Source organism: Ptychodera flava, chromosome 5, assembly GCF_041260155.1.
Source record: "Ptychodera flava strain L36383 chromosome 5, AS_Pfla_20210202, whole genome shotgun sequence".
In the NCBI taxonomy this organism is placed as follows: domain Eukaryota; kingdom Metazoa; phylum Hemichordata; class Enteropneusta; family Ptychoderidae; genus Ptychodera; species Ptychodera flava.
Window position 1 is genome coordinate 43,126,281 of NC_091932.1, and position 64,701 is coordinate 43,190,981.

The following is a 64,701-nucleotide window of genomic DNA, read 5'->3' on the forward strand; positions in this document are numbered from 1 at the left end:
TGCTCTCCTTTGAGGTTGTTTGTGAAACAAATTCCGGGATAGGCCTTGGAATGCATACGATCGGCATCGCGGCAGTGCATGTAGCTAGCCCTACGAGTATGGCGAGAGTGTCCGGCTTTGGCTACGCCGCCTCCCACCTCCGGCAGGCGGCGTAGCCCCCGGCGTAGCCAAAGCCGGACACTGTCGCCATACTCGTAGGGCTACGCATGTAGCGTACCATGCTTGTGTAACTGCCGAGCTCAACGTGCATTCACGGTTGATACTCGTGTACAATCATGATGTGTTCAATTCTGATGAAGATTCATAAGTCTTACTTTTGCAGTCTTTTTTCCGTACGATAATCCCGACAATACGTGTTACTGTTAGACGAGGTGGCCATTTTATGATTCAATACTGCACAGCTACATAGCGTCACTATCGTGTGATCGAGGTACAGCATTGTTGAACGGGATACAGAAACTCTGCAGAGGGAGAAACGATCGTTGACATGAACAGTCAATGTACTTCAGCACGTAGTCCGCAGATAGCGGATCGAGAAAAATAAACGTGTCCCAGTAAATAACGGAATATTTATGTACATTAACTCGATATTAATCAAATTTCCAGCTCATCGCAAAAAAATGTATTGCAAAGATTAATTTGTCACTGACAAATACTGCACTGTATGGAAAAAACAGTCTGTAGAATAGTTCAACCTCAAGTGGTATTACCCGAGACAAACACTTGTGTTGTCACTGTGGGCAAAATGGCCTCTATATTGTTCACTCAAAGTGTGACAATTTTTTGCCGCACATACGCTGAATGAGCGTAAAGACAGCCAAATCAAGCTTCCGCGTAATGTTGAAAACTTCGCCGAATTTCCTAGCCGCACAGCTAAATATTCAGGAAAGAGATGCAGATTCCATTTCCTCATATGTTTCTCTGTCCATTATGATATTTCGGCATAATTTCATGAAGGAATTCTTAAAATACCGAAGCGAAAATACTCTATGCGAAAATAGGCGAAAACACGGCCAACAGCACAAACGATCGTAAACTCGTCATTTCATAAAATAAGAGGGAAATTTAAAAAACTAAAACCATAGAGTTTCAGTTAACCTTCATGAGATGCTTAATCTCAAATATGGTGAGAATAACAGAGAAATGAAAAATTTAAACCAACGGGTTTTTTCAGATGTATTTTTCATTTTACGATGTGCCGAATAATCTCGATTCCCATAGAAAACAATGGCGTTTATGCGCGTCCGATCGACCGAACACATTGCAAACTTCTCGCCGGTTCAAATTTTTCAATTCTGAACCAATAATAATGAAAATTGGCACGGTGATCCTTTGACTAATAAGTAAAAATCGTATCGTTTTAGATTTTTGAATTTCTTCCTAAAATTTGTTTTATTGCCATTCTATTTATTCTGATCACTGAAATATACTGTTGCCGTCAACAATATGGCGATCTGACGGCGTTTACATGTGCAGAACAAGGGTCTGAAATTGACGCAAATTAATCAGCAAGTGTCTCCTAAATTGTACAGATCAAATACCTGTCAAGTTGTTGTCTTTTATACAAAATTTGGGTGAATATGAACCATGAATATCGCAGTAAATTGGTAAAAATAACACGAAACGGAAGCGAACTGGTGTAGAGTCTCCACTGTGAACGTGTAGTGAACGTTATCGATCGATATTCTTTTGTTGCGAATTGTTACAATGTTGTGTTGCATACCCGCGGATCGCATGGCGCCAAACTTGTCCAAAGAGCGCCAAATATGCTGAGACATAAAAGTATCACCAAAACTAAACAATTGTCTCGATTCAATTTGAGTGGAAGAAAACAACCAATACGTTGATTTTATGGTACATAAGTCAATACATACGGGCTGTCATGGAAAAATTCATGGCGTAACCTGAAAATACGAGCGACAGGCGAGCAGATTTCGATCGATATTTTATTGAAATGAAATTGATACAATGTTCGCTGTCGTCACTAGCAACCAGCCTAAAGCGTTGTCCGGCGAGGGCGCTGCACTGAACAATTTTGGGCCCTTTTTGCCCGTAGTGTGTCAATTTTGATTTCATTTCATAAACTTCATACTTCATCGAGTATCGTGTATTTCAGCCTTTGTGAAGCCATTTTATTGATATTTTCAATTTTTGTCTTGGCTTTGTTGTGGAATATGTTGAATCGTCTCCGTGGACATGTAGGCAAAAGTGTGACGGGGTCGAAGTGACTTGGGTACCTGGGGCCGACCAAAACCAGTGTGAATTACTGGGGTCAAAGCGGACAGCGGTCGGGATGACGTGTTCCCCAAGCGAGCTACCTTCAGAAGTCTGTTTCATCGCAAAAAAACGTCAACTTTTAAAACCCGTCATTTATTTACTGATGTTATTCTCAGCATCACAAACATATACGCCTCTGCTATGTATCACAGCAAATAGTTATATTGAGCGCCCCGTAAATGGGATCCTCGTTTTTTTGCGAACCCGGAAGTGTGTCTTGCTCAATGCATTTCCTACCCATAGCGAGGGAAACTGCCCGCGTTCCCATGCTCCCATGCACCCTTTTTCAATGCCAGTGCAACGCCATCTGTGCAAAATTTGTTGTGGTATGCTCCCGTGTATGGAAAACCTCTCTTATTCTAACAATGACGTAGTTGACTTTGGACTTCGATTTCGTAAATGTGATGTCCATGCAGTGAATTTGGGTTGGCGCGCTTATAATGCAATCTTCGCCCGCCTGCGGTCCGATATCCCGCATTTATTAGCGATATTTATCTGTTTTGACTTGACCAAAGTTGGCAAAACTTGCTATGTACATTAAAGATACTATGATACAAGATTATTGAAAGTCATTTGACATTTTTTTCAGCCAATTCCCAATATGCATATTTAATGAACCTTCCAAATTAGGGATATATACTGGCATTTACTTGATAAAATTTGGCGAAACATGCTGTGTACATTGATCATTATACCAGGTTATAACAGTATTGAAAGTCATTTTGCATTTTCATGTCAGCTATTCATAATTTGCATAAATAGCTAACAAGCTTTCACGGTTTGGCATATAGAGCTTGAAGACTTGACCAAAGGTAATTACACATGCTATATTGTGATACAATGACAGTACTCAAAGAAATTAATTATTTTTATTTCAGCTAATTACATATTTGAATACTTAATGACCTTTAGATTTGATCTGTGGTGAAATTCATTGTGTTGATCATAACTCTTTAAATGTAGCAAAGCATGTAGCAAAGGTTCAAACTTGCACATAAATGCAATATATAATGAAACACGTGAGCATTTTCAGTTCATATCTGGTTTACTTTAGCCAATACCTTATTTGCAAATTTAATGAACTTTCCTAATTAAGGATATTTACCTGTCTTGACCAGACCAAAGCTGACAAATTGTTTTGTACATTAAAGATACTATGATACGAGATTATTAAAAGTCATTTAACATTTTTACTTCAGCCTATTCCTAATTTGCATATTTAATGAGAACATTTCAATCAATTCCTTATTTGCATATTTTAATGAACTTTCCTGATTGGGGATATATATTTGGATTTAGAATTAATCTGTGGTGAATATTATTCGTTATGTTGATCATAACACTTTCAATGAAGTTGCAGAAATGTGGCAAGGGTTCAGTTTGCATATACTGCAATATATAATGAAACACGTGGGCATTTTCAGTTCATATCTGGTTCTTTTTGTCTCTCCACGCAGACTTTGCACGTTTCTGTTCTCTGTACATAATTCTCCTTTCAGCCTGATTTGGCATTTTCTTTTTTCCTTCTTTACGGATCTCTTTACCCTCAGAGGTCTGCCACTCAGGCGTTTTTCGTTCAGCTTCAGGGCAAACTCCACCGAACTTGGTTCAGTAAAGAGTACGTATCCAAACCCTTTACCCATGCCGGTTTTACCATCGCGTACAAGCCTTACATTTTGAACACTGCCACACTGTTCAAAATGTCCCCTGACAGTTTCTTCTTCTACTTCATAAGGAAGGTTTCCCACAAAGATGGATCGCCTGTGGTCATGTCTATCTGTGTTTGAAGAAAGATCAACTCGAAGGTGGTGTCCTCGGAATTCCTTTCCATTACACTTCAGGGCTTTCCTGGCAGACTTTTCTTCCTTGAAAACCACGTACACGTTCATACCGCTCCGGTCAGGGTGAAAGTCTTTCTGTATCATAATAACTTTCTTGGGCAAGTTGAGGGTGCTCGGAGCTGCTGACCGCAGTCGCATGCTTTCTATTTCGCCAAACTTTCCAAAAAGCTTCATGATATCCTTCTTGGTAATACTAACAGGTACATTACCAACAAATATGGTTCTACTATCTTGTTCTGGGTTTCTTGGGGATGGCTTCACCTTCTTTTCCTTGTGCTTGGCGAAGCCAATTTCGTCGTCATCCTTGTTATCTTGTTTCTTCTTCCTCTTGGTCGGAATCGATGCCTTGTCGGCATTCCGGAGACCCTGTTCTCGGTCAAGCAACACCTGGCTCTGTTTTAACTTGTTTCTCCTCGATGATTTTCCTAACTTCAGCTGGGAAGAATCGGGAATTTTCTCAATTTGTTTAGCTTCCACCTGATCAATCTCAGTTTGCTCGATATTGTCGATAGAGCTCTTGTTTTTCGACACCACCTTTGCTGGTTTAGAGGAAGCTGTCTCAAAGTTGAAAGGCTGTTGTGACTGACCAAACAACTGTTCAAGCTTGGACGATTTCGTAGACGAAGCCTTTTCGCTGATGCCAATACCTCGTGGAGTGTGTGTTGATTTGCTAACCAAACTGGCGATGCCACCCACTGCGTATTGACCGAACGGAGTGGACTGTTGGGACGAAGGTTGAACGTCTTCGTTTCCACTTGAATGTTGTTTACCTTTCTGATTCCGTTTAGTTCTCTTCTTTACCTTCTCCATCTTTACAGCTCCTTTCCTAATATCCAACACTTGCCAGTAAAGGATGACAACTGAGCAAAACTGTTACACCGAGAGCGACCGCGTGTTCACAATATGTGGGCAGCCATTTTTGCCAAGAATATGCCAACGCCACCACATTGTAACCTTTGACCTTCGTTACATTTCACATCGAGGCTAGAGGACACCGTTCGTGCTTGTACGCGCTGCCGCTACACGTGGGTCGTGCATAGCAACTTACTACAGTACTCTGTTTTGAAAGAAGCCCGCATTTTCTTGTTTAACAACTATGCTTACAGCACTAGTGTACCTTCAAGCGCTGCGGTTCGCCGTACCGGCTTTCGTCATGCTTGGAACCTCGCCATGCTACGTCGCTACTCTCCTTGTGCCCTGGCGAGTTATTTCGGCGATTCTCCCGACTCGATGGTATCACGCCGTTGACGACGTGATGTATTCATGCTACCAAAGAATGGTAGTCTTCTTCTATGAACACTATACAGGACTTGAGGTAGTAACATGGAAGCATTTTTTCTGTACTTCAGTTGTTGATCGGCGATGATGAAATCACAGCAAAGTGTTACACGTCATGAGCAATGATACCCTAAGTTGTCCGCATCTGTACAAGCCCTGTTACCCCTCTAATAGTATACTTATATTTTCCGGGCATTCTGGTCGCATGGTCGACTGCATGCATCACACACTGCAATAGGCTTCTCTTTGTTTCCAGACTAAATTGTGTTTGGTTGGCAGAGATGATGTTTCAGTCAGTACATGTTTCGGACACCTCTTCGGAGAATCATAAAAGTGATAATCTGTTACATCTCCCATGGAACTGACAAAAGGACATCTCACTGTGATCGAGCCATGTCCATTTCGTTCACAATATTTCTGTTAACTAAGTTACCTTAGCAAATAAAATTAAATTAATGTATAACTTCATACAGACGGTATGTATTCAGACTCGGAACACAGGGCCGGCACCAGCAGGACAATTGTGACATAAAACCAAATTGCAAAAAACTAAAAATTTATGCATGTTGATTTTTTTCAGGTTGTTCTGTACGGTGATGTAGACTGTTTGGAAAAGAAAGAAAATGTTATTTACATTTGCAATCACCAATCTACCATCGACTGGATTGTCAGCGATTTGGTTTCAATCCGACAAGGAAGTCTCGGCCATCTCAGATATGTCCTGAAAGATGGTCTCAAATATTTCCCGCTTTATGGAGCTTATTTTGCAATGGTATGTGTATAATCATGATGGTGTAATGAGAGTGATATTCATATGTGACTCCTTATTTTCTTTTCTCATTCTGTCATCACTTCACATACAGATTTGGTATGGCCCAATTGTTTTGTATGGGCACAGTTTATTAATTTATTTATTTATCCATTTACTGGCTGGGAACAATGGGTTTTCCCCCAATTACAGTTCTAGCAAAAGACAAAGACAATGAACATGAAACACAGCAGAGAAACATAGAGCATAAAAACAGAACTAAAACGTATAAACATTATTAAATAAAATCTGTGAAACTGCCCATAGTTACAATAAAAAATATTGAAACCCTAATTGTTCAAAATAATGTTCACATTTTTCGCAGTTCATTGTAAAATTGCTGATATCAAGAATGAACATTGAGCCTAGATTCAGTGGCTTTAAATTGTTGTTCTGAGTGCAAAGAGCGGGAAGGTACATGAAAACAGATGCACTCTAGAATTTTGGGGATGTTATAAAAAGAGAACATACATTTGTAAAAAAAGTTGGATAGCTGTACAGTAAAACAGAGATCATGAGGGGTATAATTGGTAGAGTACAGTCCTGTAAATGTGAAAAATTTAAAAATTATATATGGTCTTTTGTAGCAGGCAAAACTACACAAGACAAAAGATATGAAAAAAAATTTCAGTCTACTCTGAAATAATTGATCAGTACGAGATGGAAGTGAACCATTGGTTGTAAGCTTTAATATTTTGACTCGTCCTTTGAAGGGGTTAAACAGCATATTCATTCAAATAGCCCAACAGAAGCTTAGCTTATAATGAAAGTGAAACTATTGCGAAGCATTACAGTTTTAATGACAGTCATGTGTACTATTCATGGGTAAGAATATATGTCATGTACTTGTACCATAAGATCATTATAAGTTTACCGGAAATCAAGGCTCTTTTGTTTTATAACTTTTATGACATCATATATTGCTCAATCAAAAGAAATTGCATTCAATATCCAATCATTATTGTATTTTCTTCACACTTGAGCTTTACATAAGCTTCACCAAGTATTTTTTGTCCATAGGTGAAAAATCTACCATACAGGTAACCTGTTGTTTTCCTGTACATATATACAAACAAGCGTATTAATGGGGATGAATTTTGAGTAATACATCTACAAAGAAATTGAAGTTCCACAAACTCAAAGAGCTGACACTACTTTTATCATTGCCAGTCATGTATCATTCAGAGATAGCAAACCATATGTTTTTTGTTTTCAAGCATGGTGGTGTGTATGTTAAAAGAAGTGGACAATTCAAGACTGATACCTTCACCAAGAGACTTGAAAAATTTCCCAAACATAACATACCGGTAAGTTTGTTCCTAACCCCTTTCACCACCATGCATAGTTTTGCCCAAACCTATGTTATCAATGGTAATTGTGGATCTGTTTGCATAAAATTGGAGTGAACAGGTAAATTGTGGGAAGAGTCACTGCTGTTAAGGTAGTATGCGCCTCGAAAGTGAAAGACTTAAATTTTTGCTCACATTTTCCGGAATGAATCTTTCAACCATTCTCTTACCAAATGAACAATAAAAATCGGGGGTCACCGAGCAAAATTTGGTACAAACAAAACAAATTACCCAACATTTTGGGATATTTGAAATTCAAAGTGGCCGCCATTCCTGTGTTAACTCTATAGGGGAAATATCAAATTTTGGATTTTCAAAAAACTAAGCTGATGAAAGTTTTTCTTTCTTCAAGAGCTTTAAAATGAGCCCCCACAAGTGGTAGATCAGGAAAGAATTGTTGAAATTTGAGAGTCCGACCTTGACGCACATTCTAAAGTTAAATTGTTGCATGCTCCAGGACTATCATATAATAGTTTTTGGGAAGTAACCATTCATATGCACACATACACACACTAGTACATACAGTGAGTAATAAAAACGCAAATGCTGTAAAAAAGGCTTTTGATAGGGTAGTTCTTATCAAAACTAATTGTTCATTATTTCTGCAAGAAATGGCTTGTCAATTGACATACATGTAGCCAATGTGGTTGAGGCCATTGTTCCATTGGACACTCCAAAAGGGCTGAGACTTCCAATACAGTACAATTGAAAGACCCAAAAATTGTTAAAAATTATCAAACACATAGGTAGAAAGTCAGTGATGGTTTCGTTTGTGGATGCAGATTCAGTGAGGAGTCGTACAGTAGTTATTGAATGTTGATCCTTTCACCATCAGGTAAGTGTTAGCATTTGTGCATTATCAGTGTTAGGATAAAGACAAAAACAGTCAAACTTACTCACTTTAATTGTTTTGTATGTATGTGCCAAACTTGCTGAAATATTTTATCTTTGATTGAACGGCTGCAGCAGTCTTATTGATGATCTTGTAAACATTTCCATAAATCTGCTTTCTTCTCAAGCTATGGTTGGTCATCTTTCCAGAAGGCACTCGATACAATCCAGAACTTCCGGATGTGATCAAGAAAAGCCAAGGATTTGCATACAGTAGTGGTAAGTGCTCTAAAAATTCCTCTACAAACAATATTTTGTCACACTTTGATTCATCAAAACATGCTGGTTGTCCGCAGTCTGACTCAGTACATCTATTTCATTGTTATGTGTACTTGAATGCAAAGTGAGAGAGAGACAAAACATCCAATTGTTGAAATACACTGAATATTGGACACTTCAGTATGCAAATTTTGCAAGCCATACCCACCAAAACTAATCAGCTCTTGTCAACTCCAAAGAAAATCTACTAGAGGTGATGCTGCTCCAATTAGCCATTCTGGAGATGTTATAAAGGATGTATATACACTTGGGAACTTCAGCTATTGATTGAATTGTATTGTCCGTGGTATTGTTGAGCTTCAATTTCGGTGATGTTGACTTTTAATTCAGGATTGACAGTACTGAATCAAGTTCTGACACCGAGAGTGAAAGCTACAGCTGCCAGTCTGCATGAATTGAGGAACTACATTGATGCTGTCTACGACTGTACCATAGCTTATGAATGGAAAGATGAAAACTTTCAAAGAAAACCAGGGCCTGGAATGACAGGTAGGCAACTATGTGATAGTTCACTTCAAGATGTTTCAACAGAAAACTTTTATGTTGCATGATATGGTAAAGGAGCATCGTACATAATTGCAAGGCACTTTACTTTTACCCTTGTCATCATAATCAAGCCTTGGTTTAGTCCTTCTTTGTTCAATGGATAGAGTGGACCTGTATATATATATATATATATATAGAGAGAGAGAGAGAGAGAGAGAGAGAGAGAGAGAGAGAGAGATTTTAAAGCTGTGGGAATGTACATATGTGAGGAGCTTTGTGTTCACTGGACTGTCTAAAAATAAACTGCTGCAAGCAAATACATGTAGTGGCGTCATCCAACTAAACTGATCAAACATTTTCCTGATGTAGAAATTTAGATGCGCAGATTTAGTCCAGCAGCAATCATAATGCTCTTGTATCAGTTCCTTTCGACAATCTCTCGGTGTCTTTGGTTTTTGTATTGACAACATATTCCTGGCATGATCCCAAAAGCATGAACAAATACCCAGTATTTGGCTTGTCTGCACACCCTGTGTAAATTATGACATGCCTGTCAGGACATGAATTCATTGCTCAACAACAAATGATGGTTATGTTGATAAACTTCAATAGTTTATATTTCACCATGTTTATTGAGCCCATAAAGAAATAGCATTGACAATCATAACAGAGATACTGCAAAAAACATTAGAAGTTGCTGTTCCCTTGGATTTAAATGTCTTTTGAAAATCTCTTTGTATAAACTCAAACACAATCACACTATGGTTTTACTTCAATTTTTTATCAAGTCTTTTTTTCAGTACGAAAATTTGGATGATTATGTATCAGTATATCAGGCCACAAAAGTCACAATCCAACTGTAAAGTTTCCATTTTTCTCTTTCATCAGATTTCCTCACTGGATGTTGTTCAAGAGTTCATGTACATATACGCAGGGTCAAAGTTGAAGATGTGCCGGTTGATACAAATGAGTGTAGACAATGGTTGCATGACGCTTTTGAAGAAAAAGACATGTAGGTCACCTTCTGTTTACATTACTTGGACATCCTTTACCAAAGTTTCACAGTCTTGCCTTGTTTATGCTTCTTTAACTCAAAAATGTTATAGTTTTATGTAAGTATAAATGTATGTATATATAAAATGTACGTACTTATGTACATATGTATTCATGTACATATCTGTATATATGTACCAGTATGTACATAATTTTAATACCATTGTTTGAAGGGCCAGTAGCTTTAACTTTTAATAAGTAACTTTCACTGTTTTTTGGTTTGTATGTCAATTGCCAGTTCTTGTTCTAGTCCTCTAAGCTTTTTCATAAACCAACTATTAAGCTTTTCAACACTGCATCTCTACGTATATGTGTAAAATGCACTGTTATTTTTTGCATTTTAATTGTCTCGACCAAAATTTAGTTTACTAGTTAAAACATGTACAGGCTTAGGTGGCATGCTGAATACTGTATCTCAACATGCTTCAGGACAAGGATATGTTGTTTCACTTGTCTGAAAAATACCTGAAAGCTTGCTAAAAGTAAAAGGAGATCCTATGCAACTGTTCAACAAGTAGTGAGATATATCTAAGCAATAAAACATCCCCAACAAAGGGTATACCATAACATTTTGACCAGTTAATGAACTGGTCAAAAACAAAAGGCACATGTATACCTGTTGTTTACGTGGTTTATTTCTATCAAATTATTACATATTTTAAAATTCTGGCATGAAGGATTAAAAAGGGATTGTTCGCTAACTGAAAGGCCACACGTGTGTTCCAACTTTGCTGTATAGTGAATATAGCACTGTTATTGTCACAAACCAATCATATTGCTGTGTATTTGCCACCAATATACTGGTATTATGTATAATTAACACTCTGAGTGCCAAAGTCAATTTTGTTGCCTTTATAAAATATAGCCCAGTCAAGTTTTCTCAGATTTTTGCCAAAATGTTGATATAAAACTGGAGCCAATGAAATGTGGTGTCCCTTTGGTCATAAATTATCAAAACAATTACAGAAAAATTCATAAAAATTGGTAAAATATTACACTTAAATTTAGGTGGGAAAAAATCACCACACTCAAAGGCTTAATGATAGAAAGATGTATCTTCATGTAATTAATAATTAATAAATGATATATGATTTGCTATTCTTTCACAGAATGCTAGAAGACTTCTACTCCAGTGACCCAAATGTACAAGGTCGCCTTCCGGGTGAGGGTCAAAGGTCACCACTTAGCCTAATGCAAACCGTACCAGCTTTGATATTTTGGAGTGGTCTTCTCACTGCATTCCTAGCAACAGAGAATGGAAGGTCAGCTTACTGGAAATCACTGGTGTTTGGCACCCTAGGTGGGTGTCTCTTGATGGCAGGAACGACGTAAACGTGACGTGTGATTGGTCCACAAAGGCAGCCTCATTCTGGAAAACCGTCAGCCATGTTCTTTCCTGATGGTAACTTTCTTATAAACATGGGTACATTTATTGTAATTAAGTTACCAATACAATGCACACTTTTCTGTAGAATGCCATTTGGTGTCAAGAAGTAGAGTTTATACAAAAAAAACCTGTCGAGCCTGGGAAACTTTAAAACAGCGAGCTATGGTTTGTAAAATCAGCATTTTAATTTTTCACCCCTAGTTCCCCGTAAAGCAGGTTCAATAATAATTGGTTTTGATGAAACCATGATGGTAAAAGGGTTGAAAAGCTCTATGTAATCACAGGTCTGTGAAAACTCTGTCAGTACATGCTACTGTGTCTGTGAGCACAAACAAATTGTTTGATGTACAGTGTCTACATACATTTATATCAAATACCACATCAACCAACTTCAGCTACTCTGACCATTGAGTTATGTGTGAGAACATCTCTCTATACATATTCCTCCGTGCTCTGACCAATTTCTGACAGCACAAAAGAAGACACAAACCTTTGATAACTGTGAACTGAGTTTTCCTTCAGGTCTCTAAGCTCTGTACCATAACTGTGACTCTAACCCTGATCACTCCCATGGCTACTAGGAAAAAGACTAATCCTGTGTGTTTGCTAAACTTATCTTTTGCAATCTAAAATGCAGTAAGTCACAGTAACAGACAGATATAACGCACCATGGTAAACAGATATAGCGCACCATGGTAATTGCGGAAACTGTTAACATATACATCATACAAACAATACTTTTTGATTTTTTACCAATAATCTACTCATAAAGTCAATGTTTTGAGAAACAGATCTTGAAACAAACTGTCCACTAAATTAAGACATATCTCATTATCAAATATACAATTGGCAGTAATATTAATTCATTCTGCATATGACAATGCAAGATTTATATACATTTATTTGTAGGCATGTCGAGAAACGCATGTGGGTTAGATTTGCTTGATACAGGGTGGCACATCAGATCCAAATGGCATTTGTTTCACAAAAACAACCTGAATTCTCCCAGAGTGAGGCCTGGCATTCAGGCATGCTACATTCATCAACTCCTTTTTGACATTCGGGTCAGTCACAATCAGGGTGCGCTAGAGTGTGTCACTTAGGTCAAAATTTCAAGTTCATGATAACTGTCCAGTTAAATAATATGTTGAAAGGTTATGGTATGGGGCATATCTTCCTAAATTTGGTGAAGCAAACGTCTTTAGTTTTACCACAGTGCACATTGTTTTATATGGTCGACGCAGTGTCACGGACGCTACAGAAATGTTGTACACAAAACACAAATGTCATAATAAAATTTTAAACAATGATTGTTAAGGCTTTCTTATGTTATTACAATATAAAAGATGCATATTGGCATAAAAATAAGCTATACTTGGTATGATTTACTTAATTTTTCCATGAATAAACACAACCTCAAGTTAGTGAGAAATACAACAATATTGATCATATTTCTTAATAGGACTTTCAACTTCTCTATGTCCTTCCGCTGGTATGCTGTACCTAAAAGTTTATTGTCATGAATTAACCATGCTATAGCAACAATATTAATACCATTCAGTGTAATCAAAATGAACTTCTTTCTGAAATATTTTCTGTTTAGTATGACATGTAATTTTGTCACGGACGCTACCAAAATCAAACTTGAAAGTTAGGTCAATTTGAAATATAAAAAGCAATTAACAATCTGGTTTTTCTTTCTCTTTTCTCCAAAACCTTTCTCTATCAAACATTTAAATTGTGAAAATTGTGTCAAAATATTGACAATTTCTTTAAATTGAACAAGAAAGCTATAGCAACTACTGCAAAAATCAGTTGGAGTATGTGAAAAATGTCTATACCAGTAACAAACTTTCAATACGTCAAAAAACACAGAAGTTAACATTGCTTGTGCCTTACTAAAGTGTAAAACCAAGATAAAACTAGACATCTAGATCAGGCTAGAGCGACAGGTTTGTTAAACTTTGACGTGTGGTCCCACAATAAAATTTGCTACAATGTACCTGACACACCACCCCAGAAATCGAAATGGCTTGCAGCTGTTCTAACACCTGTCAGGATGGGACGCACACACACCTAGGTGAGGCTGGAGATCAGAGACGTAGTCTGCCAACCTTTGACCTCTGTTCTATAATATATCTGTACTCTCTGACGAGCGTAAAGTTGGCGTCATACTCATCCTCATCCTCAGCCTCAGAGGTCACGCGAAAATGAGGATAAGGATGACGCTACAGCGTCAGCTCCACTGGCGTCAGATCTGATTATTCCCGAATGCGTCTGATGGAATGATAAGCGTAAAGACGACTTTAAAAATGTGCTCCCATTTTCATATCACTGTAAATGTTAATTAACACAGTGGGATTTGCATTTCATAATATTTAGTTACCTCTCCTCTCAATATCCGTTTCTCATGTTGTAGTTATAACGCAACATTCTTAGCCCTTAATTTCCTTAAAGTTCAAAGGTTTTATGTTTAATACATTGACTTTTCAGGCCTCAAGTCATAGTTATACAAGTTAATTGTTTTATATGTCCTTTGAATAATTAGGGCTTTCATATCACCTCACATGGTGGCGATTTTTACAAATTTCGGACCATGTATACCTTTTTTGCACCAATTTTTGGAAATCTTAACAAGAGTTAAGAGGATACCAACAAACACATCCGCGGATCCATGGACTGAAAATTACGAACATTTCCAAAAAACTAGTCCATATGAAATATTCTAACGATAAAATATTACCTGCGAACCAGTTTTAGGATTCAAAAGAAATTTGAGAAAGAATGGAGTTGTTATTTTCTTAAGTTATGGGCGAATTTTATCATTTATCCATCATCGGGTAGCGTAACCTCGGCAATCTTTGGATACGACGCTGAAGCTGATGCTGAGTAGCGTCATTTTAGCGTCTGCTAGAAAGGTCACCTGAGGATGAGGATGAGGATGACGCCAACTTTACGTTCGTACTCTCTGCCTTCATAATATGTGAAAGTGGTGGAGACAAACACAAATGTCATTTCTTACCCCCTTGATTTTTTAAAATTCAAAATGTGATAACAAAACAATAAAATGTGGTGTTTATTTCACATTTAGATTGGCTTATAATCTGAAAAACAATGTTTGCATTTTATTGTAGCATCCGTGACATAATGAATTGAAATGGAATACACAATAATAAATGCATATACAGCACAGAATTCATTGTTCTTTTCACTAGAATTCTAATAACATATTCAATATGATTACTGCATTCTTAAAAAACACCAATCTAAGTGTTACAGTTGAGGCTCAACATAACTTTTTGAGTGTTTTTACTTTTTAAAAAATCAATTTTGTGCAAATTTACAATTTTATGCCTTGAAAACATTTTGTAACTCAACTCCATGTATGTACACACAGTACACACTAGTATTTATATGTTTCAGTGGATTAACTGCTTTAAATGTTTTAAATAGTTATTAATTATGACTATGTAGTAAACACCGTCACGGATGCTACACCGTCACGGATGCTACATTTCCATATTTTAGGATATTAATAGTGAATGCAAGGGACAGTAATTATATAAGTTGTTTATTTAAGGTAGGCACCTATTGACACTTAGGCCTGTGACATCAGATCTTTTATAACTCCTATTGTCCTTAAGATATGAGTGTGTCACGGACGCTACAAGAAATTCCGACCACAACGATCTCCATTTTCATTTATTCACAAAACAATTCAATATGCAATTTTATTTTAATTTGGGTGTATAAAATGCTTGCCATGGATGTTGAGGTTGGAATTGAATTCAATATTACAATATTTTACCCATTTTCTACATATAAACTAAAGGTATATGTACTTATGGTCATAAAACACAAAAAACATAACGATGTTACAGTTTTGGTAAAAATACCACAGTTTCTGTTCGATGCACATAATCACATGAAATAACTTGTGAAAGAAAGATTAGATATTCTGCAATAACATATGTAAGCTAAAAATTCCACAATTTTAACACTGTGTTCCAAAAAACATTTTGAAATTAAGTACATTTTGAAGTGAAACAGCATAACGCTACTTTTTACAGTTTTTAAAGGCATTTTTGTGGATGTACAACCAAACCTGCACAATATATGCAATATTTCTTTATATGACCAAGTTAGATACAACTATTACTATTTATTAGAAACAAATAAGCAATATAATATCAGTCTGAATAGCAGATATATGTCCATAACAAATGAAAAATCATCTAGCGCACCCTGATTGTGACTGACCCGATTGTCTAATGTTCTTTGACCTTCAATATCAGTAAAGGTTTTGTAGCCTGATTCTGAATTCACATAAATATACATGCAAACTAAGATTCATTATCTGGTCCCCTATCCCATTTCTAACGCTGGCTGTGCTGCTCATGAAACTAGGGTCAGGGCATGGGCCACCATTTTAGTCAGAATTTTGACTGCATATTAGTGAGCACAGTCACCTGACAATATCATGTGATCAGCACATTTGTATTGTGGCAAACTTAGAAATTAAATGATGAAGCATCGAACATTGAAGTTAATAGCACGGCTTCACTTCAAAGTTTCTCACACTTTACTTCTATTATGGCATTTAGTGGTGAAATGACAATTATCGTCTATGGTTTTTTCATTCAACGTCAACATAGGATGCTTGGTTCAGGAAACCATGGAGGTAGTAAAATTACTCAATGGGCAAATGAAATCTAGGTTGCTCCAAGTTGTAATTATATTCAATGCAATCACTGCGCTTGTACTATTGACCAATGACAGCCATGCTTACAAAAGCCCATACCTGACCTTATTTTCATGAGCAATGCAGCCAGGCTGTAGAAATGGGGTGCAAAGATCAGACTTTATCTCACATTGCTTGCCATTTTCGGATTCAGATTCAGGTAGATTTCACACGCCACTAAGATAAACATTCAGTTCTATCCAGTATTTAACGTTAACTTTTTCAAATTTATCTCATTCTTATGATAATGTGTTTCCATGTTGATATGAATGAAGTAAAGGGCTCAAAATACCAAAATATAAGATTCCAATTGCCAATATATCATTTTCTGATGATCACAGCAATGATACAGTGTTAAACGATTCTATGCTGCATTGATAACCTCATGACAGTACAGTTGACCTTTTGACCCTATCAGAGACGGTATGAAACTCTTTAAAATGTTAATGTTGAGAAGGCATTTTGATACCGCCTTTTTCCGGATGAACCATTACATTTTGACGAGGTGGTCAACAATTCCTGCAAAAACAGTAATAGCGTGTCTGGAAAGTAAATAAGTGGACTCATGAAAAAAGTATGTTGAGTGTACCAACTATAAAAATGTATTAACAAATTAAAAAAATTAAATTCTCATTATGACTGCCAACACAAGACATAAAAAATACAACCTTGTGTTACCATGTCAGTGCTTGTACAATACATTTGTTCAAAGATCCAGTAACTGTAATTTTTGATTACATTTTTATTTTGTATGTTGATTGCAAGTCCTTATTCTACTCCCCATGTTAAAACACTGACTGTTTAAATAGCGCTGTTCACGGTTACAGGTTTGTTACTAAATATAGCTGTACGCGCGCGACATCGGACACACAGCTTGAAATGCGGACAAATTTTATCAATGTTGCGTACATGGCTGTTTTGGCAGCTTGTACTCTGAGTCGTGAATATGTTTTTTAGTATTCACTGTTACCAGTCCGGGTCAGCTCCAAAATTGGAGACGCTATACCATAATATTTTCCCCCTCTCATTAGCCAATCAGCGGCCAGCGCGCCATCAGTAAAAATTGTATTTCCTGCAACCTCCACATGCGTCCTTCGTTACGTACGCCATACTGTGTCGAACTCCCGCGCCGTATTCTGTCATAATGTCGAACAGTTGTGTGGCCACTCTGTCAAAACACAATTTCAAAATCGCGTACCAGTTTTATTCTGGCTAAGACTACCAAACCCTATACATCGCTGTGATTCCTAGACTCTGGCTTGAAGTCCCGCGAAATATAAATCGTGTGTACCTACACAGATCGTTCAGATACCCCATTTGTATCGGAGATGGCAGCGATACAAGTCTACCGTATCGCGAACAGTTGTGTGGCCACTCTGTCAACACATTTTCAAATCGCGTACCATTTTTAGTCTGCGTTTGACAACTACAAAACAGGTATCGTTTTAAAGCTCTGACATTGCTCTTCTTTCTTGCAAAATGTTATACGCGTACCTACACAAATAACCTTTATAACAGTATTTCTAATAGAGATGACGAACATCCACAAAATGATTCTCGGTACTTGAGCGAAATCGATAAACTGGGGTAGAAATGAATCGTCAATATTTCGAATATTTGTTCACTAATCGGACTCCTTGTTGGACATGACCTTCTGCAGAACACGTGGATTATGTTGACTGTCGAAATTCGTCGAAATTCACAAGACAGGGGCTTAATAAGCGGCCCAAAACTGCCGATCACACTTGGTGGGTAATTTGTGACCCAGCGTGACCTGTACTTTATTAATGATGTAATCTGGTCGATGATTGGCTGAATGCCGGAATACATTATCATAATGAGTCTCCAATTTTGGAGCTGACCCGGACTGGTTACACTAGCAGTCGCCCACTGAGATGTATTTTCGCCGTTTTTGCATGCGTAATTTTCAAAAGCGTAATCTAAAAATGCGGACAAATAGTTATTTTTGCATATTAATGCGAGAACAGTGACGTGAAATGTGAACAGCCCTATTGTCAATCCAGCATCAAAACATGTCAAATGCACTGTTCTTATTGACATTTGAATTTAAGTCCAGACCAAAATTCACTTGACAGCAACAACAATGTACACATGTACAGGCTGAGTTTACAAGCTGAATACTGTGCATCTAGAAATGCTTTCAGTAGTAAGACAAGACACTGTAGATGACATAAAAAACAGCAATGATGAAACAAACCCATCAAAAGTTACATCTACTGGCCTTTAAGTCTACAGTAAAAAAATACCTCGGGTAGTCTTTTAGTAATTAAGGTCTTTATGCAACCATCATGTGTAAGGTATCTTTTCTTTTTGCAGTTGTATAATTTGGTGTAAGAAGCAAACAATTTTAAATATTTATTATCTGAGTTGATAAATACATTATTCTAATTACTTTGATGTAAATTTTGAAACATAGAAAGACACTTCTGAAAATGTTATTCATTTGTGTTGTTAGTAAGATATTTTATTATTTGATGAATAGATTGTACTACCATTGGTAATTATTATGTCAAGTTGTACTGTGTAGATTCTGATTGGAAATCCCGGTAATCTGAGTAGTCTTTAGATCACAAGGTACATGTCTGAAGTACAATGCAATGACATTCATGAATGCAAATTATTATAAATTATGTATGTATTCAATGATAGTATCTCATTGAGGATGATTAGCATTATCCTTTGAGCGCCAATGTCATTTTTTCTCCCCTTTACAAAATATACCCTAGTCAATTTTTCTCAAATTTTTGCCAAAGTTTTGATAGAAAACTGGAGCTAATGAAATATGATGTCCATTTGGTCCAAAAAATTTCATAAAAATTAATAAAAATTGGTGAAATGTGGCAGTAAAATTTTTGTTGGAAAAATTACAGAACTCAAAGGGTTAATATGACACATCACATCCTGTACATACATGTAAGTATGCTATTGCAAATATATGAACAGTTTGCTACAAGTCTCTTCATGAGCTTTGTATGGTGACGCATTGTTCTGTAAGATTGTTTCGTCCACCAAGTAGGCGTAGAGTGTATGAGCTAACACACATGAATTTCCACCACCTACAACAAGTCATGATCATTACAGTCTATGTTGACAGTGCCAATGGATACATTTTGCATAAATGAGTGCTCTAGCACTTCAGACATTTGTTCCTCAAAACTGACAAAATCTACTGGTAGGATGTCACAATTTTATGAAATACTGTAAATTTGGTGCATGATTGCTAACACAAATGTTCATTGAAATAGGATGTTGTATTGTGGTAAAAAATTACACAGTTATGTGGTATTATTGACCTTGATGATTCATTGTGTGATGATGTAGACCTGAACATTTTCACATGAATATACAACAATTATGCTCTTTCCTACATTTGTAAATGCTAAAACATGGTCAAAATGTTTACCACTATATATTTTGGGTTGTTGATATTAAATTTTCAGTGAAGTTTCTATATGACTATAGTTTGGTATAAATACTTATTCTTGCAATGCTATATGTTTCAATTTCACAGTGTAAAAATCTTTTTTAAGTATCAATTGTGGTTTAGAGGGCCTGTAGATGTATCTTTTGATGGATTTTTTGTTTGTTTATGTTAATTGCAAGTTCTTGTTGAAAGAACAACTTGTCAACATATTAACTGTACATGTAAAATGCGCTCTTATTGTCTACATTTGAATTCTAGTCCTGACCAAAATTCACATGTCAACAATAACAATGCAGTCTACACACATTTGGACTGAGCTGACAAGGCTGAATACTGTGTATCTCCTTATACTTAGGGGAGTAGAACAAGGAACCGCAGTTAACACTAAAAACAAAAATTAGTGAAAAGATTATCAAAACTTGCAGCTACTTGCCCTTTAAAATCGTCTGTATATTGAGTACCTTGGTTACCCTTTCAATAACTCCCATGATGCATTCTGATGGCGTACTTTCTCTTTACTCCTGATTCTATAGTATCAATGGCTCACAGGCTAGATGGGTTAGGTGGACACAACTCATATTCGTCAATAAATTTTTTTCATGTATTTCCTTATGATGTGTATGACACCAGATATGTATGGAGCCAGTACTGTGTTACTGATGTAAAATTTTCATCAGTATGAGACGAATCAGACAAGGTTTTCTGAAATACTACTCCTGACTGCAAATATAGAAAATCTGAGTTACATCCTTGTTGTACCATGTTCGGTGCCATCAACATCATCTGAGGATGATGCAGGTCAAAGTTTAAAAGGATCAGATGTGTGTCATTATCTGAGGAATGAAGTCTTTGTTTGTGTAATTTTATCAATAAGTCATTGTTGAATGGTACAAACTTTTCAGAATTGTTGAAGAATAGTTCATTGAAAAAATCAGCACAAGCAACTAGTATATCCACAAAGGATTGTTGCATTGAACTCGGGGAGTATGCCTGACTTGCCCATTACATACCCTATTGGGGCTAGTACACCTTGTGTCCCTTACTCTGCGAAGTATTTTAAAAACAAGGGTGTTTTTGACATTGTTATTTGAGTTTTTACATTTGAATTTTGTACCTTCAAATTTTGTAGATTCATGTGTCAATTTTACTTCTTCAACACATGACAAAGCCACTATCTTTTAACAAAAATTTTTTTTTACAATTTACCTGTTCATTTTGTTATGGAGACTGCATTTTGACAGCGTGGCACCTAAATCATTCATTCTTTCCCTCTCTGCCATAGAAACAAAAACTGGTGGTAAATATGGCGTTCTTGTTTAACTCTGGTAGTTCCTGATCTCTTCTTCATCGCATCTCCATGCAGTCATGTGATAGACACGCCCTTTCATCTTCATATGCACTGTATGTTATTGTTTAAAGGGACAAAGTCGGCCATTTTTCATGAATTTTTGTTTGATGCAAGATACTGCTTATATTGTTTGACATGTTGAAAGATAATGAATGGGTGACCACGCATATATTCGACCCGGTTTTAGACAAATTAAATGAAACCATCGTGAAAATGAATTAATGATCATGACATTCATTTTCACGATGATTTCATGTATCGTGTCTAAAACCGGGGTCGAATGTGTATGCATTGTCACCCATTCATTCAGCATCTTTCAACATGTCAAACAATATAAGTAGTATCTCGTATCAAACAAAATTCATGAAAAATGGCCTACTTTTTCCCTTTAATCGGAACATTCTGAAATGTTGATCAACAAATCAATACTCCAACCTTGCTTTTTAATAACTTAAAATATATGTCTTATGACACAAGAAAGTAATCCTATAGATAGGAAAAAGACATTGCATTTTGTGTTGTTGTTTTTTTTAAGGTTACGTAGTAATTTTGATTGTCCAACTGCACAGTAGTGTGTGTAATGTACTTGGCATACTTATGCATCTTAAAATATGAATTAACTTTGAACTTTAGGAATATTAAGAGACAATTCTATGCTATTGGTAGATTTGGTAAGGAAGGGGTCACAATGCACTTGTAGCAAATTAGTGATGTGCCAGTGACTAAAGAAAGTTATCTATGATGCAATAGAATTTTACATCTTATATGTATTGCCTATTTGTGTCAGGGCAGTCAATGCAAAGACTTTGTGAGTTAGGAGACATCAACAGTTGAATAGATTATGATATTTCTTAGAAGATACAAAGTGTGCATATTAATTTTTTTTTAAGATGGGAAAATGTTGTGATTGATAATAAGTAAAACCACTACATGACCTATGTAATTAAGGAAGATTTTAATAGTATTAATTACCGAGTGCTGTCCAAATTGACAAAGTCTGACTGCTGTGTGTATATACAAACTAGTTTTATACAATACAACAAATTTAAAAAGGACCTTTATAATTTGTGTGATTATTAACTAATGTCTTGCCATTCAAAATATTAAATTGTTAGTGTTGTGTGTTTTAACTCTTGTGAATAAGGAGAGCAATAAATTGACATTTGTACGGTGATATGTCACATGCATTGGAAAGTTTTCATCACTTCTTTCAGAATTATATAACGGAATAGCCATCGCTAGAGGGCGCTCTCCAAGAAGAGCATAAGGGGCGGTGGAGAGAATGCAGAAAATACCAGAGCCGGTTTCACCTCTCACAATGTCAGATGAAGCGTACCTTGAAATAAAAAGAAGAATGCTGAACAATCTTCTCTTTTTGTAATTAACAGCAAGATCTGACATACTCTTAATAGGTAGACAAAATTATTAATTTAGGAAAGAAAGCTTGAAAAGAAAGACCATGAATGAGAGATTAAAAAGACTAGCATCTTTGATCAATAGTTATTGCTGCTACCAGTGTTCCTTACACCTGCTACACATCAGAATACTACAGGGAAAAACATCAGAATTCAGTGGAAATTCACCTAGCCTTTTTTGTAAATATCTAGCCGTGATATTTTGAATAAAGAACTGTATTTTCTGTCAATAATCTCCTCTCCCTTCAAAAACACATTTGATTTTTATTTTATAGATACATTTGAGAAACGCAGTCAGATTGAGATAAATCCATTGTTCATTTTGAATACACTGCATAAAAACCCTATAATACTTACTGTATTAACATGGATTATTGCCTGTATTTTAGCTGAAGAGTGCATATACAGATGAATACAGTCAATAATCCACTTTTTGTACTCAGCACGCCTGTATTCATGTGGATTCATGTGAATTCACGTGTATTTAACTATAATACAGGCAACTCATTAATGTGAATTTATCTGAATTATTGGGTTTTCATGCAGTGATAGACAAAAATAGTCATCACTAGAGGATGCTTTCCATGAGAGAAAAGTGAGAGCTAGGGGAAGAAATATCTGTGCATCCAATTTTTACTGAATCCTTAGATTTTAGGTGCTGGTAGTAATGCACATTGAAATTGAAAGATGTAAACGTTAACTTGTAATCAAATTTTCCTCAAGGAAACAATTTCTCTTACCAAATTAAGAATAAATATCAGGGGTCACCATGCAAAGTTTTGTATTAGAGAAACAAATTACTTAACATTTACCAATATTTTTAAGTTAAAATAGCTGCACCCCTGTGTTAACTCTATGAAGTGAGCCCCCATAAGTGATAGAGTCAAACAGTATTGCAAAAAAATCAGTCTGAATATTTATCCCCAAGGTCCATAAGATCAGAGTTTAAATACACAGAGATGGACAAAAACTGAAGAAACAACCACTTTCAGTAATGACAACAAGACCTGACATATTTTAGTCACATTGAGGGATTTCAGCTTTAATGCTAAAAGCAAAAGAAAGACAATGAACAATATTGAATACATCCAAAATAACACACTGTACAGAACGACAAGACTTACAATGTCTGACTCAGGAACTAGGCCACTGAATCAACTTAACTTTCATCAGCTGTGTTACCATACGGTCCCTCAACAGTTACAAACAAGGAAAGATTGCAGACAGGGTCATTGAGTGATCTGAGTACGATGATTAAAGGAACAGGTTTGCCATCACAGATTTCAAAGCAGAACAAATTAGTATTATATACCACCATGGATATAGTCAATTGGACTTGGTTTAAGTTAGTGAATTTTTATTTTCATTTTCAAGAGATTATGGTTTCTCAGTTCATTTGAAATTTGGCATCCCAGGTCAGATTTTCCTAACGATCAAATGCCTTACCTTTAAATCTGTGCAGTAGTGAGTTACTTTTTGCAGAATATGATTCCAGGTGAAACTCACAAATCACAAACTTGAACCAAGTCTAATTGTCAATGTGAACAAGCACCAATGTGAGAACCAGAGATTGAGGGACTTTAATGAGGTACCAGTGGAGAGAGAAAGAGCGCCCTCTACCAGTGCAGGCTATGGAACTTTTCAATATATCATCATTGGTTTATCCACAGAATGCCTGTCCTGCTTTGCCTATTGCTCATACTGCATTGTCTAAAGGATGCCGTCATGGTTTTGTTTGCTAGTTTTCATAGCTGTTTTTGCCTGCTGAATGCCCTGACTACATGTACTTTGTCTACAGCTTGTCCTTGCTTGTTCGGTAGCAGGACCCCATATTGTTTGTCTTCAGGATGCCAAATGGAAATAATTGGATCTCTGCCAGACCTTGCACAGAAGCTGTCACTTTGCTGATCACAGGGTACTTAGGTAATCTGGTTGTTGTTGATGTTATTTGCAAATTGAAGTGCATTACCTTGTTTTTATTGTTGTTTCAATCACGTTAATGTCATTAAAATACACGCTGAAGAACACTGCAGTAATCTGGCTTCCACACCAATAAAATACCTTGGAAGTACACAGTAAAGTGCCGAATACTGAACACCCTCTAAATGTACACCATACACTGGAAAGCGCTCAGGGATTTAACCCTTGTGTATATACGGTATATACTGGTATGATGAAGAGTAATGTCTGGCACTGTACTGGGAACCTCCACGGCACATTATTGGTATAAAAGTCCCGAGTTCCTCCTGATCATAATTACAGCCAAGGGTCTCTTCAGAAACAGTTGGAAAATAAGTTCACCATCCAATACAATCATTCATAATAATCAGAAAAAGGCCACTTGTTGCAGTTTTAGTGACAAAGTCACATTTTACCACAGGCCAGAGTGAATTCATTCAGTTTTGCATCTAGTCAAAATGTTGAAGGGTAAGCCAGTAAGCAGTTAAAAACATAGAAAAATTTACACAGGCAAGTTTTACGGTGACATTTACTTGATTTGTTTCCGTGTTATAGGAGTGTCAATTCAAGAATCAAAGCAGAAACTTATTTTTTCCCTGATTGTTCACCTCTACAATGTAAACTACACTACGACGTCCTGCAAGTACATTTTACAAAATTTGTAAACACAGATTTGTCTGACGTAAACTTCCATTCAAATGCTCTATTTTTAATATAAAAACATCCAAACCCCAAAGTGTGGGGGATGCAAGTATTTTGGCCTGACTACAGTTCAGATCTTGTGTCAATTTTATGACTAGTAGAGACCAACTTTTACAAGACTTAGAATTTACTAAGATCACCATCAATCTTTTTTCTCAAATTTGCGAGAATCCCAAAAGACATGATTGAAAAACAACAGTATGTATGATATGAGTGAACATTTCATTATTGGTGGAATTTGGTCGATCAGCCACCTGTAATCTATTAAACCATTCTTCAACTCTCTTTACAATCTCAAAACTATGGATGGCGCCTAAATCTCTCAGACCCCATTCTGGGAAAAAAGGGCTCCATTTTGGCATACTTCTAATTGCCTATTTTAATCAACACATCAAATGTTAGACATCAACAAAACATGAACTACATAGACGATTATCAGCAAGACAAAAAGAAGAAATAGATAAAATAAATAAAAATCAATCAAAAGATCTCCCATAAATGATAAAGCATATACGGTAAATGGGTCTTATCATGATTTCATCTTTTCATAATGATACTAAGTAGTGTGAAACTGTCAAACGACGACGTACAACACTGTTACAATCATAATAATTATTTTCCCTGAACCCTGCACAAGGAAAAGTTACCAAAGAGTTCATTGATTTCATGCTCTGGGTAAATATGGACATCTTTAAAACACATCAAGCACTGGAAATAATACAATTGAGTACATCACAAAGCACTGACATAAAACAATTTACATTCTTGTTTGCTTGAAATAGTCATATCATATAATTACTGTTTTATGTACTTTTTAACCTCCACCACAAAATGTTGATTCTCATGTACTGATTTGTGATAGTATATTTCTTCTCAATTTTGAGATTAACCTTTTACTAAAACATCTTGCAACCTCTTGTGAGCAGTCTGCATGCAAAAGCTGTCTTTCCCTTCTACGTCCACAAATTTGGAAATTATCATAGCATAATCTAGGGACACGTCAATCCTGAGTATACTTAACTACAAAACTAGAGCATGTACCATAAGTCACAGAAAAATATACATACTACATGTACCTAAGTTGGCATCAGAACCACAAGGCCACTGCCATGATAGATAAATCAATGAGTACACCATGGCTTAGCATTGCTTGTGTCTTTGAGCTTAACACTACAACAGCACTGTTTCTCTAAGACACTGTTCTTATTTTGAATGATAGTGCAATCTGACAAGCCAGAGGCTATACGAATATTTCAAAATCGTTTCAGTCTGCTCTGAGCCTGGTAACACTTACATGTATCATGCACAAAAAAAGAGTTGCCATCTTAAGTAATTACATTGTTCTGTTGACTGTATTTCTGATGTTGAGTCAAATAGTTTCAATGCGTCCACTGACTCATAAATTGTTGACATTGTTGAAAGTAAGAGTGGACTTGGCTACATCTTTGTAACAAAAGTGATAAGAAATGAAATAAATGCCCAAAGAAAGTAGAAGCACAGAGTGAAAGAACTAGAGAGATGTGATTTCCTATCATGATTGCAAAAGAACATTTCAATGTTAAAAGTGGACTTGCTTCAACAAGCAGGACAGCAAAAGCAAGTGGTTGGAACTAAAAGTTACTGTGTACGAAGGCATCTTAAAAGGATAACAGCTGTAACTTTTAACAATATGTCCATAATTTTTGTTTTAGAAAATGAACATTTTTCTTATTTCTCTCCGTCAAATATGTTGAAATTAAATGCCATACCAAGTATACAATGTAAGCTTTGTCTTTGCTTTGCATTGTGGCCTACATGTACGTATTACAATATTTTTGGTGACAAATAAATTATGGTCAGGAATAAAATGGACACAAATAACATTAAAAAGTTAAAAACGTACAGGCTGTGATTACAAGTTAAACACATGCATTTCCACATGATTTGGGAAGTAAATGTACCATCAGAAACTTCACTTTACAGCAAGAACAAAAATACTAAAACACACCTTTACATAAAAGTTATCGCTATCGAAGCTGGCATTGTGAGAGGTGAGTCCACTTAGAACTGTCTCAATGTCTGACCAAGTAAGCATTTCTCTCCAGGTAATCAATCTTAGTTTCTTTAATGGACAGAAATAGTCTCCCTCAATCATCGTCATCTCCACTGCTCTCAACATCTCCGTCATACCTAGACTGCATGACTGTATCTTCACAACTTGGTATATTGTGTCTACCATCCCTGAATTCTGACTCAGTGGCCATATATTCCTCCCTGCTGACCATGTTGTCAGCTCGTCTGTTCTGTCTCCGAGCTCCTCTACGCAATCTAAGTCCCTGTGGAAAGAGGCTCTGGATACCTTCCCTAAGTGCTTGTGAACTCATGTTTGCCAGAGAATTTGGAGATCTGACATGGTGGTGTCGGCTGCTCCTTCCAGACGACATACTGGTTTGATCGCCGCCACCTGAATTTCCGGTGGAAGAAACCACTACCTCATAGGTTGTTTCAGCTTCATCGTCAGTGTCCACGCCATCGTTTTGATCTGAGAGGGTCATTGCACTGAAATGAGCTGTGGTGGTATGGACATCCTGATCACCCCCAGGAGATGCAGTCACTTTACTGACCACAGAGTCTGTACTTTGCATCTCATTACCATCCCCTTGCCTTTCATCCTGTCTTCTAGAACTGGACAAATACTTGATCCCAGCAATACCTTTAGTGGGTACAGAAGACAAGTCCCGCTTGATCCTTCTACGTCTTGTCGGATCATTTCGTCTTATCTGAATCATATTTTCATAGTCTATAACATACAGAAAGCCTGCAATCAGCAGTTCAACACATCGGTGTTTTTGTTTGTAAGCCTCTTCTAGCTCTACTGTGGTACGTTCATCATACTTCCACCAACCATTTCTGCCTTCATAGAACCATGAATACTTGTCCTTAGCATCTGTTGAGGAAGGCTGTACTCTGCCAATGGGCTCCACAAGGGTAGGACAGTTCAGAAACTCCATAGGAATCTCATTACGACACAAGGCACATCTTTTGCTTTGGTTGGCCACTCCCTTCACGCAGAGGAAGCAGAAAATGTGACCACAAGGTAATTGCACTGGTTGGACACAGGTCTGTAAGCAAACTGCGCATTCAGGTATATCAGTGACTGGTGTTTTATGATCACTGTCTTCTTGACTGTCTGTCTTCAGATCTAGAAAAAAAAATCCGAGAATAGATGAGTAGGGACTTTGCTGAAAATTGGGCAGTACTGAATATGATGGCTGTGAAAAGTACATCATCTACAACACCAGGTATCTACAGTGATTACCGTCACCTTATGTAAAATTCTGGTTTCTATCAATTAGTCCAAGTAGACCTCCTTATAAATACAGCATTTGGATACATTCAGAACACAGAATTGCATTTCAAGACTATTGAGTACAGTACAGCAATACAAAACTGAACAGAACAGACATATAAAAATAATCCATATTGGACAACAAAATATCCGGCTAATTAAGTTCTAAAGCAATGCTAATTATGACGATTCACAACGCTTATATTCACACTTTTGGCTCAGGCTAGGGAATAACAGCTAGATTTCTACAATCTACATCACAATATCACAAAATCGTCATGATCGTGGCTGAAAAAGTCTTCTGCCCTCCCCTGAACTTGAAGACAATGTGCACGTACTGACGATTTTATCGCACTTGCAAGATCTGCACAATGTGTACACGATGTCCATAGTACAGTGTATGTAGGAAACTCAAAACCATGTCGACTGCACTTCTAATCAGATCTCAAAATAATATTACTTCCTGGATTGTGACATTAGAGCACTGTTGTGTTGGTTTAGACATGGCTTACCAGATTTTTTCACACCTTTGGTTTTCCTCTCCGTTTTCGATTGGTCTCCCTTAGATGAGTCTGGAATCGAATCAGTTGACTCGCTTTCAGCCATAGTGTCTCAGAGTTATTGTATTGACATCTAAACTAAAACAACTTCAGTTGTACGACTTGTTTTGGAAAGCAGAACATCCGTCCGTCCCTGTGTCATCAAAGACGCACAACATCGCCACAAAAGAGATATCCAATGACCTAGAAAAAAGTAATTCCTTACTATAATTTCCCTTATATGCGTGATTTTCATATATACGATATTGCATTTTCGGTAATATTGTAGATTTACTCATCTGTACATTTTGATATGACTGTAAATTAATTCCTCCACATGCCAGATTTCTTGGACGACCTTGATAACCGTATCGCAGGTCATAGCAATTTAACTAATGCGCGAGGACCTAGCTTTTGGGTTAGTGAACTTTCCAACTTGATGGTGAACTCTGTGGGACTCCGCTCTCTGTGTTGAAAAGTTCAAAGTGGAGGATTAAAATGAGAGTAAATCTATTTTATCGAGTAAAAGATATATACTTTCCTAGTTAAATACTATTCAAATGCTTTTAGACGCCCATGGAAAGGTCGCTATTCTGATATGAAAATAGCGTGAATGCAAGCAACGTCCCTGTTCAAAAGTGAGTTACACCGATTCCTTTTCCGCCACATCATAATGCATTGTGGGTAATTGACAAAAAAAACATGGCGGAATTCGATCTGACATCGAAGATAGGAAATTATTTGGACCGGCATTTAGTGTTTCCTCTTCTGGAATTCTTGTCGGTGAAAGAGGTAGGTGCAACAGTGTAATACCGTATCAGTTATATCCTGCCACGAGTGCAAAATGTACCTGTTTCGTTATGTTTTCTGGTATGGTTGCGAAACCTGGAACCACATGTGTTCAACAATCTGGCTATGGTGACATGTATTATCCGTCTTTTTCCGAACAAAAAGGAGAATATGTACTTCATGTCAACTGTCTTATTGACCGCTGCCAACCATCTCTAATTGCAGATTTACGATGAGAAAGAAATGCTCCAAGGGAAGCTTGACCTCCTCAGTAAAACGAACATGGTAAGAATATAGGCAGTGAGGGCGCTGTGATCGTGGACGCATCAACTTTTTTGTCCAGCTCTGTATGGTTTCATCATGTAACGTTTTCCCCAATTCACTTTCGTTGGGGGGGGGGGTGTCGCATATCTTGATTTCTCTGGTCACCTGCAGATCAGAGAGCGAATATTATAAACTGACGCTTGTCTTTAAAACAACTCCATCCTGACAACGTCAACTATAGCTTGCTAGAAGCAGTTTAATTCAAACAGCTTACAAGTTACAACACACTTTCCATTGCGATATACTAGACATATTTTTGTATGTTAGCAAATCAGCACACATTTTGATAATGAGGGGAATATTGCTATTTCATGAGTCATTAATCATTACATGAATCCCAAACTGCACACGCATCCATTACATTGTCAGAATTATATTACGTTGTGTCGCAAAAATTATGCAATTCAACATTTGGTCTTTGAATATTTTGTTCTGAGTAGATTTCAGTGAAAACTTTTTGCTTCAATAATTCAGTAATGAGTATATTGCAAACCATTGTAAGTGTGTTGTTTCCTTGTTCACCACGTGATCCAAAATGATTGACATGACAAACCTGTTATGGGCAAGGCCAGAATGTGATGTACACTTCCCGATGTTTCAGGTTGATTTTGCCATGGATGTATACAAAAACTTGCATCCCGAGGAAGAGGTTCCAGACTGTAAGTAACTTATCCATGCCTTCAACTCAAATCTCATCACTGCCATGTATTTTTCAAATTTCAATACAGAGTTTATGAAAATAGTGCACCAATTAAGTAACTTCAGAAATGTGTGGTCAAAATGTTCCAACAAATATTTTTGTATATTATTGATGAAACCCTCATGTCATTGCAAATCAGTTTTATCTTTGTGTTGCAGCTCTGAAAAACAAGCGTGCAGAAGTAGTAGCAGATTTAAAGAGATTACAATCAGAGACAGAACCAATTGTAAAGATCTTTGAAGACCCAGAAGTCAGTAATCAGATACAGAGTACAAGGGACGGCAGACAGTTTTATGACTATTTATCCAAACATCATGGGGTAAGAAAAGTTTTTTTCAAATCTTGCAAATGATTTTTAACAGATCACATCTTTAGTCAGCCTTTGCTCGTGTCATCACCACCAGCTCAAGTTAAAACTAGTGAAGCATAACATGTCTCGTATGGTGCATTTGAACGAAATTTTGAACATGAAGGCCCCTGAAAACATCGATACTGAGCAGTGTAAACAAGATTTTTACGGACTAAAGCTGTTATAACAGACCAAGCAAAGTGGGTGAAAATTCATACAGTAAGTTTTGGCTCAATGCTGTTTTTCATTGACTTTGCAGATTTGGAAGTGATACTGTATGGCAGGAAAAGAGTAAAGCTCAATAACGTCATCAAATAAAACAAGCTTGTTATTGGAGTTGGTCCAGAAACTCAAACAGGAGCATGTACATTTCACAAAAGACAGCATGTCTCTTTATCCAACAGTGTTGCTGTTCATGTCATAAATTGAAGTTTTGATATGAACAGAGAGCTGCATTAGTTACCTGTCACCATTCAAAACAGGTAAAACTGTTTATGGAATCAAACTCAACCTTCAGACACATGTTGTTCATTACAGTTCATCCCAGAAATGCTCGACACACTCTACAGATATGCTAAGTTTCAATACGAATGTGGTAACTATTCCGGGGCGGCTGAGTATCTCTACTTCCACAGAGTCTTGGTAAGTTCATACAAGAACAGCTTACACCTGCGGAAGGCTAAGTCCAGAGAAAAAAATGCATTATTCGTAAGATTTTTGGGGCTAAGATACATAGGCAGTGAGTAAAATTTTCTTATGAAACCGCAAAATCTCCCACTGGTTACATTTTCACTGATGACTTGGTGTCTAGATTTTACAAATTGTCTACAATAATAGAGGCATTATGTGTACATGTCGTGTTGACAGAACAAATTCTGAGTATTTCCACATACTCCAGAAGAAAACAAAACATTAAAATATGCACCAAAAATGCCCAAAAAGCACTGAAATAATTGCAACAGGAGGAACAACGAAACCTTTGTTTGGTTGTCCTGTATCTGTTTTGTTTAATCAACCATCCATTGATATTCATGATTTGATCATCAGATTTACTTACCCTATCAGAGATGTGTGACTTTTTTAGTATACCATAGACTTTGCTGTGTCTAAACAGGATAAAATTGTCTTCTTTACTAGGTACTCCCAAATGATAAGAATGCATTGAGTTCACTCTGGGGTAAACTGGCCTCTGAGATTCTCATGCAGAATTGGGACGCTGCACTTGAAGACTTGAACAGACTCAAAGAAGTCATTGATTCCAATGTAAGTAAAGAAACACAATATTTTCCTGAGATGATTGTATGAGCAAATACAACACTTCTGTCTCTTTTATTTGTACAATTCATTTTGTTCCAGTTATTGCTGAAAGACAGTGCATCCATAAATGGATTTTAATGAACGGTAAAATTAGATAGCTAAAAAGAGTAACACGTCGTTAAACATAGAAGAAAAGTTCAGGTACACAAAATAAGACAAAATGTAATCAAAATGCACAGATTGACTGGATTTGTTATATGGGAATCAACTTGTTTGAAAATTAGAGTGGATTTTTGAGATTAAAATGGATTTGTAAAATTGGAATTGTTTTATGAGATTGGGAAGAATTTGGTAAGAGATTTGAATTGATTGTTATATATTTGAATGGATGCAGGGAGATTTGTAAAATTAAAATGGATATGTGAGATTGAAATGGATTTATCATAGTAAGATGAGTGAAGTCTAGGAATGAAAATAAAATGAGTAAGAAAACAAGGACAACAATATTACAACGCCCAATATCAGTTCAAAGTATTGGCAAAGCAAATGTCATATACATTAGTACATCAATTAGTTGTATTTATTCTCAAGATGTGCAAGATCATGATGTGCACAGCGTTGTAAGCTTGCACATGATGTGCCTGGCTATGTGACTGTACATTAGTGTAGTTGAGTAGAATATCCTTTGCATAGACTAGTTCATTTTTCAAAAAAAAATTTTGTCTTTCACTGATAATATTCTTCATGTCTGATGCTTTGATTTCAGGTTTATGTAACGCCTCTTCAAATGCTACAACAGCGTACTTGGCTTATACACTGGAGTCTCTTTGTCTTTTTCAACCATCAGAAGGGTAGAGATGCTATCATTGATTTGTTCCTCTATCAAGCACCGTAAGTTGTCATTTTACTGCTCAAAAATTGGATCAACTCCTCACTGAGAGGCCATTATAACCCTTTACCTGCCACACAGTATCATTTCCCCATCAGCCAACTCAGTGAAAAGTGGTATTGAGCCAAAACCATACGTATTTCCACCCATTTGACTTGGTCTGTTCCAACAGCTGTAGTCCATAAAAATCATATTTACAGTATCTGTGATTTCAGGGGCTTTCCAATTTTCAATTTTTCATCAAAATGCACCAAATGGGACATATTGTGCTTCACTAGTTTTAACGAACTTGACCCGATGGTGAAATATGAACTTGGCAGGAAAAGGGTCAAAAGACACTACAGAACACAACTACAACAATCAAATATATAGTTTTCTTGTGTCAACCTCAATCATGCTTCTTTTTCAGAGTCATGCATCAAACTCTCACCAGAGAGAGAGGCATGAATACATGTACTTTGAATCAAGAAAGGCGTGATTACTCAGCAAAATTTCAAAAGTGTTTTGCCATTTTATCAAAGTAGCATTTGTCAGTATTTGTTTCAGCAGCAACTCCACAAAATCATCCTCTAATTTATGCTAATTTATTCATGTTCATTCAGCATAGCTCTAGACTTTCACACTTATTTTGTCAAAATACAATTTTGTCAGAATACAAAAGCTTACATGAGCAACTCAGCAAGACCTGACTAATTATTCTCATGAACTCATTACAAAAGTCAAACGTACTATAAATACATGTGCATACACAATGACAGGCAACCACTTCTTTACAGATTAAACACAGCAATCTGGCGACCTAGCTGACATGCTGTTTCTTTATCACTGTTCAAAATTCAACTGCTTAAATAATCCCTGCTAATCAAATGATGATGTGTTGAAATTATGGCTATTGATTGAATAACTGATTACGTCATACATGGTAGTCTGCCGACCGTCAGAGCTCGACAGGCACACCATTTCAACTCCTGTAAATTACATGTACATCTTATCAGACAGACGGGGTAGGAGACCATTTGCCCTCCTTACATGTACATCGGGCAAATGGTCACCTACCCTCGAGCACTTAGTCCCTTGTTTGGGCTATAATGTATAATATGCACACACATATAAATCATCTCTATGTCCTTGTGTAGAGATCCAACTGAGTCATAAAAACAAGCGTTTATCGACACTTTAAAGGGACAAGAAAGCCTCCACATCGCTGAGTGCACAGTTGATATACAGATGATGATATTTAGTACAGACTTCTTACTAACATTAATGTTGACAATGTTTGTATTCTATTGACCACTGTAGGTACCTGAATGCTATTCAAACAATGTGCCCACACATCTTACGCTACCTGACCACAGCTGTAATCACCAACAAGAGACGGCGGACAGTTTTGAAAGATCTGGTCAAAGTTATCCAGCAGGAGTCGTACACGTACAGAGATCCAATCACGGAGTTCCTTGAATGTCTTTATGTCAACTTTGATTTTGACGGTGCACAGAGGAAACTCAGAGAATGCGAGACAGTAAGTAGGATGCTTACTATAATTTTCAGAGAGTAACTGGAATATTGTCATAGTATGTATAACTAAGATATATATTCTTCCAGTGGCAATCAAGCGTCATATATTGGCATAGCATGTATAACTTTTATGTGCTATAAGATATTCGTCCAGTGGCAATCAAGTGTTATACATTGGCATAGCATGTATAACTTTTGTGTGCTGTAAGTTATTCTTCCAGTGGCAGTCAAGTGTTACACATTGGCATAGCATGTATAACTTTTGTGTGCTGTAAGTTATTCTTCCAGTGGCAGTCAAGTGTTACACATTGGCATAGCATGTATAACTTTTGTGTGCTGTAAGATATTCTTCCAGTGGCAGTCAAGTGTTATACATTGGCATAGCATGTATAACTTTTGTGTGCTGTAAGATATTCTTCCAGTTGCAATCAAGTGTTATACATTGGCATCGCATGTATAACTTTTGTGTGCTGTAAGATATTCTTCCAGTGGCAATCAAGTGTCATATATTGGCATAGCATGTATAACTTTTATGTGCTGTAGGATATTCTTCCATTGGCAATCAAGTGTTATACATTGGCATAGCATGTATAACTTTTGTGTGCTGTAAGATATTCTTCCAGTGGCAATCAAGTGTTATACATTGGCATAGCATGTATAACTTTCAAATTTGTGTGCTGTAGGATATTCTTCCAGTGGCAATCAAGTGTTGTACATGCATATTGCAGTCCCTTGTTTGTGCTATAGTAGTACATGGAGTGTTTTCATTAGAAGCCGGCAGCCGGCGAAATTGTACGTCTGTGACAGCACTTTCGCCGGCTGTAATTTGGGGGAAAATATTATAAAATGGCACAAACTTTGGTTAATACTTCAGAAATTATGACCATCAACTGAGTGACAAAAGTACACGACGTTTGGGCTTGCGCGACAAACGAGCCAAAAACAGATGAACATGCACACGTATAGTAGGCCAGGCTCCGTACGCATAGTGTACAACTTGGGCTATGTATACATACAATGTCTTTTTATGCGAGGTCAGACTACGTCAGTGTACTGTTCTAATATCTTATATCATTGGGTGAAAGTACGCCTGTCCTCTGTAAGCGGCAATATCATTGGGTATATTTCCCTGACCTCATTAATATTCTGCTACGAGTCAAAACAATGGCGACCGTCCATAGGAAAGCGTGTAGCTGTCAGCGATCACGTTTTGATGTGGTAATGAGCCGAGTGCAGCCGTCCGATGAATGTATCAATATAATTTTTTTAGTATTTTGGTGAGGTGTTCTTCAGAGAGCGAAATCAAAGTCATGCATCGCCAACATGTTGTATTACGTGCGCTAAGTACGCGTACGCGACTATGACGCCAGAGCAAGGGATTTGTTTATAGAACTGTTCTAGAAAGTAGAATTACGTGATCAACCATCTACGTTAAAATGCTAAAATCCTGAGAGTGGTCAGTTATAAACTCGCGGTTGTGGTTGCAATTCGATATTTTACCCCCGAAAACGGTGATTTGGCGGTGTACAAAATTTTGAGAAATATTGTACGTCTCAGGGCTGGCTTTTCACGTATATTTCTTGTGATTTCAACTCAAAGGAAAGTGGAATGGGCACGCTCTACCGTATCTGCCGCCTGCTCTAAATTTAGCACGCGATCCATGCTTTCATGGGGAACTGGTCAATTGGACCCCACGCCGATTGGACCCAAGTCAATTGGACCCAATGATAGAGATAGAGATTATTTACATGTGATCATTTCACATTTTGTTGATCAGCTAATGTCCGGTATCACTGACTGGCATTAAAAACACTGTGACTAAGACTTGTATTGCATAGTTTGTTATTCCAGTCTCAGGTCTTTATATAATTGTGCAACGAAATTCACTTCGACAGCGCTTGTACTCACAGCGCTAAACAGTGAAGTACAGTACTTATGTATGGTACATTTGCGTGGCGAGCTTTGAGAGCCAAGGCCGGTTCACGGTCGTGAATTGCTAGCGAACTCCAAAAATTAAACTAAGTATGCTAAATCAAAGCGATACTCGAATAGGTTGTATGAGTTCATGATTTGGTAAAACTTCGCGATCAATCACGGGGTCCAATTGACTTGGGTCCAATCGGCATAGGGTCCAATTGACTAGAAACCCTTTCATGTACATTTGTAGGTAAATGGCCCGATCATGAAACCTTTCAATGCTGAAAAAGTGTCTCAATTTTATCGACTAAGTTTTGAATCTAGTAATAAATAACGTGTTTTGCCCCGCGTGAACTCTGTTAATTTTCTCGGTAAAAAATATCCAATTTTGTAGCATTTGCAGACGGTAGGCAAATTTATAATTTATGTAAATATTATTCACGTAGTTCATTAGATACATCACAGCCAGCTGGAGACTTCCCCTCATTTGTTTTGGTGGCGATGCAATGTTTTTCTTTTTTGCTATTGATACATGTACTAGTGCGTGACTGCTGGGGGAAAAGAAAGCAACACAATATTTTTCAGGACTTGTGTATTTTCTTTGATACAGCATATGCTTATGGAAAAAAGAGACAATATTTTTCTTTCACAAGTTTCAGTGTACTGCACTTAAAAGGTCAGTCATAGAGGAAGGAAGCCCATTATAGTTGTTACTTACTGATACTGCAAACACTTTTCTATTGTCATTTTGTTGCATCTAACTGAAATGTGTATTCACAAACTTTTTAGAGGCCTTTTGTGAACTGCAGGTGAAAAATAAAAAACAAACTCCAATGCCAACCCTGAGGCTGTACGTCAGTCAACTTTTTTGTTTCATTGAATTGGTAATAAAGGGGTTGTATCTCACTCTTTTCATCACTTTGAGTTTCTGCATTGACATTATTGTGCATACTGAGTGTAATTATTATGCAAGTATTCCCTGTATTCTTGATATCAAAAAAAGTCAAAACTGACTTTGTCCCTTTAAACTGAAAGAGAAAAGAAACTACTTACCTGGGATTTTCTAATGACTCCTGTATAATTTTAGTGTGACATGTTTTAATATGAACAACATATTCTTTTAATTGAAATGTAAATTCGATACTACATTCAGTTTGGCATTAATCACAAAAAAGTTTTTCGCCAAATTCATGGAATATCTGCCAGTAGTTGTAGTACTCTTTATTGAATATAACAAAAGTTACTGTTGCTTCCCTGTTGATTCTAGTACACTGTAATATTAACACATAGGATGATAACTTAGGGCACTGACCATCTCTGTAACTGTTTGTGTTCTCATGGAAAATGTCATCAGACAGTGACACAGTGAAGAAAGGACAAACAAAACAAATGATATGAGTAAGATGGTACATTGTTTCTACTTAACACAAAAAACCACAAACAGTTTTTGTTTTTAAAATACAGACTTTTTTACACTGACATTCAACAAAACTGGATAAATTGCTGTTCAAAATACCTTGCCAATGTTATGCTGCCGCCGCCGCGACACGACGTCCCCACCCCAACCTCGGCTTCCGTCTCCACCTATAATTTACATTTCTCCGCCTGGGCAAATATCTACTGAAAACCCTGGTACATGGAGTCCTTACTTCTTATCATGGCCCAGTAGAAATGGGTCTTGATCTGGAAAGCTATGATGAAAAAGTGAAAAATTTCAAACATTGAAAAGATTGTGGTAACATTTGCTGATACAAGCCATTACAACAGTTGTCCATGTTTCCTTGTGAGGACTTTCTCACTATGCATGACTTTCTGTGTTTCTGAAACGGCGTGAGCAGGGATCATCGAAAGTAGTATAGTATACTCATATGACTGTGAAAATTACGGACAAATTAGCCTTGTGATAGTTTGCATCAGGAATAATAGAAACACATAAGAACCTCGGTCAGAGAGATCAGAATGCCATGTCACACCATGTGTTCGTCGAGATCCATGAGTTATTTTCTTCACTGCTTGTCCAATCTGCATCATCGCTCAAGAATTTTAAACAGACAACACAGTTACTAATTAAATCTGGTTTTCAGACGTAACATAAATGGATGACGGATGGATGTTTTTAAACATACTGAACATGTACAATTTAAAATTTGGGAGACATTGATTAAGGTAGCTATCTCATGTTCTCGGCACTCTTATGGAGCGCATGCGCAAACAGTAATCATAACAGGCAGACAATCTGTCTGTCAATCAGAATCACGTCAAAGCTAACTCATGAGGTAGACGGTGTACATACAATATTCGAATCTGATGAAAATCCTATGTAGAGATGGGTTGGTCTTACACGCTATCGTATTACGGTCTTTTTAGCTCATATTTTGTATGGTCTTCTGCTTACAGGACCGCACAAAAAAACCATAATACGATAGTGTAAAAGACTGAGCCATCTCTACGTATTGACAGGCCGACAACTTTACTGGAAAAGTAGCACAGGGTTTATTTTCCAAGCAATAGCATTAATGATAAAAGATAGTTACAATGCCTACACCAGGACGTAGAACAGGGAAATAGTTGTGTAAATTTGAACTTAAAACATGTGTACGGCAGGTTACAGGTAACTCTGAGACAATTTTGAAGTCATATATCAAATATTGTTTTGCGATATGGAAAACAATGACACCCAAGGAGTAAAGAGATGAGAGAATCATCTTTTACTACAATGAAAATAAGGTAGTAGAATATGGAAACTTGATGGTTAGTTTTTCAAAAATAAATTTTTATTGAATCATTACCGGGGAAAATGAGAAATAAAACATTCAGACATCGTATCATTTACAAAATGTCACCTGTCACAGTCTTAACTTTTTTCAGAGCTCTCTCATCCTGCAGCCCTTATCTATGGCTTTAACGCATCGTTTTCAAACAACTGACTGATGGGCTGTGGGCATATGCTCAAGATAAACACTTAACACTGTTTTCTTAACTAATTTTAATCATTTGTCATCAAGGGCGTCTTTTCCGTCACCGGTCTTATTATATATTTTCCTGAATAATTACTCGGTGCTCTCTCCTCCTCACTGAAATAGCAAACACTAAGTTCTTAGCAAAATTTCGGAGAGAGCTGCTGCTCTCTAAACACTGGCTGATTATAGCTGTTGTATGTCTTCTTGGGGTTCTCGGGGTTGTACTTATTCCTGCACCGGAGCACACATGGGTGGCGGGACTGTGACCTGAACAGCTGTAAAGCCACCTCAGGTCGTATGTTGTTGTCCTGATGGTGATGGGCTTGTCATCCTGGTGGTGGTGGGCTTGTCATCCTGATGGTGGTGGGCTTGTCATCCTGGTGGTGGTGGGCTTGTCATCCTGATGGTGGTGGGTTTGTCATCCTGATGGTGGTGGGCTTGTCATCCTGGTGGTGATGGGCTTGTCATCCTGGTGGTGGTGGGCTCATCTGATAACTTTGAAAGAACGCATAAGTGTAGCAATCTCGGTCTTTAAGTGGCTTAATTTGATTGCTGCATTTCAATCTCCTTCCTCATATCTGGGATGTGCTCGCAGTTGGAACACGCTTGGTGTTGTCTGTCAGTCTGGACACCGATGTTGTGTGGTATTTGATGAGCTGCAGCGAACTCTGCAACAAGTTTCTTTACCTCGCTCTTCGTCCCGTAGATCAATACTAACGTTGCCGGCGTGGAAACTTTCTCTCTCCATTTTCATGTTCGGCAAGCATAGCAGCTTCAGGTGCTGAAACACTCTCAATGACAATCTACAAATAAATGTGACAGAATTAAATAAACTTTCCACCTGCAATCTCACGGAGTCGAACATCTACGGATTACACCATTGACAATTCATGAATGTATTGTAGACGAGGCGCTTGCGTGACAGCAAAATGTGCATCAACTACTCAAAGAGACATAATGAATTTCATTTCCAAATTTGAAAAACTCACATGACGGGACTATTTTAAATATATGCTTGTAAACAAGAAAAAGCACACACTGTCATGTCAACAACTTCAATAGTATATGTCTACATATACAGCCTGTCGTGTTATGGATAGTTTTCTATGGTAAATGGTCAACTGGACTGGACTCTAAAATAATTTTTGCCAAAGCACCCTTGCCCTGATCAATTTCTATCGGAGATACACAATCATTTGTGATTGGATACACGGCGAGGAGTGTAGTGTAGTAGTTTATTGCATTTCAAGGCCTCCGGCCCATTTGCAAGGAGTTACAATTCAAAAATTATACAAATGGTTAACGGAAAAGAAAATGAATGATTTGACAGGTAAAGAGAAATTACAATTTAGTTTCAATTGAAAGAATTTCTGAGCGAAGCATTCTTTAGATTGTAACAAACGTAGAAATTTACACTTATTTGGATGGATATGAAATTCTTTTGCAATATACATTAAACGAAGCTTGTCAAAAACAGGGCATTCTAAGAGGAAATGAAACTCATCCTCGACCTTATTGGATTTACACATTTTACAGATTCTTTCAATGCTGGCAATACCAGTGTGTCTACCTTCCTCTATTTGTAACGGAAGACAAGAACAACGAAAACAAGCAAATGTTTGAAGTATTTTGAAGTCGAGCTTCAAGGACAAATCTCTTTCTATATCTAATGTGCTCTTAAATTCAATATAGGTGTGCATGTTTGGTTTCCTGCTGATAGTTTCCCACCATTTTTGTTTATATACATCTTTAATTCTCAAGTCAAACTCTTGCATGAATCTGTCTTTATCACCAACTTCCTGTGCCAGCCAAACGTATCCAAAGCTGCAATTATTGCAACATCGTCTGCATACAATAATGAAAATAAATTTAACATATCTTGAGTTAGTTGGATACCAAGCCCTCCAGAATTTTTAAGCATGTCATGTAACGATTCAATAAAAAATGTCTTGTTCATCACGAAGTAAAACTGTAAATTTTCTATCCATTTAATGAATGGTTTGGGTCATTTAACAAACTAATGACCGAAGCATTCTCATTAGACAGAAATGGGACAATACCTGTGAGACATGTGAGAGCCGTTTATGACACTGGCTTGTTGTAGTCAGTGCTGAAATGAAACTTCCTATTTGAAATACAGGACAAATTGGTGTGATAATTTTACCTGTTGTTCTTTCGGCTTGGACTTGGCATTTTTTCGCTTCATCTTCGGCAAATTCTTAACAGTTTCTGTGAACCATCTCTTTTTTGCTATGTAAAAAAGAACGGTATCCGGTATGAACATTGTAATAGTAGCATCTCTTCTGCAAACAAAATACATGTATGATATGAAAAAAGAGATTGTAAGTATCCTTTTGCCAGAGGAAAAAACCTTGTTTCAGGGCAAAGGTCAATCCAATTTTAACGTTCTGCAGACGAAAAAAGTGAGTTAATTTCATGCCTGGTTAATGAGGTCAAAAAATCTTGACTTGTAGCAATTATTCTCCCAGACAGTTTAAGCGACCATTTCTTGAAGTTGCAACATCATATGTAAACATTAGCAAGATCATTTTGACGTGGGCCAATTCCTGCCCTTTATAATGCAGGTGAATAAATTTGCATACAAGTACAGCTGGTCTCCAAGGGTGAAGGCTAGCCCAAGGGGAGCCCAGGGCAAGCCTTTATGTGCGTTAGTTCTGAATCGATCTGTACTCTTAGTTTTAACAGCAACTGTGCATATTCTTTCAATTTCTGATCTCAGAACTTCATTCTGTGTATTTAGTCCAACAGATAGGTGACAAGAAGGAACATGTAAACAGAAACGTTCATACAGGAAATATTCAAAACCCAATTCTCACCTGTGTGTAGACCATTGAATTTCTTAAATCCTTCACACACTTGAACCTTGGCTCTTTGGAGTCCTGACTAGAATTTTACATGGCCTTTATAATTTTCATAGCAAGAATATTTCGTTTAATAAATAATTATATTTCTATTTATTCTGTAGGTATTGATCAATGACTTCTTCCTGGTTGCCTGCCTGGATGACTTCATCGAGAATGCCAGACTCTTTATCTTTGAGACATTTTGTCGTATTCATCAGTGTATTAGCATAAGGTAAGACTGCCCTCAGTGTCTGTTTAATACATTGCCTTTGTTTGACACTCGTCAAAGGACGAAGATTTACCAACCTCTGCCATTGAAACATTCATGAAATGGCGGTATATATGAAAAACAGGGTATTTGCTAATTTTTGGTTCATAAATTACTGTCAATTTGTTGTGCATATGTAGTGTCTTGTGTACGATGAAACCTTTCTTTTAAGAAGTTCAACATGATGTAGAATGGTAAAATAGTCCAGATTAGACAGGAAAATCCTGTTCAAGTTGTAACTATGAACGTGAAAAATCTGTCTATAGTAAAGAGGTGTCCATAGTACAAGGGTGTCCATATGAAGAACATGTTTTACCATATTGTGAACATCATAGTGATCATGCACGCTGTGCAGGATTGTGATCTACTGATCTGATTGCCATTGCAAATAAATAGAACATCCCCTGTTTATTGATGAGATCCAAAGATGTGGCACTATTTTGTGTGATATCATTAGCTGTGGATGTGGTTTTGTTCAAACGATGACATGGGTCTTAAAAATATGCAAATGAGCTAAAAAAATGTTGAAATGATCAAAAATCAAGAACTCATGAACTACTGCCCCAACTGCCTATACATTTTCCATGAAGTTACCTTTTGTTGAGCTTCTGTTAATTTGTTCATTTCATGGTAAAATTGTTATATTCCTTTTTTATATTCACAATTCAGTATGTTGGCGGAGAAACTGAACATGACGCCTGACGATGCTGAGAAGTGGATTGTCAATTTGATCAGAAATGCAAGACTTGATGCCAAGATTGATTCTAAGCAGGTGAGCTGACTAATTATGTTGGGACAAGCTTTATGTGATTTTGCCAGATTCGATGCTTTACAGAGAAATATTAAACAGCCTAAGCTGATTTGTCCTGCTTTCTTCCAAAAACTTCTCAAAATGAAAAACTACAAGGTCATATCAACAAATCATGCCCGCTCGAAGGCCGTTCCCAAAAAGCACATCTACCAAATCACCAACTGTTGCAAATTTCTAAAGCCAGTTGAAAATTTATGTGTTTACCCAGGCTTTACTGTGAAGCTTAACACTGTATGCATCAGTGATTGGAAACAGAGTACCGGATTTTGACTCAATGAGCTTTCCTCAATTGATCCATCAATCACAGTTGGCTGGCCAAAAATAACATTTTCCATCCCCGTGGCAGTTTGCTGTCAAAACAGTTTAAATACCGCTCCAGTCAATTTCCTCTGGCATGCAATAAAGTGTAGAACAAAGCGGCAAATGAACTCCTTTCTTTTGTCACTTCCAACCCCTCTTTCACCTGTTAACTCCCATTCCCTTCAAATAGGTCGGCTAATTAGTTTGGACCAGATCATTGTAGTGAAAGGGGTAATCCTGTCTCCCTTTATAATATGCAATTTGTTTTAGACCTTTCTACAAGACATTGGCATGAAAGAGGTGTATATTCTAGAGAAAGGTAGAGCCATAATGGAATGTTGTCAAACATTTTCATCACCATCTTCTTGTATCTTTTATCAACTGAATGCGATTAAGGTAGTATGCGCATCCAAAAGTGAAAGACTAAAACTTTTGTGCAAACTTTCCTCAGTGAAGCCTTCAACCATTCTCTTACCAAATCAACAATAAATAAAAATCAGGGGTCACCGTGCAAAGTTTGAAACTAGCATAACAAACTACTCAACATTTTGCAATATTTGAAACTCAATAAGGTAAAAATTAAATTTCATATTTTCGAGAAACTAAAACAGTGAAAGTTTTTCTTACCCAAAGCGCTTTAAAATGAGCATCCACAAGGAGTAGATCAGAAAAGAATTGTAGAAATTTTGAGAGTCTGAATATCTGTCCCTAAGGTGCATTCTATTGGCGTATATGATGGAGCTGTTGTACAAAAGTTTTTGGTGTAAGGTTTTAAGGCGTAAGTGCAATTACTTGTTTTAGTGACATGCTTATATTGAAAACATGGTTTTTACCAGCAAGGAAAAATGTACAAAGTGAAATGCGTATAATGGTCACTCGAGGGACCAAGAGAAAGTGACCACTACATGTATCTGAAGGTGACCTTTCTATAGAGGGTGGGTGTGGCATTACTTTCAGGAACAGATAAAGTAATAATAAAATTCAATACTGCAAATCTTGAAAATCATGATATGTGCATTTTATTTCTAAAACAATTGTGGCGAAGTGTAGAATCAATCAAAACAGACTCATTTCTTGTGTTCAGTCTAAGAATTTGTTGACAGAGGTCATACAGAGTCAGATGTGCTGACCATTATACACAGGTTTTGTACTGAAGTTGAGTAATTACATGTGGCCACTCTCAACATAAGAGAGGTAGCTGTTCTGTGGAAGGCCTCTAACATGTGAAATATTACAGGACTGCCACAAGGTGAGACTAAGACAGGTTTGACTGTGTTGATAGTTTCAAAATTGTCTTGCGAACTTTGCTTTTAGGGTCATGTCGTCATGGGAACACAGGCAGTATCGGCATATCAGCAAGTCATAGAGAAAACGAAAGGCCTTTCATTTCGTAGCCAAATGTTGGCCATGAATGTGGAGAAGAAACTAGCAATGAAACATCAGAACTCACAAAATGCTGGGGTGAGTAGAAATTCAGTTTTGTCACATCTCAAATCATTTTAACAGATCAGGCAAGAAATGAACTTTATTTTTTCAAAATTTTGAATTTCCAACATCATCAATATGATTTCAAGGCAAGGTGTTTTTTCTGAAACTGAAACTATAAAAATTGTGGTGTCTAAGGAAAATTATACCTCAGTGTAAAAAAGTAAAAGCTTTGCCCCAAACAATTCACACACAGAGAGATTGTTATTGCTGTTAATGTCGACAATACATTGTTATTTGCAAATGAAGGAAGACCAAGTTAAGGTAGTATGCAGCTCAAAACCATTGTCTTTCAAAATAAAGAATAAACAGCAGGGTCGACAGAAAATTTTAGTACTAGAGAAACAAATCATGTAACATTTACCAACACTTAAAATTCAAAATGGCCACCAACCTTGTGGTAACTCTACGGGCAAAAATTAAATATTGAATTTTCACAAATATAATGTGTTCAAAAGTTTGTTTTCTCTAAGAGCTTCAAAATGAGCTCCCAAGTCGTAGACCAAATTGTATTGTAAAAATTTTAGACTATGAATACCTGTTGTCAAGGTGCATTGTACCTGAAAACCACCACTTTCCAAACTTTAGGCACTTAATATCGCTTCATGTAAAACCCAGAGAGTCAGTGAGCCTTGTAAAGTTCATACATTTAGAAATTCCTGTTTTCCTTTCTTCCTCCAGATACCACATTGGGGAGCAACAGACAGTCAGGCGTTCTAAGTCAGTTCCAAGAAAAGACCAGCTGTAAAGTCAAGATGTTTTATTCTTGTAACTCAAGTTTCCATGAATAGAAGTCCGACCACAAATGTAAAAACAAAACGGGTTGTGTCAAAACTTTGTAACAAAAGGGTTGTTGAAGTGTATCAGTAAATTGCTACATCCATGTATAACCCTGCTACACATACTGGCACTTTAAGTTTATTAATATCTTTTGAAGTCAACCAAACTGATCCATGAATTACACTATGTAAAAAGTCTTGCTTTGGTAGAAATAAATGTATATTCTTCCGGCATTATTTTGATTTACAGCACTGTCAGAAAGCACTTTAGTATTTTACCAAGTTTATAGCTTACTGCAAGAACTACTGCATGGTAGGAGGCTGTGTGTATTTCAAGAATTTCATATTCTGTTTTCTTGTCAAGTATGTAATTTACATGGACATTGTTTCACATCCTCCCCTTCATTGTTGCTTTGAACAGTACACCAGAAAAAATGGATGGTCCCAGAAGAAAGAGCTGTGTGTTTCTGATATTTTGCTCATTCAATAGGTTTTGAAGGGTTAGGAATATTTAAGGAAGTATGCACCTCGAGATTCGGAGACCTAAACTTTGCTTAAACTTTCCTCAATGAAACTTTCAACCATTCTTCAAAATAAAGAATAAATGTTGGGGGTCCTTGTGAAAATTTTGGTTTGATGGAAACAAATTACCTTAAATTTACTGATATTTGAAATTCAAAATGGCAGCCATCCCTGTGTTAACTCTATGGAAAAAAATTTAATTTTCTATTTTAACAAAAATGGGTGGTATAAAAAATCTTTATTTTGTCCAAGATCTTCAAAATGAAGCTGCTCAAGTGGCAGGTCAGAGAAGTATTCATAAAAATTTGATAGTCCAAATATCTGTCCCCGAGCATGCGAGGTGCATTCTGCCTTAAGGGTCTTTCAACCCAGGGAAACAAAGAAGAAATTTTGCCAACTTTTCCCCCATCATGTAGTAATTTACTTGTACACAGAAAACAATGTTTTAGAGTTACAGAGCAGGTTTGATCTTCATCGGTCTTCTTGGCATACCAGAGATTGCAACAGTGGCACATTCAGCTGTCCTGTGAGACTAGCATCCACTACCTCAGTACTCATGGGGTAGATTTTTATCGTGTCAAGACATTCATCAACGATACCAAAGTAACCATTGTTTTCATTGACTTGTTCATTAAAAAACATCATTGACAAGCAGTTGGACTGTCTCATTTGGTTTATGAAAGACTTATTTCATCATGGAAAGAGAATTGTTATGATGTAAGGTATCCACAGATAATAAATGATGTTACTATGACAACAGGCTAATTACATCAATACTGTAGATACAATAAACTGTTATCCAGTATAACAACAATAAACAAAGAAGAATGAATAAATCTTTGTCATGTTTGGTTAATTCTTGTAAAGTAGTGATTTTTCTCTGCATGTGTGATGTCACATTCAAGGTGACAATCTACAGCCAATTTAAGGTAGTATGCACCTCGAAAGTGAAAGACTTAAACTTTTGCTCTAACTTTCCTTAAGGAATCTTTCAACCATTCTCTTTCAAAATCAAGAATAAAAATCAGGGGTCACCGTGCAAATTTTGGTACTAGAGAAACAAATCACCTAAGAATAAGATTTACCAATATTTGAAATTCAAAATGGCTACCATCCCTGTGTTAACTCTATGGAGAAAAATTAAAATTTTCGAATTTCGAAAAACTAAGCTGGTGAAAAGTTTTATTACACCAAGAGCTTGGAAATGAACCTCAAGAAGTGGTATATCAGAAGAGAATTGTAAAAGTTCGAGAGTCCGAATGTCTGTCCTTGAAGTGCGTTCCACCTTAAAGGAAGTCTCTTCCCATCAACTACATGTATACAAGGCATTTGTGTGATTTGTTCATCAGTTCATGCCATTTACGGAAAGAACCGGCAGTCACATACACTAGATGGTAAAAACTTTGCTAAGAATAATGAAAGATTTCATGAAAGATTTATTGTTAATCAGAGGTGTATAAAATCACCATGACAATCAGTGATTTTACTGTGCTTTAATTGGATCCTTGATGCCCTGTCAAGGTCAATGGTGAATGACGTCATCAGTAGTTGTCTTCATGTCTGTAACTAACATACATATGTGTGTTACAGAAGATACTCTCTCTGTGATTTGTCAAGCTGCCTTGATACCTATGTATAGGTTTATCTTCTGTATGCATATGGGAGATTTGTGTCACATAGGTACTGGATGTATTGGTTGCACATGGTGGCTTCCTAACATTGAAAAAACTACAGACAATAATCAGATAATATTGGAATAACTAACTTAAGTCCTCTTGACCAAATATTTAATGGATTAATACTACGACTTTTCATATGCCCTATGCTGTCACCTATAAATGGGGATATCTCAAAACTAACTGGGGTTATTGGTTTCAAGCCAAAGACCGAAATTCTTGGTAGTGCAAATGATTGGGTTTATATTAGCCATGGATCACAATGGGACCACGATTCGATGTCAAATTTAAAGGTGACCCCATTTATCCTTTACGTATGAAAGCAGTGTTCATGCATGTGTCTTAGATCATGACATGGGAAGTCCATAGGACACGGTGCCCCTGGCCCCATGTTTGTGTGTGTATGTCAGTGTGTTGGCCTGAGATCTCTAGAGTGGCTTATCGGATCAGAATCAAATTAGGTTATAGATTCTGTTTTGGAACAGCAAGAAGTGATTTATTTAGTGGGCGTAGCTCGCATAAGGATCGCTTATTTTGCATAATTGTGTGTTCAGAAATCAGATTTGCTCAGAATGACTGCTTCAGATATTATTAATCTTATTAATGTTGATTATAGAATCATATGACAGATATTACATTCATTTAACAGTTGCAAGACAAGGTCATCGCTCATTTGCATTTTATGAACTTTTAAAATTACAGATATATGTATGAAAAACTTAAAGGGTTTGAAGCTGAACTTTTGATGATTTTTTTCACTATTTTTTTTTTACATCAATTGAATTGTAAGTTCTTGTTGTTCTCACCAAATTATGTTGAAACAGTACTTTGCTTGTCTAGACAGATGGTGGTTTGAATTGCCCTGTTATTGTTATTTTAATTTGCATATTTAATGTACATTTTAAATTTCACTTAGTATCACCAGAGCGACTGCATCAAATTCAGGAATTCTGCCTGTGTTGATGTTCATATTTGGGCATACTGATAGACATTATACAGCTTCATGTCAGTCAATTATTGATTGTAATTTTGTGGCAATAATGTCAGAGACAACAAAATACATCAATTTAAAGACAATTGCAATATACTGAAACAAGGGAGCGTTTCAGTTCACATCAGGTATCCATACCACTCATGTGAGGTTGCCAGCGCAGTGCCCTCAGCAGTCAAGCAGGAAATTTTGTTGGGTCCATGGCTTCTGTTTCTCGTGGCTTTTCTTTCAATATTCATCTATCATAAAATATTACTTTCAGAAAAGAAGTGCATGCGGGTATAGCTGTAATTACGAGAAAGTTCATTGGGTCGGGAAAAGAGTTAAAAATTACAATATTGTTCTTGTTCCTATCTTCAAGCCACATCAAAAGCAGTGATATGTTCTGCAATCTTGGTAATACTATTTGAAAAAGGACAGTGAATGCAAATTGAAAAAAAAACCGAGGAATTGGAAGCCCTATTAGCTGTATCGTTTTGTATGCTAACTGAAGAATGACTACAGGAAGTTTTTCAAACATTGGCGACGTATAACTTAGATTGTAAAAGTAAATAAATTGCAGGTCATATATGGCCGCCGTGAGCGAGTAGGGGAAAACTGCGAACAATCGACCGAATCCATCAACAAGGATTGAACAGAGAGATTTTTTATAGACAAGGCTGTAACAATGGGAACTTAATCAAAAACATTTCTCCATAGATTGGATGGTAATTGTTTGGTAAGCAAAACATAAAAGGGCGCAGCCAACGGGGCCTTAACAGCCTTTTCATCAATGATTCGCTAAGGAAGAATAATACGTGAAATTCTTCCGCTCTACTGTCTATGGTTCATCTAAATATGAAGCATCTTGATAAAATCATAGATAGTTGCCAATACCTGTGATGAAATACATCAATGCAAGCAAATTCACTCTTTGTGTCGCGCTTTCAGAGAACGCGCCCCGGAGATATATACACAGAGGCTCATTTGTAAACACCTTCCTGGCCTGATGGTCGTGTAACTCGTCTTGATTTTTCGAAAATCGAAAATTGAGTTTTCCCCATTGAGTTATAAACACGGTGGGTGCCATTTTGTATTTGCAATTAGCATTTTGAATTTACAATGTTGGTAGATTTTAGATGATATTTTTTTCTAATCCTAGACTTTGCACGGTGATCTGTGATTTTAATCCTGAATTAAGTGAAGTATATCAGAATTTTTCTTCTCATCGTCCGCGTGACTTCAAGACCTGTTCGTGATCTTTTAACCTTGTCAGATGTTCAGCGCAAATAAAATCCTTACCCCATTTCCAACGGCTAACACCACAACCCAAAGGATTCACAATACCATGAAAATGGAATTACTATAATTGATGTATAGATCTACCGTCCCTGCATACCAACAAAATGCCAAAAGTAAGAGAAAGTAGTTTGTCCACAATTAAAAAAAAATTATAATACATCCAATAGGTCATAAGAAAGGTGTGGGGAGAAAACGTATTACCATATCTCTTTGCAAAGTGTCAAGGGCCTGAAACAAATGTTTTCCCCTTCTATATATCAAAAATACTTAAAGTTTCATTGTGGAAAGCGTGAACAAAACTTTAAAACGTCCCTCTCAGATGCGCTTACTACACTATTTAAGTAAGTCAGAAGCAAACGACTACACGAAAACTTAATCTGCTGCTCGGTGTGTAAAAACCATGTGTTAAGGTAGTACGCGCCTCGAAAGTGACAGACTTCAACTTTTATTCAAACTTTCCTCAATGACACTGTCAGCCATTCTCTTACAATAAATCGAGAATAAAAAGTAGGGGTTACTATGCAAAATTTTGTACTACGAAAACAAATTATCTAACATTTAGGCTATCTTATATTTGAAATTCAAAATGGCCACCATCCCTGTGTTAACTCTATGGAAGAAAACAAAATTGTCTCGTTTCCAAAACAATTGGACGGTAGTGGACACTTTTCTTACTCCAAGAGCTTTATATTTAGCCCCCACAAGTGGTAGATCAGAAAAGAACTGTAAAAATTTGAGATTCCGAATGTCTGTCCCCGAGGTATGTTCTGCCTTTAACTTAAATCAAGGCGAAAACGCAAAGACCATAAACCCTTCGCTCGAGAGTCTATGTTTTAATCATGCTCAACTCCAACCACTATTATCAATTGTCTTGGACTATCAAGCCAAAAAATCGAAGGAAGAATTTTCTGAACGTATTCCGATATAGCGGGGATTTTACACACGGCGGTGGCGCCCTCTCAGTTTATATCTGATCATACCATCGAGATATTACTCTTTTGCTCGTAGTGCTTTTTCTAGTTTCTTATGCATAGTATTGTACACATTGCCATCGATTGGCTTCTTATGCACATCATTGTACAATCTCACTCCCAAACTTTTAGCATTCGTTTTGTTTTTTGTTTTTTTGAAGAGGGGGTTGTAAAGGCATTATGTTATATTATGTATGATTTCCATTGATCGCACCAAGAGAACATCTAAAGTTTGTTTCACCAGTCAGTGTGTTCTCAAATTGTAAATTACGCACATCAAGTTAATCGTTCATTTAGATTTGACCAGCAATAATTTAATTGCATCGGCTCTCAGTTAACCGCTAAAAGCTGTTATTTAATTCAAGATAATCGCTTTCCATATCAGAAAAATAAACATCAGTTGCGGTGTTGAAACTCCATCTCATGGAACTGATTTGAATCGTTTCGTCCGTCAAGAAATCTCGGTTTGAGTGACAATGTTGACGTTTAATAATGCAAGCTATCAGCATAACAACGGGGAGCTGGACCCATCGCTACAAGTAGATGTTTTGCTGACACTAGTGCCTTCTGTATTAAAACTAAGCTCCCTCGATCTCAGTTCAGACATCTTATATCGTTTCCTGAAATGTGCACACCAGGAACCCTTGAAGTGATTTCGATGGAAACGGGAGAACCTCCATCCGTAATAGGATCGGATAATTCCGAAACGGCTTGCCTCAAATTTGCCAGCCTGTATTCAACACATTTGTGCTGATTGGATCCACAGTGCCTTCTGAGGTGTGATAAGACCTATGTACAGAATATGGAGGTGACAGACTTGGAAGGAAACGGGACAGACACACAACTGTAAGAATCGTACTGTATCTTAAATCGTGAAAGTTTTCTATTTCGGAATGGGAGACCTCAAGTGTGCGGTAAACAATTATTCCGTTATGTAATTGAGAATTGTCGTCCATCAAAACGGAAGCTCTTGAATCAAATTAGACGGAATACGTATCCGATGAAAGGTGGGGACCTGGATTTCTGTAGAACGGACACATCAAAGCAAGGCCTCTGTCGTCGCTGGGTCTAAAACGGCCGACCGCAGAATCAACATCCTTGTGTGGTGAGAGCCTAATATGTGTGATCAAAGGCAACTGGAAATTGGCTGTTGAAAGACAATAAAATACTCCATGCATTTGTTGGTGGAATACGGTTTTCCGGTTTTTGAATTTCAAGTTATTGTTGACGAATGAATTCTAGTCCGGACTTGAATTCAGCAAACAACAATAACTGTGAATATTACACTCATAGAGGCTGTGTTGAAAGTTGAGCTCATTAAGACATTTCTTTATGATTTTTGGTGAAGAACAACAAACTATAAACGTAACAAACATAAGCTTAGTGACAATATATGGAAAGCATGGAGCTTAAGGCTGGTGTAAAACGGAATCGGTGGGCAAAGAGAACTATCAAACGCTCCTGCGCCTCGAACGTCCGATTAAAATTGTCTCCATGCGGTAAAGTTGACGAATTAGATAAATCTGTTAGACACAGAGATATGCGGCCTTTATGCAGTCTCGGTCGATTTATCTGTCACCGAAACCGTGATTAACGTTCAAGCTCATTGCTTTTTTACATCCTACGTGCTCAAGCTTAATACCCATGTTCAGACACCTCTCAAGAGAAGTACTTCAGACGTCGAGTAGCAAAACTGAGTGCTTCCAGGTACAACAATATGGACTCTCCACTAGATCAAAGGGAACCGACGCTCAGGAAACGGCAAGAGCTAGGAATACATTCATGGTCTTACATTTGCCGCTTTTGTTTAGATTGAGAACACATCGGATGGTTAGATGGATGGGTTCTGTTTTTGTTGGGGTTAAGACCGCAGCTTGGAATAAATGCACCGCCAAGGAACAAAGCCGTGTAGAGCCCTATCGTCTAAATGTGTGGCTGACCGACGCACCGATATCAGAAAAACAAGTTTTCTGCTTATAGTCTCTGTCTAACAATATCCATTATCCTATTTTCGTTTTCGGAGATCATTTGTATCATGGATCTGTAGGGTCAGTTTTTGTTGCAGAAACATGAAAGTAGTTGTCCGTCTGATTAAATCGGCGACATCGGGAGGAGAAATAAATTCCATGGTTTGGTGAATATTGGGAGGACTGCAGTGGGCAGATTCGGTGATCTTCGACAGGTACTGGAAAGAGGGCACGGTGAGAATTATAGCTGAAGACTTCAAAGTGCTTGATGAAGAAATCGTTTACTTTCACAAGTTTTATTACATCAATGTGTGTATTTATTCCTTATTTGTTTACCATGTGTTTGTTTTGTCTGTGTTTACCTTTCATAGAATTGCGAAACTTGAGAAAGGCCGAAAGAGTTATAGCTACTGGCCGGTAACATTTTACAACCAAGTGTAAGCCAACAACGACCAGGCCTCGCACGTGCATGATATGGTTGCTCAAGTCCACACAAAGCCTAGCCGTAGGAAAACATAGCCAGCCATACATAACGCCGTAGACGGACCGTGCATTTTGTTTACACTCCTTCTAAGTAGAGATGCAGTTTACCGTTACTGATAATCTAAACATAGCGATTAAAACCTGCATAAAATGGAGCTACGGGCAGCTACCGGACAAAACAGGCTGGATGTATCAGTGAAAGTAGGTACCGTCGAGCCGGTCACTCCCGACTTAGAGATTAAACTGATCCCACCGAATTGTTCAGGGCATTAGTTATCATAAATTAGGTGTAATTCAATTAAAGTCCTCCCGTCTCTAAGTGTTCGTGGCATTTGCTTTGCATTGCATTTACAGATCAGGTTGCAATTTGTTTGCGCTTACTTAAGATTCTGTGCATTTGGTATTCAGTCGACCTTGTCACTGTTTTCTCTTTGCCTGTCCGTCAGAAAGTGTCCGCGCATTTTGAGTATGTCGGGATATTCTCAGTGTATTCTCGATTTGTGTTGAGAAGACGTTGTTTTTACGACAAAATGTTTAAGATTTCTATGCATATACTCTTTCAGATCAAAAGCTCAAGCAGATGAGCAGAGCAGCGTCTGTGTTGTGACTCCCCTCTCAATTCAAATTGTCAACGTTCACTGAGGCTGCGTTCACAAACACTGGGGGAATTCTGAAAATTTTTCAAGTATCCCCTAACAATCTCGAAAAAATTCAAGTACCCCCACGCCTCATAATTTTGAAGTCCCCCTCCCCAACAAAAAATATTGAAGTATATCTCCGATCTGCAGAGGCGGTTGCGGGCTAAATATTTTGTACATGGCAAAGCACGTGTCATATTTTGAAAGTTGATCGCTGCGAAAAGAAAAGTAGTCCACTTCCATTCAACTGTGGAAAAAAAAAATCTGTACATGATTAATGTATGCAAAACTTTAAACTATGTCAAGCAAGGTATTTAGGCGTTAAAAATATCGTATACGAGCTGCAAAGAGAGACTCAAAGTTGGTCAGCTCGCTGGTAAGGGGAGGACGGCAGGGAGGGGATATCTCCTCCCCAAATGAGAAAAGTTTTGAATATTTAACACATTTTAGGGCAATTTCATGCAATCTCATACCTTAAGCTAGTCGACAACTTTGTTGGCATGCGATGAAAAACATGATCATAGACTTAGATACTTGCTATGATGGTTAACTCAAATCACCAGACTTTCCAAAAATAGCCGATTGGATTGAAAATATAGGGGACTCCACATTAACCATCCCCCGTATTTCATTCACAAACCCCCAAGGGAAACCATATCGTCAGCTAAATTAATGCTTTATAGCTAATATGTGCATGCATACTGTTCCACTTGAATTTACGCCGTTGTCGACCGTGGATGTATAGAATTTGGGTTTCCTCATGGCCTGTGGGCACACATACGGTACTAATCAGTCTGGAAACTTCAACGCACACCATTGGTTTCATGTCTCTGCTTGAGAATACTGCAAATTATCATACAGAAGGAAAGCATAAATTCCACTCCAATATCTGCATGAGACGAGAGTGTCATATCACTGTAAATCTAGATCACTATGTTCGTACTACACTTGAACAAGCAGCGTTCTCGTGACGTAAAAAGTGGCTGGAGAAGTTTCATGTGATTTATGCTAATGGTGTGACAAAGTAAGGCACATGTATGTGTACAACGAATGTGCAACTGTTAACGTTCAATACTGGCCATTTTGATGCTTCCAAAAAGCACTATTTTTCAAGTTTCCCCTGTCAGTCCCATACCATTTTCGAGTTCCCCTGATGTACTCTCAATTTTTTCAAGTCCCTTCCCCAAAATCGTCCCTCCACAGGTGTTGTGAACGCAGCTGGATGAATAAAGAAGTTTGACAGAGTTTATGCAATACTGTACTGCACATCACAGAACATCGAATACTCCACGGCTAATAATATCACAGTAGATCGATGAGAAATATCTTGCAATGTTAAAATGAAGGCTGATTCACAGATTTATTGTTATTCGCATATTATGTCAACACCGCCAAGGTAAGAAGGAAAGGGTTCGATACAGTGCAACCATTTCATTTATTCTTTCAATCTATCAGACACTGCAGCATACTATCTTTTCACTGCCTAGTTTGCCTACATGTCTCTGTATCATCTTTCTTCGTTATGTCTGTCTGCCGATCTCTCTCTCTCTCTCTCTCTCTCTCTCTCTCTCTTCTCCTCTCTCTCTCTCTCAATGTTGTTCAAGGTTCTTAAGGAGCTGATAGACAAAATCACTTCTGACTGAGCAGATCAACTCTATTCAGAATCCCGCAGCTGCTTTTATCTCCCTGTCTCCACTGATCTGCGCAGAGTAAATACTTGTAACCTGTCCATTGTTGAAAAATTACGATGTGGGCACACCAAGCCATTCATGTTCATTGTTTGCTCTGCACAATTCACCGCATTTACTGGTCTTCCCCACTTTTTTCCAGAAGACTATCGACAAACACTATACTGCTTCTTGAGTATTTAAAAACAAACAGAGGCCCTGGTCGTGTCCATCTCCACCGGTACGATCCACTCAGAAGCACAGCATTAAAAGACATATCTTGATACGCCTTGATGCACACCTTGGATCGAATTCCACCTCTCCCACGGTGATCTTCCGCCAGGTGTTTAAGCCAGACCATTCATTTCCATGTCATTTCAAATATTCTGCAGTCAACGAGTTCCCTTGCGACAGTTTCATCTCCATGGCTCACTTGGTAATGCTGCCATTATACCAGGAAGACACCCGTGGGTGTTTCCATATAGTGTTAGCACACCCGACTGTATAATCAAGGATTTGCCATTTTATTGATCGTTTTGATCCCTGCCCTCTTTTGTGCTTCGATTCCTGGAATATTTTCCTTACTCTGTGGATCATTTTAGCATGCCAGTTACTTATTTGTTGTCGATTTTGACTGAACACTGGAGTCTTTAGTTTTTCAAAGGAAAAAACGTCACATGTCAGGATACAATATTCAAACACCCTCAAGGCTGGGAGAGACACAGAGGTCATGCGTACCCTCTCAAGGGAATACCTGCTTTCAAGTGAATGCATTGAAGTTATTGTAACTAGATTTTACCAGGCACTCTACAAGATGTAGAAATGACCCATTACACTTTGAGGTGACCAATTAAAATTGGTTAAAATGCAATATCTTTGCCAAAATTTGAGTAAGGAACTAAAAATATATCAATAGTAGGCACAATATGCTAAAGCGCTGTTTATCCTTCACTATGACTGCAATACTTCGCTGACGCTGTGCACCAAGATGTCTAGACACTTCATATACGGGACACAGAGACCTGCGAAAATGTAAAGAGGCGCATATATGGAAACAGACCGTCACTGATATTAAGGCAACCTGTTGTAAATCAAACTTTCAAAAGGGGTTACACTTTACCAAAATGATACACAAAAATGATATGAAATGTTGATGGCAAGGTCCGTGGAAACACGATAGTCTGAAATTTCGAATAATGCATGTAAAGTTGTTGCGAGTTTAGGTTGAGGTAAATAGAATAGCACAGGCACATAAGTACATGTACAATGCTTGGTTGATAAAAAATACGACAGACAGATTTTTCAGGACAAACTGCCAGCCGAGTACACGATTGGCTTGTGGAAAATGTATAGACCGTTCTTTGACTCATGTACCACCTTGAAGTCGGTTGACAAACAAGAACGTCCCTTTTGCTTTCGAGAGCAAAGGATAATTTTGACAATTCTCTTGATTAGACCAGTCTTTATGATTCGGGTTTTCCTCGCTTCGATTCACGGCGTAGTTATTGACATTTCTAGTCACGGTCGAGCCCGAATCAGGTATGATCGAAATTTGACCCGTGCCCCCATCAGAATGGATGCTGGCTGGGAGTAAAGCAATGGAACAAGAGACTTAGAATAAAGCGGAAATTGAGAGTGAGCTGGTCGTTGGAGGAACCGTGAATGGTGAACATAAACAGAATAGTTTCTGTGTAGTGCCATTTTGACGGACTCGCATTGTGTCCAAGCAATTGGGCGAGTAGGGGGGTGGCACACAAATACACGGCAAAAGGATGACTTCTTCAGACTGTTTTGTTGAGTAGATTATCCCCTCCTTGCGCCAAAACTCCAACTCTCTTCGGTGTTTTGCGCCTTGAATGGACACTTTCATGAGGCCGTTCGGTTACATCAAAACACTTGCTGGTCACCATTGTTGTATTTCTAATACCTTGGGCAAACTTTTCAAATTCAGCCTTTCATTCCTATATTCAAGTGCAAATTTTTGACTATTTTTGACTCAAGAGGCTTCTCATAGCATCTAAACATCTGTACAAGTTGACAAGCTGCAAATCTGTTGCCTTGAAAACACTGCAGGCGAAAGCGCGATACCTATGGGCATTGAAGTGCCTATTTTGTTCACAGATCGTTAAAAAACCCTTCACATACAATTGGTCATGTTAACAGTACTACATTTTCATGCGTTTTTTTCACGTTTCATTTTGACTTCCGCATATTAATTACCCACTTTAGGAACGCTTTTAATTAAACTCATGGGCCACATTAGGTAACATATAGTGCGCCATTTAGAATTTGTCGCCTTTCTCAAAATCTCCCACCTTGAGGCGGGTTTCACCGTTTAGCTGCTCTATTGTGGACTGAACAAACATGACGAGTATTTGACACTTTCGCAAAATGCAATTCTTTTCAAGCATGAATTGTTTTAAAACTGGATCAAGGAACATCCGTAAGCGCAAAGGGAGTGAAAAACTTTAGAGCTGACAACAGTTTTCATTTGACAGTCGATGAGAGTCTTGACTTAACAACAACAATGGGCAAAGTCTGACATGGTTGAAATCGTTCTTGAAAAAATTAATGTCATTCTCTTTAAAATGATGATGATAATAATGGTGACGATGATAGTGATGGTTATCGTCGCCGTCGTCATCATCTATCATCATCAGCAGCAGCATCATCATCATCATCATCATCATCATCATCAAATCGTCATCATCAATCGTTATCATCATCATCATCATCAGCAGCAGCAGCAGCAGCAGCAGCATGATGATGATGATGAGGAGGAGGAGGAGGAGGAGGAGGAGGAGGAGGAGGAGGACTATCATATTTGTTTTGCGGAAAGTTTTCTGTTTTGAGTTTGAGAATTCCAGGGAGTTGAGTCGCCATCCTGTAGGTTACGGTTTACATAGTCTTTCTTGAGACATCTCGGAAATCAGTCTGGAGGAAAGATGAAGAAAATTGTCCCTAAACAGAACAATTTTACAAATCGATACCTCCCGGGGATCTAGTCCTTTACAAAGCTATTCAAAGGGCCAGTAGCTGGAACTTTGCATGATGCTTCCACAATTTTTCTTTTCATGTCAATTGCAGTTTCTAGTTCTACTTCCAAAACACATTACGAGGTACAAAGTATTCAGTTTGTCCACTCAGCCTGCACATGTGTAGACTGAATTATTATTGCTGACAAATGAATTCTGGTCCAGACATGAATTCAAATATACAATAACACTGCATTTTACCATACACACGCTGTGTTGACTAGTTGAATAGTGGATATTTAACATGGTTTTGCAGTTGATCAAGAATTTAAAAATGGCAAACAAAACAAAAGCAGTGCAAAAGAAAAAGAAATCAAAAGTTACAGTTATTGGCCCTTTAAGAATCCACAGGAAAACCCGATTATTTTCATATGGATTATAGGGCCAGTGAGCTTCAGGTGCACCTGGATAGAAATAAAATATCCTAACATTTAATATTTCGTGCCACAATCACAAACTGACGCTATGACGTGTTTATTAACCTTTTCAATGTCATCACCGAGCTGCTGACATAAGTGATGCTTGATGTTTTTGACAAGTTGACCTTTGTCATCGAGGTAGCAGTCTGTGTTGGTCTTGGCATCAGGCCTATGAACCTAAGAGTCATGTCAAGAGGAAGGTAACTAGCATAACAGACATTGTCAGGACAAAAATGAATTGAGGTTTTCACTGACTTTTTAAGTTTTATTATTACGTCTGCACAAAGGAAACCGGCGTAAGGAAAAAACGAAAACTGCTCGCATAAAGTAGATCTGTAGAAGGAATTGATATTTGCATAGAAGATTTGGATATAAGTCACTCTTTGAAAAGGTATAATCGCCATTTCAAGATTGCAGGAGAGTGTGATATATACGGTTCACCACTCTGCTTCTCTTGGTTGAAGCAACAACCCTGTTTTGTCAATACTGATGAGCAAATGTTAGAGAGATATGAATACATCTTTTATATGATGAACGATGGCAATGGGCTTAGGCAAAATAACAAGTGTTTCTAGTAACATACTAACTAGAATTCAGATAAAAGGTTTCAAGAAACAAGAGTTACAAATATTTCAGGTGAATGTGAGCTTGGAATACATTGCAAATTATGGCACCACGTAGTGTCGTTAACAATTGAAGACTTGTATCTTTTGACACGCCATCGAAGCCTTACTTACTAAACTGTGGTTAGTGCCAATTTAAGTTGCGTGACGACATCAAAGTCAAGGGTGCTTTCGAACTTGTGAGTACGTAACCAAAAATAATTTTGAAACTAGATAAGTATGGTGACTGGACATGCATATATGTCTGACCTTTATTGAAAAGAGTGGCATAATGACATGGAAATGGTTTATTCTGTTTGTTATACTTAAATGATATTGGTGACATCTCAGAAACGACGTGGATACAAAACACCTTCGTTTCATTCGTTTGGAAACTTACAGAAGAGTTGACATTTTATGAAAGTTCTTCTGAAAAGTCCAGTTCAAAGAGAATCGTTTGGTGAGCGTTCCTTCCTGTAGAAGTGAAAGTTTAATTCTGTATACGCGCATATTTCCGGAGTTGACCTACTTTAACTTGCAATAGTTTGGGTTTTTTCACAGTAACAATCTTCTCCACCTTGGTAGACTTGCAGTGAATATGCGATACAAATGAAGAGCATTAGTGTGAAAATCGTCTTTCCACTTGTGTGGTCCGTGTTATAAACAGGTTCTTTTCAGTTAGATCTCTAGCAAATCGGTATTTAGAAACTTCTGATGCGCTGATTTGTGTTTGACTTTTTTTTTAATTCATCAAATTTGTGCCAGAGCACAGCTTGAATGGTATGGTTGTCACGTGATTTCGACTATTCTAATCCCGAGTGTGTGAGCCCAGAGTGGGAGTTGAAATCGAAACTAATCGCCGAAAAGACCATGTAATTGTATTCGACGACGGTATGTGAACAAATCAGGGATTTGCCTTGCATATCCACTCGGTCCTATTTTAGAAGTCTCTGGAGGGACCTATTCGTGGAGCAGACAATATGCAAAAACCAATGCGTTCATCAGCCTTTACAAAGGCAGACCAACAGTCTCAGCTAAGCTCAGTCGCTGTCATTGACTTCAGTCTGAAGCCTAGCCACTGTCTGGTTATCTTTTTACCACCCAATTGGAACCACCCAAATTTTGGTTCAATCTCACAGTGCTGGGAGCACAGTCAGACCCAATGTAGATGGTACTCTAATAGGGGTGAAAGGTGATGAGCTCTCGCTATGACAATAAGTTGGCAGAGCCAGAATGATTATTCACAATATCATCTCCATGTCCCTGTATTGAAACTTTGTAGAACTTTATAATAGATTACTCTTTGTCAAAAAGAAGGAAAATGGATATCATTACATCTGTTCTGCTGGCGGAATTGTTAACGCTGCAATTTCCTCAACTTTAATTTACGTCGGACTCAACCAAACTTCCTCAGAAGAGTTAGCTATACCCTGCCTTTGTGTTTATCTCCATGGGAATATGGGGGCTGTGTCTAGAAGAGTTAGCTGTACCCAGCATTTGTGTCATAACTCCATGGGAGTATGGGGGCTGTGTTTTATCTGCATGGAAGTATGGGGGCTGTGTCCGTAATTACAAGAGCCCCGGTCGGGCAAGAATGTTCGACAAAATAACTATTAAAAGACAAAAGCCGGATTTCACGAATACATCAACATGGACATGCCGTTGTTTTCATAACATGATTACGGACGTAGAAATCCGAATTCAAGCTAAGCCATGATCACGGTTGAACGGCTTGGATTCACTAGGGGGGTTAAAAAAGAGCAATTGCAAAGATTGAATGGCAAGCCAAAATAGCATGTCAAGTCTTTCATGGTGTTCGACCACAGAGGCTACTCACAGACTGAGATCAGATTGACAATGACGGTTTCTTACGAAAGCAACATAAATCAACACGCTGATAGACTCTAAATCCCATTTTACGCAAACGAATGTCTTACGATGGGATGTGTAGGCTTACCACACAGGATACAAATCGGTAATACTGCCTTTTTCGCTATTCTTCTTTGAATGTTAATCATGGCTGCAAGCGCATCTCATGAATTTCGAGATAAACTCCACAAATTTTAGTCAACCGATGTTTAAGTCACGCCATTTGATGATACCTCAATGCACTTTCTTGAAGTAAATATAACCTTAGAGTACTACTCTTACAACAACAGCGTTCTCATAATCGTGGAGGAAATTGCAATCAAGGGAATTGACGTTTGTACCTCATTGACTGGATCAAAGTGTTGAATAAATTAAAACGCCATACACACGATGCTGTGGGAATCAAATACAGAGGAAGTCTTAAGAGCTTTTCGAGACTAAAACCTAATCGTACAAACAAAATTATGTCACCTAATTAAAAAAAGTTTTTCGTTTCATTAAAATCTCTCTCTCTCTCTCTCTCTCTCTCTCTCTCTCTCTCTCTCTCTCTCTCTCACCTCGTGTGTGTACAGTTAAAACACCTCTTTATCAGCACATTTGAATAAACAACAACTCGCTGCTTGTACGCTTGAGTAATTTGTGATTTTGCACGCCTTATCTGCTGCCAAGCTAACTGTGCCTGAATTTGGTAGCTGCCACACAAGTCGACTTCACCCATCTATTGTCTGGCAGACTACAGGCATGTCATTTCCATTTCAGCGTTCACCCAGCACGAGTTTTTACAATTCAAATGTTCTCCCGTGTACGCGTCAGTGTCATTCACACACGCGTCGTGGCGATAGCCATAGTCAGCCTCGACCAAGACATAACATGACAAATTGTCACGATTGACCATGTTTATGAGCTTCGTTCCCGTAGGAACAATCAGCGTCTTGTGGCATGCTGCCCTCAATTAATTATCAGCTGAATGAGCTTCGACTTGACTATGCCGATCAACGCCTCTTCAATTTGGGCCTAACCCCAGAGATGGGGGTTAATTACTGCTATTGCCCGTGATTTCTACAAACAAACCCCGAGTATATTTGTTGTCTAAATTTGCGCCGGTCATGGACTTCGCAAACACAGATGTGTATCCAGGTTGTAGTCGAATTCTCCCGTTACTATTTAGCACAAACTACCTGTGGGTCTCATGCAGGATGTTGGTCCTTTCTTATCAAATGATGATCCTTCAAGTGATTTTATCGCAACATGAAACTACTTAAAAGATCGGTTGTCTTATTTCTTGCAGTCAGTCGTTAATTGCTGAGACGAATGGCATGTTGACGTGTGTGCTAATTGTGTGTGTTCACATCGTGATTGATTTCGTAGATAGTGTGTTGTTTTTAAATGCGATAAAAAGGGTCATTTCGGTTAAACCTTGATAACTAACAGTCTCGTCCATCCAAACTTTAACATACAGAACAGAGTTCACGAATTGGATAGTATAGCTGTAACTGAAAAACAACAACAAACTACAGTTCCCTTTGGACAGGAATTACTGAATTCAATAGTAGTTCATTCTCGTTGTGACGGTTTCAGCCTTAATTTGGAGAACCGGTATGATCTTGAGATAGACATCCACAAACCCTGACAGAATATCGCAGCTTATACGCATTGCCAGGCTATTCAAATTTTCGTCCTCATGCTTCGGAGATTTTTATATTCTTCGAAGCTAGGATGTTAGAGACGTTATGCGTTAGTCAGTCTGTGTAGACACAAACTGAACTGCTGACTGTCCTCAAAGGGAGCACTTTCAAACTCAGAGCTGCCTATGTTTGTTTATCATTGTTATCTTTATGTACATATTTACCGTCAGATAAATCTACTAAAAGGTTTCCTTTACAGGGAAAAATCATCAGATCTTGTCCACCTTCCGTCGATGCAGTTCTCGTAGAGGTTATCTGAAATCTACAGATACAAAGAGCTTTTCAACGTAACGTCATTGCAGGTATACAAAGTCTGCGCGTAGCACGAACATCATGTTGATTTAGTTCATCCGGGCTTTGAGTGAAGAATCTACGCTGCCCTGATGTCCCCAACGGTCAGACCATCTCTACACAATAGCGACAAAGGAATTTTTCCGAGTGAACTGCGGCCTTATATCCGTACCCTTTAATTTACTCACCCATCCAACACTAACAATCATAATTGTGTCACTTAATGCGTTCTTTATCTAATCATATCAGAATTTTATATAGCTATTCATGC

At 37.6% G+C, this 64,701-nt stretch overlaps 4 protein-coding genes across 6 annotated transcripts; 2 read left to right on the plus strand and 2 right to left on the minus strand.

The window, feature by feature from the left end:
* Positions 1 to 3,127: 3,127 nt before the first annotated feature.
* Positions 3,128 to 5,060, minus strand: LOC139134022 (RNA-binding protein 34-like). Its single transcript, XM_070700860.1, has one exon. It carries the CDS (start codon positions 4,926 to 4,928, stop codon positions 3,612 to 3,614), a length of 1,317 nt encoding a protein of 438 aa, XP_070556961.1. The 5' UTR covers positions 4,929 to 5,060; the 3' UTR covers positions 3,128 to 3,611.
* Positions 5,061 to 5,080: 20 nt separating this feature from the next.
* LOC139134024 (1-acyl-sn-glycerol-3-phosphate acyltransferase epsilon-like) lies at positions 5,081 to 12,935 on the plus strand. The gene is made up of 7 exons (XM_070700861.1): positions 5,081 to 5,433; positions 5,977 to 6,168; positions 7,422 to 7,511; positions 8,573 to 8,663; positions 9,054 to 9,212; positions 10,098 to 10,221; positions 11,372 to 12,935. Exons 1-7 carry the CDS (start codon positions 5,215 to 5,217, stop codon positions 11,592 to 11,594), a joined length of 1,098 nt encoding a protein of 365 aa, XP_070556962.1. The 5' UTR covers positions 5,081 to 5,214; the 3' UTR covers positions 11,595 to 12,935.
* A 12,685-nt stretch (positions 12,936 to 25,620) lies between these two features.
* Positions 25,621 to 29,511, minus strand: LOC139134026 (E3 ubiquitin-protein ligase rnf146-like). Of its 3 annotated transcripts, XM_070700864.1 has the most exons (3): positions 29,432 to 29,499; positions 29,100 to 29,330; positions 25,621 to 28,440 (listed from the first exon to the last, which is right to left on the minus strand). In XM_070700864.1, the coding sequence occupies exons 2-3, from the start codon at positions 29,191 to 29,193 to the stop codon at positions 27,386 to 27,388; spliced, it is 1,149 nt and encodes a 382-aa protein (XP_070556965.1). In that variant the 5' UTR covers positions 29,194 to 29,330; positions 29,432 to 29,499; the 3' UTR covers positions 25,621 to 27,385. The 3 variants fall into 3 exon arrangements, with proteins under 3 accessions (XP_070556965.1, XP_070556967.1, XP_070556964.1); XM_070700866.1 differs by having other exon boundaries at positions 29,115 to 29,511; XM_070700863.1 differs by having other exon boundaries at positions 29,100 to 29,510.
* A 266-nt stretch (positions 29,512 to 29,777) lies between these two features.
* Positions 29,778 to 47,691, plus strand: LOC139134025 (eukaryotic translation initiation factor 3 subunit E-B-like). The gene is made up of 12 exons (XM_070700862.1): positions 29,778 to 29,918; positions 30,141 to 30,200; positions 30,841 to 30,898; positions 31,098 to 31,258; positions 31,826 to 31,930; positions 32,426 to 32,551; positions 33,312 to 33,436; positions 34,734 to 34,953; positions 42,813 to 42,922; positions 43,628 to 43,730; positions 45,384 to 45,530; positions 46,236 to 47,691. The coding sequence occupies exons 1-12, from the start codon at positions 29,829 to 29,831 to the stop codon at positions 46,272 to 46,274; spliced, it is 1,344 nt and encodes a 447-aa protein (XP_070556963.1). The 5' UTR covers positions 29,778 to 29,828; the 3' UTR covers positions 46,275 to 47,691.
* Positions 47,692 to 64,701: the final 17,010 nt, after the last annotated feature.

Coding starts and splice junctions, on each gene's coding strand:
- LOC139134022 (XM_070700860.1), bottom strand. CDS start 4,928: ATGGAGAAGGTAAAGAAGAGAACTAAACGGAATCAGAAAGGTAAACAA.
- LOC139134024 (XM_070700861.1), top strand. CDS start 5,215: ATGCTTACAGCACTAGTGTACCTTCAAGCGCTGCGGTTCGCCGTACCG. Junction 5,434..5,976: donor AACACTATACAGGACTTGAG/GTAGTAACATGG, acceptor GATTTTTTTCAG/GTTGTTCTGTACGGTGATGT. Junction 8,664..9,053: donor AGGATTTGCATACAGTAGTG/GTAAGTGCTCTA, acceptor CTTTTAATTCAG/GATTGACAGTACTGAATCAA.
- LOC139134026 (XM_070700863.1), bottom strand. CDS start 29,193: ATGGCTGAAAGCGAGTCAACTGATTCGATTCCAGACTCATCTAAGGGA. Junction 28,441..29,099: donor CAAAGGTGTGAAAAAATCTG/GTAAGCCATGTC, acceptor TTTTTTTTCTAG/ATCTGAAGACAGACAGTCAA.
- LOC139134025 (XM_070700862.1), top strand. CDS start 29,829: ATGGCGGAATTCGATCTGACATCGAAGATAGGAAATTATTTGGACCGG. Junction 31,259..31,825: donor ATTTATCCAAACATCATGGG/GTAAGAAAAGTT, acceptor TGTTCATTACAG/TTCATCCCAGAAATGCTCGA. Junction 31,931..32,425: donor TCTACTTCCACAGAGTCTTG/GTAAGTTCATAC, acceptor CTTCTTTACTAG/GTACTCCCAAATGATAAGAA.